General features: G+C 39.7%; 1 protein-coding gene across 2 annotated transcripts; it reads left to right on the plus strand.

Moving 5' to 3' along the window:
- Positions 1-25,460: 25,460 nt before the first annotated feature.
- Positions 25,461-60,529, plus strand: eif2b3 (eukaryotic translation initiation factor 2B, subunit 3 gamma). Of its 2 annotated transcripts, XM_038718068.1 has the most exons (12): positions 25,461-25,761; positions 26,719-26,884; positions 31,469-31,626; positions 38,994-39,153; positions 39,427-39,538; positions 46,065-46,154; positions 48,480-48,616; positions 48,762-48,952; positions 49,416-49,478; positions 49,709-49,857; positions 53,540-53,643; positions 60,294-60,346. In XM_038718068.1, exons 2-12 carry the CDS (start codon positions 26,737-26,739, stop codon positions 60,344-60,346), a joined length of 1,365 nt encoding a protein of 454 aa, XP_038573996.1. In that variant the 5' UTR covers positions 25,461-25,761; positions 26,719-26,736. The 2 variants fall into 2 exon arrangements, with proteins under 2 accessions (XP_038573996.1, XP_038573997.1); XM_038718069.1 differs by lacking the exon at positions 25,461-25,761 and having other exon boundaries at positions 26,737-26,884; positions 60,294-60,529.
- The last annotated feature ends 3,886 nt before the right edge of the window (positions 60,530-64,415 follow it).

Below are 64,415 nucleotides of genomic sequence, written 5' to 3' on the forward strand. Positions count from 1 at the left end.
TGACCCAAATATCCACCCCACTAGTCTGCCTTATATTATACTTACTACTACTACTATTTATAATACTACTTCCTCCTTTGCTACTGTCGTATGGCCACTAGAGGTTGCTGCCACAGTATACGTAGATATGGGTCGTAATAACGTGCTGAACAAACAACATATTTGGTAATTTTTTTTTGGTATTAATTGACTATGAACAACTTCTTTCATATTGCACGTAGTCATTTGATGATTTGTTAATATAAAATACTGATTAACAGAGTTTTTCAGTTTTGCCTTGCTCCAGACCTCTGAATTTCTGCCCAATTTTAGCTTTTTCATTGTAATTATCACGCAACTTAAAGTTTATCCTATTGCTGTTTTCAGGTTCTGAGAATATTTATATCAACTTAACTCTTCTAAAATAATTTAAACAGTTTTCTAAACTGAAAAAAAAGAGTCCCGCTGTAAGAGAATCTGAAAGAAAGTGAGAAAAACCATAAAAGCAGACGTGGGGAGAGATTGCGAAAGTGACAGAGCCACTGTATGACCTTCTAACATCCTGCCTCTTCAACCACAGCCATGCATTTCACCTTTAACAAACCAGGGAGGAAACAAACATAACCTTTCTCTGTGGAAAATATCTGACGTTAAAAATGTGTTTCATTGCTCATCACTCCTTTTTGTAGTGTTAATTTGTGTAGTGGTGACATATTGTTAGTGTTATTCAACTATTTGTTACCCTCCACGGTCTCTCACTTTCAGATTAATGCCGTGTTTGAGAAAACAGTTCTGTCTGCGGCTTTAACACAGAGCATGTTTGGTTTAAATCCAGGCAAAATAAATCTCCAGTGTGACATGTCATCATACCCTCCCCATGATTGTTCATCACTTTCTGAATGGTGCTTACCAGAGATGGGGACTCGAGTCCGACCTAAGCCGCACACACAGTAACTTCAGACTTGACTTGAGACTCGTCCTCAAAAGACTTCAGACTTAACGCGGACTCGTGAACAATTATTATTAGGAAACGTCTGATGAGCTTGCTGTGGGAGGGGGATGTGTTGACTTACTGTAGTTTATAAGCTGTCATCAGTTGTAGACGTATTGTACATTAGGCTACATGGTTGTGCTCTGTTGATCATTTAACGTCACAGTTTTATTTAGTTAACATTACACTGGCTTGAGAGTCTGGGCAATATGTTGACTTACAGTAGTTTATAAGCTGTCATTGATTGCATTGTACATTACATTGTTGTGCTCTGTGAAAAAAATGTTACAGGTTTATTGTTGATCATGTAATGTTACTTACAGTTTTATTTAGTTAACGTTATACTGGGTTTCAGAGTCTGCGGGTGTGTTGACTTACAGTAGGCTAGTTAATAAGCTGTCATTAATTGCATTGCACATTAAATGGTCATGCTCTGTAAGTGAAAAACAGGTTACAGTTACAGAATCCCTAATAGCTATGCAGTTGAAAAAACATTTATTTATTTATTTTTACACGAGTGACTTGAGACTTGACTTGAACTCTAGTTCAAAAACTTGAGACTTGACTGGATTTGAACAAAACTTGTTTCTTTCCTTTGTTCTTGACTGAGGAAACAGACAGAGGCACAGACAGAGAAATAAAACCTGAGGTTGCTTGCAGTCTGTTTAGTTTAGTGCTGCTGGGGCGCTGCCAGGCAAATGAGAGAGCAGCAGATGGCTGGAATGTCAAAAATGCCAAAGATCAGAGGCCAGCAGAGACACAATGAGATTAGAAGGGAAACAGAGAGCAACCACCCAAAACTGAGCTGTAAACATCCTTCTGAGATTTTAGGTGTGTTTGTTTGTGTGTGTTTGTTATAAAAGGAGATTTTAAGCGATGTTGCATGCAGAGAGATTATGTGTTGTTGATGTGTTGCTGCGATTGTCCCCGCATGTTCATTTTGTTGAGGAGGCATAAAACTTTAAGTTGAGGTGGTTTTCATAATAAGTCAAAGTAAAGTTTCATCTGTCTCCATCTTCATTCAACTTTACTGTAAAATGTAAGTGTGATTGAGGAAGTCACGATTTATTAGATGAGCGTCAAATTTTAATTGTTACATCTCTTCATGAGGCTAGCAGCTCGAGCTTACATCAGCCGTTACAAGCATAACACACCTGAATCTCTTTCCACCCATTTTACAAGAACTTACAAGATAGTTTATTTATCATTATTATTTTATTTATTTTGTCTCATCTACCATCCTACTGTGCTTTGATTAGTTAGTACTTGTTACTTCAACATGCACTTGTGATTGAATGCTAGATAGATATTAGCACAGCTGTGCCCCCAGGATGATCCTAGGTGCTTCCTCACCCCTCATTGCCTTAATTTTCTAATTGGTTGTTATTAGGAAATAGGAAAGATATGAGTAGTTAAATAATATAAGTTATTTTTAAAATGCTTTTCTAAGTATGGTTCAAGACGGAGTGTAATATGTTCACTGAATACAGTTATGAGTATGGATACAAATAGAAATCTTCTGAATTTAAGTTTCTATCTTTTACTGAACTGAAGACTAGCTTAATTGCCTTGTTAACTTATTGTAAAACATACTTCATTCAAACTTGACAGAAACAAAAGGAAACTGACGAAAAACATCTTGGTTAGTCTTTCCACTGTTCCAACAATGACCACATCCCTCGGCTCCCCTTGTTGAAAACCTCCTCCTTCCAGTAGTCCAAAACTTATGTGCTAGTGGTGTAAACACCACCATGGTGCTCCCCGCTCCCAGCTCCCAGTCCGGGCAGACTCAGCTAATAGGACAGCTAATAGCTGCTCAGCTTACTAAGCTAACGTTGAATATTGTACCTTTAACATTGAAAATGATCTCTTTTCAACAGATTATTTTCCAGGACATTTTCAGTGATGATCTAGCTGGTATGACAGGCAGAGATCACATCGTCACTAATATGTTCCTCTTGCGGCCTGAACACCAATAACTGAAAAAATACAGTTTTGCTTACTGAAAAATGCCAGCATTCTGAACCTTAGCTCTCTAAAATCTCTGTGGTCCTTAGCCCAAATGCAGTGTAATGGTACAAAACTGTCACAATAACACACTTTATTTAAACTTCACAATGACCCTGGTGAATTGATATGCAAGTATAATACGGTCAAAAAACTTCTTCATAGGTGTGCAAATATCAAAAGTGAATTGATGATTTAAAGAAACTTCACCCTCAAAGACTTAATTCAAAACAAGAGTTCTGTGCAGCCTATAAATCCACTTCAAGTTTATTTTAGTGAATTGCTATAATTACATTCACAGATGCTCTGAAAATTATCATAACACAAGAGCTGAATTTGTAATGAAGAAATACTGTAGCAGAATATACTTTCCAGCTAGATTGTAATAGAGTTGTTTCTATGTAAGAAACCCTGCACTTTCAAAAAAACCTATGTTCAAGGTACATTTTACCCCAGATGAATGTGTCAATACAAACAAGCAAAACATAATTGGTGAAAAATTATATTCTGCAGTTTAGTGTGTGTGTGTGTGTGTGTGTGTGTGTGTGTTTGGGGGTGGGCTGTCAGTATACTGTGCATCATTCAGTGTTGTGCAAATGCCTTTATGCCAACATGACTGGTGAAGAATTCATATTTGAAGTGTGTAATACTGTCACTCTTTCTCTTTGCTCACAGTATGGTCCCTTTATTGTTGAAACAATGGCAGCACTACAGAGGAGGACATTCATTGTGTTGGTCTCACGGCAGAGGCTCAAACACATCTCACATCGAGTATGTTTACAGACTTGCTGAAAGTAGATTTTAGAACAGGCTTCTGAGTATGTTTGCACCTCAGGTGTATATCTGCATATGGGTGGCCAAATGTACTGTGTCAGCATTGTGTTTGTGTGCGTGTGTGTGTTTTTGTGATAGAGAGAGAGTAAGAGCTGTTGTGTGAGTGTGCAATGAAGTGACAACTCTATTTTCATTACAGAACTGGTGGAAAGGCTTTTACACTTTCTATTATTTGACCTTGTGAAGCTTTAACTGAATTACCTGTCAACAGAGCACAACAGACACATTCATGTCTTACATAACATTCACAGAATTCCCAGTCATCATTAACCATGTGTGCGTCATAGTGCTGTATTTTCTAATCATAATGCTTCATTGTGGAGGTCTTCAAAACCATGTTCCTACGAATGTTGTGATCACACTTCTCAGCCATCTTTTTACACTAGAGGTTTTATTCCCACCACTGGCCACCACCAACCACCACAGGGAAAACTCTCACTGCTCCATATGGCCAGTCCCCTGATGGAGTTCAGGAAGAGATGAAAGATTGAAAGCGGTAAAAAAAAAAAACAATTTGCTAGTGCTGTGAGGATTAGTCTTCCTACATGGTAACTTAATGTTTAGTGCATAGAATTAACATGACCAAGATATGTTCAGTGCCAACGGTAAAGATTTAAAATCCAACAAATCTGTGATGTTTTTGGTTTTTATTGTGGCCATGAGTCTTATCACACCTTGTGAACTTGGGGTGGTATCTGTCACATCTCAGAGCTGGCAACAGCCGCCCCTGTTCGCCCCTTTGATGTGGATACACTTTTTTTTTTTTTTATTAGATCAAAAATGGTACTACATGTGCTGCAGTGAATGCAATTGTCAAATGATATGTAAATGTGATGTTAAAATATGAACAGAATGGATGTAACCAAAAACAAAAAATGTCAGCAGATGGTGCATTGTGGAAGCAGGACTTTTTGACTACCATAATTCTGGTGCCCTGGCAGACTGAACTATCCCCGGGGAATTGACAAAAAGGCCTTTAATACAATTGTATAATGGCATCTGATGAAGCTACTGCATGCTGTATTATATAATCACAGTTTAGAGAAAATAAATGAGTCAACATGAAGTGGATGTAAGCTAATATTAGCGTGAGAGCACTGTAGCCTCTTTTTACTTCCTCTACCAGAAAAATATATATTTTCACAGTTTCCCAGAAATATACAAATGTTATCCAACAAAGTATTGAGCACTAGATCTGAGATGTCATAACCTTACAATAAGTAAATAACAAGCAAGAGGTCAATGAATCACGCAGCTTTTGCAAGGGAAGTATGGTGGTATTTTACAATGAAAGTGAAGGTGGACATAACAATATTATATTGTTCTAGATGGATGCACACATGCACACACATAACGGACACCGATGTACACAGTCTCTAGCCCTATCACGCTGCAGCAGTCATGGGATAATAGAAAAGAGAGCATGCTGGAGCACAGCCAGATGAGTGATCAATCTAACACAACTGCAGCTCGACTGCGGTGTGTGTGTGTGTGTGTGTGTGTGTGTGTGTGTGTGTGTGTTATTTTTCCAGAGAAAGGGTGAGTAAGATATACAGTGTATGTGTGTAAAGACATTTAATTTGGCAGGGCCTACCTTGCAAAGAATAGCAACACTATGTTTACTGTGGAACACAGGATAATGCAGTGTTTTGCTGTATAGAATAGATAAATCAATTAATCTTATTAAATAATAATCTAGTCCAAAACATCCAAAAAGCCAATAACAAAATATGAAGAACGAGGTGAAACGAATGACTAACCAGTGAGATTTTACACCTCAGAGGGAAAAGATAAAAGACATGAGGAAGATAACCTGCATTTATGTAAATGAGGACTGACAGAAGACGAATAAAAGCAGAATAAGTCGCGGTGAAAACCATAAAGCAGTGAAATTCTCTGAAATTTCCAGGCAGCACAGCACAGCACAGCACTGACTTCCTGTTTGCTTTTGTACTCTCCACTGCAGCAGAATCTCCTGCATCCTGTTGATACAAACACAGATTGATTTTGGTTTCATTTTATTGCTTAAATAAGTATTTAACAATATGGGTTTACTGTATATTGGTTATTTATTTATGCTTCTTTCTTGGGCTACATGTAAGATGTACGCATGTTATACAAGAGACCATAGGGTAAAAAAAACAAAACATAAAGGGAAATAATCTCTTAAAGAAGTAAAATACCATTGAACAGAAGCAATCTAACCAACAACATGCAACCGTTTAGACAGACTGAATGAGTAGTGATCCACACACACACTGTTTAACTGTTAAAGACTAATCCATGAGTTTGATCTGATTTCATAATGGATTCTGGTTTCAGAACAAGGCAGCTTACTCTGCCTGTTTACCTACTTAACCCACATCTGTCCTTTACTGTATGCCACCTTCTTCCTTCCTTTCTTCCTCTCTAACATGAACACGGCCCTCCATCCTTCTGTCACTTCTATTTTACTGTCCTCACTTCACTGCTTTATCTCTCTCAGGTGATGTGCACATGACACAGTAAACAAGGAAAAAACACAACAGCCTAGATTTCTAATTAGATGCAAGCCTACTTTTAATTCTGTCTTGGTCACCTGAAAACATACTGTACATAGTTCTGTGAGCACCTGTGAATAAAATCCTCTCAATAAACACAGTGTTACTCTCTCTCTTTCTCTCTCTCCTACTATTTTTGCCTGAAACATCTGCAGCACTTAGTCTCTGAAAGTATTGAAACAGTCTCTGTGAGTGTGTATTATAGCTTGCCTGTGTGTGAATCCCTTGCCTGTTGTGTGTTACCAGAATAGAACAATGCATAACTAAAAGTAGGACGGTGACGCAGGATATGAATAGATTAAAAGCTAAGAGGAAAAGGCAAATTTGAGAAACAAAAGTCCACATTAAAGGGTCGCAAACAGAGTAGTGCATCACTGCTTACATCACAACACGGCACAGTAAGTCTGCAGATTAATCTGCAGGCGTAAACGCATCTGGACTTACCAAACTGTCAATTTACCATAAATAGAAGTGCTGACATTCCTAACTTCACTTGATATACAAAAAATAATATAGCAATAAGTTGTTAACATTTGTATGAGTGAGACACATGATTCACACATTTTGCATACACTTTATCAGCAGCGAGAGAGAGTATGTGGTGTGTCCATGTGCACTCTGCTTCTGCCTTGTCCTGCAGGGCAACAGCCAAGATAATCTCCAGAGTGGGTGACTGACTGAATGCTGCTATTTTAGCTTTGCGCTGTCTGCGTCTATGAATCACTCTGCAGGGTCAGAGCAAAGGAAGGATCTCATATCATGACGAAAGCACAAGAGACTGTGATAAACCTCTTCTCTTACGACCATGAACATTAGGTAGACATGCCGAAAATCTGCACTTAGTGTTTGTACTGTATGTCCCTCTCCAGCTACCTTACATCATTCAGTGTATTATGATTGTTGTGTTAGACACTAATCCCTATACAATACTGGAAGAGTATTTCAGAGTGAGGATCTCAGATGTCATGTAAAATCCTATATTGATATTTATTTTTCACAGTCTGTATAAGGAAGAAGCTTTATCTGTATCCACATGTATTACTGTTTGTTGGGTCACTCAGTGAAAACAGTGAACTGTTGAATATTCATTTTCTGAGCGTGATTAAGCATGCGAGGCAGACTGTGTATGTAGGCCAGCAACATTAATCAAATTCTCATTAAAACACATAGAGTACGGTCTAGACCTGCTCTTTTATGAAAAGCGCTGTGAGATAACTGTTGTTGTGATTTGGCGCTATATAAATAAAATTGAATTGAATTGAATTGAACTGAATTGATGGAGGAAAAGCAGAAGACATAATAGTAACTGTGATGACATACAGTATGTTTCAGCACTGGTTGTTCCCCTGCTGAAACAGGCTTTTACAGTAGATGGTCACAGCTGGTCACGGCTGTCAGTGTTAGGCCCTTTTAGGTTCTGGACCGCTGGAGCGAGTACGGCACCTTTTTGGAACAAGAGCTGCAGAGGATGGAAACCATCCAAAAGAGTCAGGTTGCACACAAGAGTATTGTTGGTTGCAAATGGAACATTGTATTGTCCTGACATCAGGCCACCTCGCTGTCACTTCACTATTCTCATTTGGAAGAAAATAAACAGATCCATTTACAGTTCAATAGAGGAGGAGTGAGGCAGAGAGGAGCTGGGTGGCGAGGGTTCAGCACCACAGCTGCACTCATAAAAGACACTCAGGCAGACAGGGAAATAACTTGCACAATGCTTCCCCCTGATGGACGAAAACAACATGTTATTCCAAAGGCCATAGGCAGTCAACATTACATGATGAATAGAAAAAAAGAAGCCTCAAACATTTGAAAAGCCTTTGAAAACAAATCAAATCATGATAAGTTTCCACTGTGTCTTCCGGTTGTGCAGCATGTTACAGCTTGGGATTCACATCAGAGTCCATAATAACCACTATAAACCCATGTCCGGGCAGTTACTGTATTATTATTACTGTTCCCAATAACTAGCAGTGTAACGCATTGCTTTTCTAAAACAGTAATCTTATTATCCAAGTAATGCTGTGTTACTGAACGCACCATCCATGATGTGAATGCGCGAATATACGGCAGCTCAGCGGCACCGGACTGTGTTGTTGACGCCCACTGTCCAAACTAAAGGAAGAACAAGAGAGAGAGGTGTTCTTTCCACAGCTATAAGTAGCTACTGCCATTATTGTGTCGCAGTCTAAGATGCAAAGAACATTGTCGTCCATTGTAAATTTAATTTATTGAAGCATCTGCTGAAGTAGCAGAGCAACGTGAAACTTAAAGAAAGAAACACCGGCTGCTACTATCACTGATGCTTGGACTCCTCGGGGGAGAGTGGCGTTAACGTAACATTTTGTAAAAATACTGAATTCTGCTTTTATAAATAGGCTACATGTGCAGTTGTTCAAAAGTCGGGATTTACTTGCTTTATTTTTTTTATTTCAGCGGTGGCATTAAGAAACATTTTGTAAACACCCTATTTGCTGCTGTTATAAATAGGATATTGGTTAAAAAGTAGGAAAAGACTACTTTGTTTGGGGGTGAAGAGGGTGGTAGTGAAAGCAGTGTTTCCCATAATTATAATTTGCATAATTATCAAGGCTGACTGCCACATATTGATTTTCTTTTTTTTTACTAGGCCTATTTAATATCGCTGTCATTCTGTGGGAAACACTAGAAAGTAATATAGTAACGTAACGAGTAACTAGTTACTTTTCTAATAATATTAAGTATTACTTTTTTTAAGGAGTAATAAGTAACTAATAATTTATTACAATTTCTGAGTAACTTGCCCAACACTGTCCGGAATACAAAATAGCAGCTTGGATTTTAATGATGTCTCCCATTAGTCTTCATTAAATTAATATTTGGAAGAGAACAGCAGTTTGACCTGAACTCTCTGAGGCAACACAGTGGATTCTTAATGTGGTTGGTTAAAGTGAGTTTCCATAAGCTAGAAAGGACATGTGAAAACCGAATTATGTAAATGATTTAGAGTGCTTTTTAATTCACTTCAGAGTGAAACCATTTTCTTTTCGCTATGAAGAATGCACTCTCAGTGCATGAAAATTCCCCCATTTTGTGATTTAACAACCCTGAATGTTGTTAGCAACATGAATGTTTTGACTCTTGGTGACTATTAGGCAATACATTAGAGTAAATCATGTTCAGTGTCTGCTGTGAGTCATATGACTTCCTTTGTGCTGAGACATTTATTTATTGGTGTTTTGCTGACATCTATTGGACATACTGTAATTTAAATTGTATGTGTACAGTGATTAAAAGTGCACAATATCATTCAGAATTCATTGTCTTCATAGTCTTAGATAGTCGTAAATAAGAGGAATTTCATTTTGTATTTGTCAATTAGTGTTCTGAACAAAGTAAAAAAAAAAAAAGGTTGTTCCCTGCACACTGATTTCTTTCTTTGTATGTGAACCTACAGATAACAGAAAAGTGATCACTGAACTGACTTTGGCTTACCATTTCCTGTCATGCTGAGTGTTCATGATTTAACTGCTGCAGAGGCAGCATGAAGTGTATCCTGTAATGGTTTCACATGACATACCTCCCACAGATTAACTCAGTGTAACAGCTAAACTCATTTATGACGCATGACTATTTGCATTAGACTATGTGAAATATTATGACATGACACAACCCTGCCAACAAACAGTCTGACAACAGGATGCAGTCCAGAAATGGACTTGATGTTACAGAGATTTTCTGAGGGTGACCGGGCATTTACAGTCCAAGACCCTGTGCCTGCTTGAGGATTTCAGGTTAACCAATTCAGTGTCGTCTCACCTCTTAAAATTCACTTTAAAATTTTTACTTTCTTTATTTTAGATATTTATTTATCTTATTACATCTTTTATCACCTTGCTGTGACACTTGGGTCTTTTGACTCATGTTTTACTCACTGTCCTTGCCCTGTTTCACCCCAGGATCCGGTATTTCACTCCCCACATCACAGTGAGGGAAAGTGAATGTGTGCTAAACATAGATCTGAGTATGACGTGATGAGGATTTCCCTGACAGCTGAGAACCTTCCTGCTGGTCTGCTGATGTGTGTTATGGCAACCAAGATGTAAACTTCACGGTACCCTGCTCAAACGTCACATCTGGGAGTTTATCATTCTTACAATATCATTAAAACCCTTTAACACCATTAACACCTATAACTAAATCTTCTCTAAAACAAAAAAAGAATTACTGCTAATACTGCAGCAGTGGAAGTCTTTTGCCTTAAGGCCAAGATGGTACAGCTGCGGTGTGTAGGATTTGAAGATTTGGCGCCCCCCAGTGATATTTTGAAAACAAGTCACTGTGAGATAGCAATTCTGTATTCTGTAAATCCAACTCAACAACACTGACAAATAATGAGGTAAATGAAACCCAAAGACAACACCACTTTTCACTGGGATTGGCTCATTTACAACTGAAGCAAAAAGCAAAAATTCACATCACATTTTACATATAGCATATTTATCCACCCGGTTTTGTAAAGGCAGTCAATTGTAACTGTATTGTTTTGAAGCTGAGACAATTAAATTGTTTGACCTGCCCTAATAATGACAAATGGTTTGTATGTATATACAAGCAGACCAGTGCAAATTCTATGTTATGTGTTAGTTAATTATTCATAATAAGCAATGATAACATTCAGGGAAGTGTGTCAAAATGTCATGTTTTATACAATCATTTATTGATTCTAAATAAGTAATTAACTTATAAAAGTAGCATGTTTAAATATTGAAATGAGAAAAAGATTACATTGCAGTATTTTCACACAATTACAAAAAAATATATAATGGGAAAGTAAATCATGATGATTAAACACAGATTTTGTTTCTCTTTCATACAGCGACCTTTGTTAGATATATTACATTTCAGATTTCAGTTATATTATACCAGTCAATTTACACCTTAAACCAATCCAACTTACCTTCTACTCTAAATCCCAGCAAGCTCTGGGGTGCAAAGCAGGCAACACCCTGGAAATGTCATTAATCTGTTGCAGTGCTTTAGACCTTGATATGCACATACTGTGCTGTTTGCTCCCACACCCGCGTGCTCACCCACACGCATAGGCCAATACAACAGCCGTTAGGGTCTTTTGCAGCTGAATGGCATGTCCTTTACAGAAGGTAAGTGCTTTACATGCTGCCTCAAAGAGTTTTGTGCCACCAACAAAACGTTTGTAGGGCCTATTCAAACAAGAGCTCCAACACACACATACACAAACCCACACAGCTTCTTCTTAAGCAGAAACATAGACACACATGTACAGACACACACACACACACACTAAACGCTCATGGCTTCTGTCCTTAGAGGGGCAATAAATACTTTGTAGCTGTGCCAACAGACAGCCCCTCTTTCAGAGTGTCGGCCAGGCTCTAAAAGAAAAGTGACTTAAAGAAAACATCAGTTTATCAGTTTGTCATACAATTTTTTTTTTACAGTACAGAGTACTTTGCCTTGCAGCACCTATAATATCAATAAGGCAACAATTGAATAATCAAAAGATATAGATGTTCATGTTACAGTAACACTCTCAAATCCAAGATTGTACTATTACCAAATGATTTCCAGCGTAGATTGTCATTTCCCTCAAAATGTATGTGATTACCTTCAGTAGGGGGCATCAGTTGGAAAAGGTGATCAGTTATGGCCATGAACAAACAAATGTCAGCTATACAGAAAAAACAGAACAACAAAAAAAACATTCTGTAAAGGGAAAAGTTAGTTTTTGGTCATTTAACAACACATTCGCAATAACTGGAAGAAAATGAAAGAAGAGTGTTTTCACTTCTAGGCTTATTTGTAACTAAACATTACAATCCAGACCCCCACCCACACACACACACACACACACACACACACACACACAAGGCACACACAAAGAGGGAAGTGAACGCTTGCTGAAAGCTAAATTGAAACATCTTGCAGTCATGATGCCATGACTCGCTATTGTTTCCGGGCCCAAAGAGTTGTAGCAGGAGAATAGGAGAAGCGAGAGGAGATGAAGGAACAAGGAGAAAGGAGAAAGGAGGACCTTGCCACCCATTGGCAGGGGAAAGCGAGAGGAGACTGATATTAGGCGGTCTGTTTTGAAAAGTGGTTGACACCCCTTTGCATACACACTCTCTCTCTCTCTCTCTCTCTCTCTCTCTCTCTCTCTCTCTCTCTCTCTCTCTCTCTCTCTCTCTCTCTCTCTGCCTCATTCACTCTTGCTCACTCACCCTCCTTCGAACCCCGGCACTCCACCCCCCACTCCCTTCCTCTTGCATCCCCCCTCCCTGGGAAAACAGGGACAACAAATTAGCCTTCTTTTCTCGGCAAGGCCTGGGGAGGAGGACACTTGGACAGCCCTCAGACTGTCCGCCTGGAGTTCCCATGGACCCCTCTTGCCCCTTCCCCTTTCAGCCGGCGAGGAAGCAGTCATTGTGCCAGCACCTGTCTCTGAGGAAATTGGTAAAAGTGATGGCTTTGTTAGCCATCTCCATGCCAACCAGGAGAAAAGAGCGGGGCCAGCTAGCAGGAATTGGGGTAGAGGAGAAAGAGTGAGAGAGGGAGGGAGTTGAGGGGTTTGACAATGGTGTAGCAGTTGCATCGCTTTGCCTTTGCCTGGGATCTACGTGAGGATGTTGTGACTTGCTGTGCCTGTATGAGTGTGTGTGTGTTTTCTTTTTTTTTGGGGGGGGGGGGGGGTATTGTGTGTGTATAAATGCAAAACTTGTAAGTAGCAACCAGTGTAGGAATGTCTACCGACCATCTCTCTCTTTCTCCCCCTCCCTCATCCCTGGGGGTGACACTGTGACATCCACCAGTTAAGCAAGGCAGGAGTGTGAATGGGTTGAAAGCAACAAGGTCAGTCACATCATGTCCAGAGAATATCCCCCTCAGAGCAGACAGCACTCACACTTTTAATAATTAAGCAGCAGGTTTTCTCGCTGTAGCCCAGCTCACACCTCCATGCCAGAAGCACATAGGACATACAGAGAGATTTTGAGAATATCACTCTGATTCATAACATTTTGAGCCAGTTGGCTGGTGTGATGCATACTGATTTCTGCAAGGACAAGTGAAAAGCACCTGTCTCTGTATTTAATCAACTCTTTATACAGTGCACAATGACAGCTGAAAATGCAAAGGACAGATTGATGCAGCATCATCATTTTCAAATATTCTTCTTGCAGAGCTGCATCATTGAAACTCTTACACCTGTTGGAACCATGTCCTCTCACAGTTACATAATGTAATTCACTAAGAGTTATTTTGCGCATTTCAGCACTTAGGTTATAAGGATGGAGATTTAACATTACCTCGCCCACACTCACTCATATTGAAAACAGAGGGCAGGTCATGTCAGTCTTTAGTCATGCACTACTAAGTTAGTGGCAATACTCCCACCAGACCAGCAGATGGTGGTCATTCACTGGCACTTGTAGAAGCAGAATGTCTTCAGTTTTATGTCTACATTTTGAACAGCATGACCTAAGGGCTTAACTATTACTTGTTTCAGTCAATGGTCCATGAAAAGGGCTTCCTAAACAAATGGTGCGTGGAATGAGAAAGAAAGAGTGCTTGGCCTTCAATCCATTCAAGCCCAATGCAGTCAAAATGTAAATAAAATATTTTAATTGGTATGTTGAGTTTATCAGTAGCAAGGACTAAAGATGACTCTTCAATCATTTTTTTACGCTTTAATCAGACTTACTACACTGAATGCTTCAGACTGTAACAGCATTCACTTATCTTCTAAAACACAGAAATGGACATATAAGTGAATCATTTCATTTTAGTTTTTCGACTAGACCACATAGGAGGATTGTGTGTCCGTTAATGTGTGTGAGAGAGAGTAACATTTTAATATATGATTGATGACAACTCCTCTGTTCAAAATAGCTGCATATCAAGATGAGAGGAGAAACAACCATATTAGTGGTGAAGGCCAGGTCATTCACATACCCACAATGCCAATTTTGAATCCCCCGCATGAATAAAGGTCTGAGACTACGAATTGTTTCATATCTGCTAAAATTCTGTGGAGGGAGTCATATTTTAACTCTCTGTGATGTTGGGTAGAAGAGACGAATAAGAACACAGTCAGAAGAGTGACAATGTTGTTTGATCATGTCACAGTGATGAAATTCAACTTTGTGGCCATGGATGACAGGACCCTGGGTGATTTTCCAGGGAAAGGATGCATTTTTCTCATTGTACATCTGGCTTTTTGAGTCAATATGGTGTAATATCCTTAATAGGAGTTTATGACCTCTACTTTCATCATACAAGTACGAGGCCAGTAATTATTTCTTTAGACTTGTTGATTGTAACATTTAGATTATCACTAGTAACTAATGGACAAGTTACTAGTAGCAAAGAAATAAGTATCAGAAGCTAAATAATAGTGACTAGTAAAATGGAAATGGTTACAGTAACTATTCCATTAGTTACTTGTAACTAATGAAAAGGTGATATCTGAACTGCAGAGCCTAACCAGATAGATTTCAATGGCAGAAATGTATGCCATGACTTTAAGCATTGTCAGGGACCTCATCTCAAAATGACCTTATGATCAAATTTCATCTTAACAAATAAATTACCTTGGCAGACACCCATGAACAGCAACTGCAGCTTTGGAAACCTGCATGCATGTGTGGGAAATGAACAAGGTTGAGTGCCAGGTGTTTTATAAAAAGAACAACGTCAATATCACATATCGTACTATCATGTACAGTTACAATAGGATGTGATATTTTAAGCCCAGTTCCCAAAATAGGAGATTAATCCGAGAATTAAAAGGACAAGAAAAAACTCTTTACACAAAATTATGTTTATTTTGTTCTTGTGAAGTATTATATACATGCAGCTCAGAGGGCCTCTAAAATCCATAAATTTAAAAAATCCAAAAAAGAAAAATCCCTTTTACGTTTCACTACTCACAACTAATGTCCGTACTCACGGCCAAAACCTGTGATTAGTGGTCACAGGTAGACGGACAGGACAATGGTTGTAGGCTTAATAGTAACTGAGTTGTGGTTGCTCTTGAATTGGTAAAAAATGTTTTCAACTTTGCATCGAGGGGGAACGAGTTTGCCCGCCTTCTTACTTTTGAATCCACTGTGAGACACCAATGTGTCCCTGAGCAAGACACTTAACCCCAGAGGCGTGCGACCTCTGACATATATAGCACTTGCAAGTAACTTTGGATAAAAGTGTCAGCTAAATAAATAAATGTAATGTTTCCATACATAGTCTTGATAACAATAAATGTTATTGTTGCTACTATATCACTTTAACATCATTCTCACTCCTCATCCATGTCACTTCACTGCGTACAGTGTGTCTGATAATGCCATGACTTTTAGAGACAGCCAGAGCATTTTGTCATGTGTCGCAACATTTCTATTTCATCTCCTCCAGAGCAGAAAACAAGATTTGAAAAGAAAACTATAAAATATCTACTACTATTCTCAGTATATGAATGTCATTCCAAACAGCATCTGTGAATATTGCCATATGGGAGCAAAATGAACGCAGTGGGTTTACAAACACCTCTAAAAGTGTCTTCACTGCTGTCCAGGGGCTGGGATTTATCTCCTCTCCGATGTGAGGCTGCACTACCTTCACAGAAACAAAATACTCTTAACATCTGGAGCTGATGTGTATATTTGTGTGTGTGCAAACATATGCCCCCATCTATGTTTTGATACAGAAACTCTTGAACTGATAGTCCCTACACAAAATGATGTATATTTCTCAAGAAACAAGAAGACATTTAGATGTGGTTGTCACTCTCCTTAAAACACACACATTTACACATATTGTGCATCCTTGTGTGTTAGTCTCCACCCCTTAACACACACACACCTTGGTCAAACTTTTTTAGTGGGAATTTATTTGTTCACAGGATACTAGTCATTGCAAAGTGAGCATAGTACATTTTATGTGAGTTATATTCAAAATACCTGGATGTGATGGGACTCTCCCACCTGCTTTAAATACAATTTTGGGCACACTATTTAGGCTTAGGCTGACTGATTCACAAATAGCCTGCACATGGAATCAGACCTGTCTACAACCAAACTGTCTTGTTATATATATTAAATGCTCAGTCTCTGTGCTAGCATCAGTTAACCTGAACAAAATGTGATACTGTACCTATTTTAAAAGTCACTGTTTACAGCCATGCTAGCAGTTCTGTGATACTGTGCTTAGGCACAGTGGTGGTTTGAGCTAATGTCAGCATGCTAACATGCTCACGGTGATAAAGCTTGCATGTTGATGTAGAGTCATATTTACCATGTTCACCATCTTCGGTCAGTGTGTTGGCATGCTAACACTAAACACAAAGTATGGCCAATGCAGTGAGCATGATCAAAAAAAACTCCGGTTTTAGCCACAAATAAATATGAGGTGAAAGAACAGACATCCACATCCCCCGCCAAAATACTCTTCTGTTAGCCAAAGTAAAACAAGTTAGAATCCAAATAAAAATTTTATCCATAGCATGAAACAGCATATTGTAAGTCAGAAGTGGACTTAATTCAACCAGCTGCAAAAAAGCACAGGTAAGCAGAGGTTGAGTGGTAACATTTGTGTCATCATTTGTGTGTCCTTGCATTGACCGTTGTGTGTGTGGTCAAGTGTATGTGTGAATAAGCCCACATGTATGCATGTGTATTGTTCTATTTACTTTTATTATGGCCTCTAAATGCAAACAACTGTTTCCACATATTTTAAAGTGCCTGGCGTTACAGTCCTTTGGGGAAATAACACAGAGATCTGTAAAATGCTGGGAAAGCATGCAGTGTTATTTGTTACTGAATGACTTTACTGTTATTGGGGCTGGGATATTCTTGTTTTATGGCATGAATTTGTTTTAAATGCACACACAAAAAACATTCTTATTCTTTTGGTTCATACGTGGTGTAGCCATCACATGCAACACATATAATCAGAACACACATACAGCCCATGTTGAATCACTAGTTCACCTCATGTGCATGGCTTTAGACTGTGGGGGAAACCGGAGAACCTGGAGAAAACCCACATTGAGAAATATCCAAATGCTTTCGGAAGAACAGCAAGACTCAAATCAAGAACTTTTGGCTGTGAGGGGATTGCTCAGACAACTGAGCCGTTGTGTTGTCCCGCAAATCACCAGTGTTACTGTAAGTTATGACACTTTTTGATATTAAGCTCTGAACATCTACAGTTCCATGAAAACTAAGCGAGGTTAAGAATGAACTGTCAAGATCTAATTTCCCTTATTCCATTAATTCCAAATAAGTGTTACTGCAAAATTGACAGTGGCAACTGGCTCCACTAGGGCTTTCATCATTGCTGCAACGGTGTTTTTTGTTTTTATGTTTTCACAGTGCTTCAATGCATATTTGTCCAGATCTCATCATACTTCTAGACTAATTTCATGGCAAACAGTTACAGACCCTTGATCCAGTCCTCTGCAAATATGTCATGTCATCTTTGAACTCCCGTGATGAAAATATACCAGAATATAGCTGCTGTAAGCCAACCAGCATTAGGACATGGCTAATGGCTCATTGGCTGCAGTAATAAAATACTAAAGGCAAAGGATAATGTTTATAAAACCTACTTTAACCATTTAGCCTGTGGTAAGTAATTATGGTATGCTTTGTCTTAAATAAAAATTACACCAAAACTAGTTGAGATAAATGCATGGAAAACTGTGGCCAGCATCAGCCAAATCTTTTGTGTGTAACTAATGTTAATACTTTTGATACTTGGCACCTGCATTATGTGCCAGCACTACCAGCCTTTAGATTTTTGTAATGTTTGATTCTTAGGCAGTATTAAAGTGATCCATTTCACATATGGTGTACGGTAGCTCTTCAACCACCACTCACCAGCCACTTACACCTGTTCAATAGCTTGTTTACACAAATAGCTAATCAGCCAATCACATGGCAGCAGCTCAATGCATTTAGGCATATAGATGTGGTCAAGACAACTTGCTGTTCAACCCAAGCATCAGAATGGGGAAGAAAGGGGATTTAAGTGACTTTGAACGTGGCATGGTTTTTGGTGCCAGACGGGCTGGTCTGAGTATTTCAGAAACTGCTGATCTACTGTGATTTTCACGCACAACCATTTCTAGGGTTTACAGAGAATGGTCTGAAAAAGAGAAAATATCCAGTGAGCGGCAGTTGTGTGGACAAAAATGCCTTGTTGATGACAGAGGTCAGAGGAGAATGGGCAGACTGGTTCGAGATGACAGAAATGCAACAGTAACTCAAATAACCACTCATTACAACCCAGGCATGCAGAATACCATCTGTGAACGCACAACACGTTGAACCTTGAAGTAGATCGGTTACAGCAGCAGAAGACCACACCAGGTGCCACTCCTGTTAGCTCAGAACAGGAAACTGAGGCTACTATTCACACAGTCTCACCAAAATTGGACAATAGAAGATTGGGAAAACATTGCCTGGTCTGATGAGTCTCGATTTCAGCTGCAACATTCAGATGGTAGGGCCAGAATTTGATGCATGGATCCAACCTGCCTTGTATCAACGGTTCAGGTTGCTGGTGGTGATGTAATGTGGGGGTGTGGGGGATATTTTCTTGGCACACTTTGGGCCCCTTAGTACCAACTGAGCATCATTTAAGTGAGACCTGAGTATTGTTGTTGACCATGTCCATCCCTTTATGACCACAGTGTACCCATCTTCTAATGGTACTTCCAGCAGGATAATGCACCATGTCACAAAGCTCAAATCATCTCAAACTGGTTTCTTGAACATGACAATGAGTTCACTGTAATCCAGTGGCCTCCACAGTCACCAGATCGCAATCCAAAAGGGCGCCTTTGGGATGAGGTGGAACAGGAGATTCGCGTCATGGATCTGCAGCCGACAAATGTGCAGCAACTGCGTGATGCTTTCATGTTACTATAGACCAAAGTCTCTGAGTAATGTTTCCAACACCTTGTTGAAAGTATGCCACGAAGAATTAATGCAGTTCTGAAGGCAAAAGGGGGTCCAACCTGGTACTAACAAGGTGTACCTAATAAAGTGGCCGGTGAGTGTATGTCTTTTTATAATTTATGGAATCATTGCAGCAAGTATTAGGTCTTTTTGATTTATATGTTTCTCTCACCATGTCGTGACAATCTCTAAAGGTTCAGCTGACATTTTCTTATTTACTGAATTTCAATCAAAAATACTAGTCATCACAACTTATTTGGAACACTGCTCCACCAAACTTCACCAATCTACGGCATTACCTGCCCTCAGGGTTTGCATCTGTACTAAACACTATATGTTACAATGTTCCCAAACAGCTTGGCTCCAGAAAATTATCCCAGACATGTTTTATCTCATTTCTCTATCTCTTTCTCCCTTTTTCAAAACACAAACATTTTAGAAGCAAGCATGGGTGTTCCTCAGTCACCAGTTCATCGCTCCCTCTCTCTCTCTCTCTCTCTCTCACACACACACACACACACACACACACAGACATCAGCAGACAAACACCTTAACCTCAAACCTCATGCTAGGTGCAGACAGGACCACACATACTGTCTCACACAAAATGTTTGGAATGCTATAAACATTTATTTTGGTTGAAAAGAAGATTTTTGTGTGTGTGTGACTACATGTGCGTGTGTGTGCACTCTCTCTGTTTTTGCTGAAAGAGAAGGAAAGTTTAACTACATGCAGGCCACCAGATAGAAAGAGATCAAACACGACCAAATATTTTGGGTGTGTTGTCCATAAAACGGGACAGGTTTATACAGAAAAAGAGCTAAACCCATTGCTGAGTCATTGCTTACCCATGAAACATTTCAAGAGGAGTGATTTACAAAAGAATCTCGAATTTGTGCTTTAAGTCCCTTTAGGAGTTTGGAGTTAGGATTTGGACAATATGTCTTACTACAGTATATTGGGCTTTTCTTTCTGAATAATGTTGCTGATGTTAATCCTAACAGCCCTTAAGTTTCACATTTTCAAAAGGGGAATATGTAGTTTTCAGCGGCCACTAGCGGTGCTTTTTTTTTTTTTTAATGCAACCTGGCGTGTGCTTGTACGCGTGCTCGAACTCATGAGCAAACATAATCAGACACACCAAAACACCAGGAGAGCTTCACAGAACATGCTGGAAACTCATGTAAACTCCTCCTGCATTGTTACAGTAATATTTTTATCAGCTTGAGGTTGAAGTAATGCTCGTTACATGATAACGGTACATTTACTGCATTTAGATGACATGATACATCGGCCTTAGCACCGCTGCCCTTTTTCAATAATTATTTCTTTATCTTTTACTGGAGGCTCAGCAATGTGAGCACAGCTAAATGGACTGGATGATAAGGAAAACGGTTAGTGAGCTGGACTCAATATTATAACGAGATTGTTGCCATATTTTACAACAGTTAGACCACACTAAGTGACATTACTGTAGAGAATGTGTCTTCTACTGTGTTGTTGTCCTGCGCCGTTATGTTGCATTATTGTATATTATGTCGGTCACGTAAATTACAGTGACTGAGGTGGTGGAGAAGCTGTGCACCCGAGTATCGGTAACACGACCCGGAAAAACACGGTAAGTGGATCGTTTTTATGTGAGTTTACAACCCCTTCATCCACAGGCAATAAAAAAGCTGCATATAGCCCCTTTAAAGGTTTTACTGATAACATTTTTATGTAGACGAATATTTTAAAAAGAATAATACATCCACTGAGCTTTTAGAAAGATGAGGAATGAATTCATTGTTTTAAAAATTCTGACAGGTCCAAAATGTATGTTTTATTTATGTCTGTCAGAGACAGTTTAGAAGGGAGACAGTCAGAGTCCTGTATCTGTGTCACGTGGGTTACATCCATCCAGCCTTGCCCCTTTGGGAGAACAGCAGTGGGTCCTGAGTCTATTCCCTCCAGTGGGAGAAATGAATGTGAGAAAAGCGACCGAATAATTATGACCGATACTTTTATTTCCGAAATAAATATTGGACGCAACTCTTCTGAACATTCTGACACTAAAATGGCATTTTTCAGACAGACCCCTCTATACCTTACTGTATTATTTTTTTTTTCTTTCAGCTAATACTTGTGCACACTTTCAGCTACAGAAGCCATTCAAATGTCACAATGTTCGGCTCTTTAAGGACGTGTGCTTCTATTCCACCTTTTAAGCCTAAAAACATTAAGCGTTATTTGGTAGTGCAGATCAGCCTCCAGGTTGTTAAGGATTGCAGTGCTGCTGCAGGCCCGGGAAGGACCTTTTCCCCCAAATTATCCAAAAATTGTAAAGTCTGGTGATGTCTTTCTTTCTGTGACCACATTGTGTCGTAGAGACTGTCCACTGACTGGGAGGTCCTTCAACCACACAGGGCAAATATGCAGACACATACACACACACACACACATAGACACACACACTGACGACAGGGGAGCTGCTGTTGAGACTGTGTGGTCAAATTTGCAGGGGGATTCCTTTCTCTTACATACATATAGATTTTTTCTTCTTCCTTTTCTTCATCTTATAATGGTCTTTATTCCTTATATTTGCCTTACTTTACTACAAACCTTTCACTGTGCTAAATATATCAATAAAACAATACCACTAACCACCGCATTATACCCATGCATACAAAGGAGGCCTATTCCCAATTGACATACACCATACAGCCCAAATATAAGCCAAGCCTGATTAAAATGATGACAACTCCTTTTGCAACACCTATACTTGAAGAAAAAAGCACTTCAAACAAAACGAGCTAAGCAAATATACTATTTTTAACACCACACGCTTGACTCTGCCACACAAGAACCATTTCTCACTCAATTCACAACAGCTTTTGAGTCCCTGAATATAAGATGACCCCAACTTTTTCTTGAAAAAAACATTGTGTTATATTTGGACCAGTGCGAAATAGACAGGTAACTTGGAATTAAAAGGCAGTGAGACAGACAAGACTGGTCATAATTGCAAGTAAACATAGAGGAAGTTAAGTTAAAAGACAGGTAAATGGACAACGCGCAGTTAGAAAGTCAGTAAGACACATTTAGACAGACAAGCAGCGTACTGAGAGAAGTGCCAGTGCCTTGCAGCAGGGAGTTGCCCCGCTTTTCCCACTCTGGCTCTTCAAATCCCAGCCCAGATATTTCCTGGTTCTGACACCAGCTTGGCTCTCAGATCCCTCCTGCATGTGGAGAGAAACAAGAGAAGAATCACTCCAACTGTGCACAAGTGAAAAATAATGAATTTCAAGGTCTGGTGACGCAGACTGTTGAACTTTTGAAAGAAGAAAAAAATAATTTATTTGTGAAAGTCCTTGGAAAACATGCTTCATATCACAGTTGTTTGGGTCGATGACACTTAACGTTTTGCAGCTGGTTTCAAGTAGATGAAGAACAAATCCATTTGTTTTTAGTCTTGGTAAACAATGAAGGAAAATACATTCACTTTAGTACACAAGCCAATCAGCTGATTATTTATGGTAATCAGTTATGGGAAAAATGAATGAAAGGGTTAGAAGATGAAGACTGTCTTTTTACAGTAAACAAATATCTGCAGCATTGTTAAGCAGTGGTTCAGTGAGACATCTTTATCTGTGGCTTATGTGTGTATGTATGTGTTAATCTCTGACACTGGGTGAACGGGCCTGCTTTGGTTTCCACGGCAGCGGTGAGGGCCCCACAGTGCACTGGCCCTGGAAGTGGCGCAAACACAAACCACAGAATAAGTGTGTGTGTGTGTGTGTTTGCGAGAGAGAGAGAGAGAGACCGCATTTAAGTATGTATGTGCTTGCATTGCCCACCTCTAAACCCGAAGGGGAGACTTCACACACCCATGCATGCACACACGCACACACACTCGCCTTGGCTCCGCTCTCTCCCTGGGTGGTCTGTGCTGCAAATGTTTATGATCTAAACCAAGCTAATCCAACTGGCTTGTTTCAGTGAATTGAGAATGATTTACAAGATGCAGCAACGGGGCCAAGGAGGAGGAGGAAATCAGAGGAAATCTTAGGGCTCCATTTCAAGTCACTCTGTGACTAGACCTGCACACTTGTCTCTACTTCTGTTCTCATGCCTATCTCCATCTGTTTCTGTCTGAGAGCTGTGGTATCCGTGTTTGTGTCTTTTTCTTTTGCCCCCCACTCATCACTTAGACAGATGTCTTTATTTGACAAATTAGCTGGGCTTTGACGATGTGCAAAATACAAGGGATCAATGGAATTTCAATTGCCTGTGAAGGCTCTCACCCTCATTCTCAGCCTTTCCCCCTCCTTTTCTAATTTCCCAGAAATCTTGATAACAGTCTGTCTGTCTTTCACACACACGCGCGCGCACACACACACACACACACACACACACACACACACACACACACACACACACACACACACACACACACACACACACACACACACACACACACACCTCTTCTTATAATAAACATGCCGTATGAAGAACTAGATGATGTTGTAACAGGAAAAAAGCATACGCCTGTACCATGGCCTCTGCTTTCTTGTGGAGAGAAAGGAAGGGCACTCATCCGCCTTTTGTATCTTAACGTCTTGTCATGTGAGCTTTTAGCAACTCCAGTAAACTGCAGTCCAGTTCTCCTGTTTAGTTATGTGGAATGTCTCGCACACATCAGTGCTCGGTGGTAAACCAGCCAAGCAGTGATCTCTCTGTGAGTGTCAGTGGTTAGGGCTGAGTTTTATTGCATCGTTGCTTTTTTTTTTTTTGCCAGATCCCCCTTTTTATGAAGAGAGAAGGATGCCACCTGCACACTGACAACACCTTGTAAACTGGGTGGGCAAAGAAGGGAAACAGAAAGACTTTAAGGACCCCTTTTAGCTTGAGCATACTTGAAAGTATAATCTGTACATTATAATTTTATGTGAGTTTATTCATAAATAACAATATTTGTCAGAAAATCAATTCAATCTGGATTTTGTTTTACTTGGTTATAAAGTTATTTTTGTTGAGTTTTTTTGTTAAAGTTTTTGTCCAAAATTCCATCAGCCGTCCTAAAGAAATTCTAAAAGAACTCAAGCAGAGCATGTATTTACTCAACTCTTACAGGGTAATAGCATCAGCTTTTCACACAACAGTGACCAAAATGTGAAGGAAATGTGAGCATAAGTATGTTATATAAGAAATACCCCTACTCTATCTTTGTCTGTCTGTACTGTAAGTATGTCTTTCTCCATGTCAGTTTCTTTCCCCTTCTTTCTTTATCTCTACTCTTCAATCACTGCTCTCCCAGCTGTTTGCCTCCTCTTCCTTCTCACCTCTGCTCCTTTCTCCTCATTACTGAAGGACCACTTTTCCAGGAACCCGTCGCTCTAACTTTCTCTCACTTCCTCGCTCTTCCTCCTCCTTCCCTTATTATTTTATTTCATTATTCTGGTATTGAGGCAACAACAGACTGAGAAACCTGTTTACTGCAGAACCCCCCCCCCCCCCCCCCCCCCCCCCCTCTCTCTCTCTCTCGCGCGCGCGCTCTCTTCTGGATTCAAGAAAGCAGCAACGAGCAGTCAAGCTCATCTCCTGGCCAGTGCAAACAAAACCAAAGCCACATTCCCCAAGCTCAATTTGCTGTTACATCTCGGCTCCGTGAATTGGGAGTTTTCAAGCCTGAATACTGAAGGAGTAGCTGGGTGGCTTCTGGCTGCTAATCAGCCCTTTGTGTGTGCGTGAACCCTCGGAATTACTTCTTCAATAGTCAAAGGGGGGGGGGGGATTTGGAAATTTAAGCATGAGACTGTAGTTTAATGTTTGTTTTTTTTAATTTTAGTTTGTTTTTTCATTATCTATTTTTGTTATTGTTGCTCTGATAGAACAAACTGATACTAGAGAGATCTACATATTAACAAAGTCGTTATAGGCTCTTATACTCTTATAATGTCTCTGATATTAAAAACACTTGTAAGTTATTTTGTTGTAATGTTCTGTTTCTGTGTTCTGAGTGTGCTGTAGTCAAAGACACATTTCCCACTACTGTGAAGCCTTTTGTATTGTAATATGCAAATAACCAACATATTCTCTCCTCCTCTCCTTTTCTGTCGGAACCACTTTAGAGAGGAAATAGGTTCCTACACGGATGTTTTTCACCGAAAGCACCAAAGTGTCGTCATACGATGCTAGCTGTTAGCTTATTTTACGTAAACTCTGTCAGAGAATTTAACGAGTAATTGAACTTCTGCAACCGTCGCGTATCTGAGGGGGTATTTGCTTTCAACGGACTCTTCCAGCTGCTTGTGGGCTGCCTTTGAAACAGTGATTTCGTGTGTTGCTCTGTGCTTATCGTTAGCCAAGTGCTAACAACAGTGACAGCAACCAACTTACATGCGTCTGCATTTGCTGTCATTGCATGTGGCAGCGGATCATACGGGATCACTAACAGGTACATTTAGTCTCGTTTTTCAATCATTGAGCGAATCATCATGACAACTTTATCTTGTTAATGCCAGCTTGTGGATTCAGTTTGCAGTGTGGCTAGACCATATGCCAGTGAATCCTTAACTTAAGTTGCATCAGATAAGAAGTGGTTGCTGTGTTGGTGACCTGTCTAATTTTGACAAAAGGAACGAAATTCGGATTGTCTTTGTATTTATGTACCATATATGCAACAATGACCGTACTTGCACAGTCTAATGCCTGTTCACTGCTGTACACTCTCAGACAGCAACGGTAACGTTAACGTGCAACATGCAGTACATTAGTGTCACTTTAGTGACAGTAAAGTTAACGTTATATGTGTGTGTGTGTGTGTGTGTGTGAGAGTGTGAATGTGTGTGTGAGAGTATGTATATGTGTGTGTGTGAGAGTATGTATATGTGTGTGTGTGAGAGTATGTATGTATATGTGTGTGTGTGTGTGTGTGTGTATGTATATGTGTGTGTGTGTATGTATATGTGTGTGTGTGTGGTACTATTCTTCTTGTCAATGTAGAGCGAACAATGTACTCACTGTCTGACCGATAGTCTAACTATAGTCAAAGCAAGTAAACAATTAGTTTAGGGCCAGTAAAATGCACAGATGTTTTAGCAATGCCCGCTTTGGTGTGCAGTAGTCATTTAGCTTCAGTGTTGAGCCACAAACAGTGTTCATTCATTCATTTCATTACCAACAGGTTTTTCAAGTGGCTACCTTTTGTAAGACATTCAACCTTAGAAGGCTGTTATTTAAAGTCTTAGGGAGCCACTTAGAGCATCAAGTAAACAAAAGTGTGCACATATTCACAAACTATATACAACACCTATCCACATACAAGCCTCTATATGTGTACATATATATTATTCTGAGTAAGTTTTCACTTTGTTAATATAACTCTAGCTATCTGTTTGTCCCTCCCTCTTAGCCTTCCCCAGCAGACATCATGGAGCTCCAGGCAGTGTTGATGGCGGCTGGTGGAGGTTCTCGTATGACTGATCTGACATACAACACCCCCAAACCAATGCTGCCTGTTGGCAACAAGCCCCTCATGTGGTACCCGCTGAACCTGTTGGAGAGGGTGGGCTTTGAAGGTGAGAGCTCGATTTGACATTAAAGTACATCTTCTACTACTACAATGACTACATCTAATACCTCTTACTGCTACACCTGCACCAATTCCTGCTATACTAGTGTATATTATGAAAAGTATTTTTTGTGTTTTCAGCATAAGTATGGTCTCTTAAAAAATTCACTACACTAAAAAATACTCCACATTAAAATGATGCTGATAATTAGTCCTCTTGTGTGGGTATGGATAGACTGTGCTTGATTGACATCTCTGCCACTGTCCTTTTAGTTTTGTTGCAACCTTTTGGGCGGGACATCTTTAGTGACCTGCCCACCTTCATCTTGAGCAGAGGTCTGCAATACGTGTGGGTGTGCAGAGCATTTAAATCAGTTAAAGCAAAAGAAAAAACACACTCTCTGACTCTTACTATTTGTCATCATTATGAAATGTATGCGGATTGTTTATTTCATCCTTCACATGATTAACAAGATAAAAGATAGCTGAAAACACTGTAACATTTCCTCGTTAGAGCTTCACATTAATCGGGTCTGATGGTAGAGGCCACATGTGAGCTGTTAGCCCTCCATCAATACTGTGTGTCTGTGGATGGGGTGGAAAGTGTTACAAAAGTGCCAGTGCACTGGCATTCTTGGTTGGTTTCCACATAAAATGTAAAGAAGCAAAAATACAGCCAGTACTTCCAGTGTAAGTTTATGTGGCCCACTTGGAAAACCTGGAACAAAAAGCATAAAAAGTTGTGTGGAAAGAGGACTTTTTAAGAGAAAAGATCACCTCTTGCTCAAACCCGAGGACTGTAGGCCTTACTGTTTTCATTTTAAACATAAGTACAGTATAGGCAAAATTACTGGTTTAAAAACCCAAGTAGTATATAAATAGAATAAATATACACTGCTCAAAAAAATAAAGGGAACACTTAAACAACACAATGTAACTCCAAGTCATTCACACTCCTGTGAAATCAAACTGTCCACTTAGGAAGCAACACTGATTGACAATCAATTTCACATGCTGTTGTGCAAATGGAATAGACAACAGGTGGAAATTATAGGTAATTAGCAAGACCCCCCCAATAAAGGAGTGATTCTGCAGGTGGTGACCACAGACCACTTCTCAGTTCCTATGCTTCCTGGCTGATGTTTTGGTCACTTTTGAATGCTGGCGGTGCTTTCACTCTAGTGGTAGCATGAGACGGAGTCTACAACCCACACAAGTGGCTCAGGTAGTGCAGCTCATCCAGGATGGCACATCAATGCGAGCTGTGGCAAGAAGGATTTGCTGTGTCTGTCAGCGTAGTGTCCAGAGCATGGAGGCGCTACCAGGAGACAGGCCAGTACATCAGGATACGTGGAGGAGGCCATAGGAGGGCAACAACCCAGCAGCAGGACCGCTACCTCCGCCTTTGTGCAAGGAGGAGCAGGAGGAGCACTGCCAGAGCCCTGCAAAATGACCTCCAGCAGGCCACAGATGTGCATGTGTCCGCACAAACGGTCAGAAACAGACTCCATGAGGGTGGTATGAGGGCCCGACGTCCACAGGTGGGGGTTGTGCTTACAGCCCAACACCGTGCAGGACGTTTGGCATTTGCCAGAGAACACCAAGATTGGCAAATTCGCCACTGGCGCCCTGTGCTCTTCACAGATGAAAGCAGGTTCACACTGAGCACATGTGACAGACGTGACAGAGTCTGGAGACGCCGTGGAGAACGTTCTGCTGCCTGCAACATCCTCCAGCATGACCGGTTTGGCGGTGGGTCAGTAATGGTGTGGGGTGGCATTTCTTTGGGGGGCCGCACAGCCCTCCATGTGCTCGCCAGAGGTAGCCTGACTGCCATTAGGTACCGAGATGAGATCCTCAGACCCCTTGTGAGACCATATGCTGGTGCGGTTGGCCCTGGGTTCCTCCTAATGCAAGACAATGCTAGACCTCATGTGGCTGGAGTGTGTCAGCAGTTCCTGCAAGAGGAAGGCATTGATGCTATGGACTGGCCCGCCCGTTCCCCAGACCTGAATCCAGTTGAGCGCATCTGGGACATCATGTCTCGCTCCATCCATGCTTTAGTCCAGGTCTGGGAGGAGATCCCTCAGGAGACCATCCGCCACCTCATCAGGAGCATGCCCAGGCGTTATAGGGAGGTCATACAGGCACGTGGAGGCCACACACCTCATTTTGACTTGTTTTAAGGACATTACATCAAAGTTGGATCGGCCTGTAGTGTGGTTTTCCATTTTGAGTGTGACTCCAAATCCAGACCTCCATGGGTTGATAAATTTGATTTCCATTGATAATTTTTGTGTGATTTTGTTGTCAGCACATTCAACTATGTAAAGAAAGGAGTATTTAATGAGGTTATTTCATTCATTCAGATCTAGGATGTGTTATTTTAGTGTTCCCTTCATTTGTTTGAGCAGTGTATAAATCATTGTGGCTATTGAAGTCAGAGACTAAGAAACTACAAATGGTAGTTCTACAGACAATAACTAATCGATTGTAATGGCTAAATTGCAGAATTTAATGTTGCAATTGGGTCACTTCCCATTGAGATTCGGAATCTATTGAACAAGGGAATCCTGGCAAAGACATCAACATAAAAAGTTTCACATAAAAGAAGCAGGTAACAGACTTAAAACAGAAAATTACATCAAACAATGAATTAGCAGTGTTTTGTGCATTCAGTGGTCAAGTAGTCCTGTATCCTGTTTTTCTAATCTTCTATGCTAATAAAATCATCTTGTTTAAGGTCTGTAGCTCACACCAAGATGAAGGTGCAATACTTTGAAAAGCACTTTTACCAAAGACAGTGTGGGTTCGAGGAATGACGTACATAATTTGTCCGTGTGACTGAAGGTTACAACTACTGATAGTTTTAGGAGTAAGAAGAGAACATACAGTAAATAAATAGGCAGTTTGTATAATATTGCCTTCACCACCACACTGTAGAGCAGCCTTTTCCCCAAGGCTGTGAGACTCTTAATTTCAAATTCATCCTCATTACTGCTAAATGCAATATAATTTATTTATGTTTACCATTTTATAGTTTTTGTATATATTGTCTGCTTTGTAGCAGAAAGGAACTACAAACTGCATTTCACTTTACAATCCTGTTGTAATATAATGATTAAATTTACCTTGTAGCTTATACCTCGTATAAAGTAAAATGTACCAGTTGTGTCTTCCAGTACTTACTATTACTATTTAATTCACTACTAGAGTTTATCATTAAACTTCTGTTAATACTGTAAAATGCTGTAATTATCTACACTCCTTATATATATATTTTAGATTTGTATCCATTCCATGTTAACTCCACCAGTACTCATTATTACTATAACTATCAATTTCTCTACTACTATTTATCACTACATTCTGTTAATACTGTATAATACTGTACATATCCACGCTCCTTTTATTTATATTTTTAGTTTTGTATATTAGTTAAATTATTTTTATTAAGTCCGTTCCCTATACCTTAATATGCAAAATGAGCACTTGTAAGAATCTCCCCTTGGAGATCAATAAAGGATTTCCGATCTCTGATTTTGCTGTTTGGTAGCTAGAAAACAGGCGAGTAAACTTGCCTCCAGCAACATGGGGTTGCTCCATTCACTGCACAAAATATATTCAGTCGTATTCCAGTCGTGCTCTCACAAGCTTGTCATCACATCATCAGCCATTGTCAGGTGTGCATTTCCTGTCTCTTGTGCTGCAGCAGCATGCAGTAGGTCCAGAAACTCAAGGCTTATAAAGGGATCTGTTGCAGCATGCTGTTCTTGCCAGTAAACAGGGCTGTTTGTTATAAAAGCCTGTAGGTCCTCACTAGCCTAAATAAAACTAACTTTCTATACATAATCATCCTGTGTGGCCAGAAGTTTATTGTGTTCAGCCAGCTAGCCAAAGCCCTGCAATTTGGTTTTACTAGGCTGACAGAGCTAGAGTGAACAAATGCCCGGTAGAAAACATTTTATGCAGACAAGGCTAATTAAGCAGACGGACTCTGCAATGTTCTAGATCCATAAACTGGTCTAGTAATGTTATTACAAACTTTATAAAAAGGGGAGCAGTGGTCTTAGCCTCATTTAAAGTTTATGTAGTATGATAGTCAAATAGACTTCTTGTGTGGACTTTTTCTTGTGAATCTTTGGCATTGTTCTTTGCAGAAAATGTTATTAGCTCCGTGTGAGCAAGAATACAAATTTAGGTTCACCTAATAGGTCCTGATGACCTCTCTCATTCATGAAAGGATCAGAGAGTAAGACTGTTATTTTTACGTTTTGTTTATCCAGTGAAAGTACAGGTCAAGAGGACTTTTTGAGAACTGTCGATACTATCATAAAAATGTGTCTTTGTATTAGGAACAACATGTAGTGTATATAAGGCTTTAGTGGGCTACATGGTTTGTTGTATTGCAACAATGTGCACATTTTTTGTGGATTTCATTGGGGAAATTATTTTTGAAGAAATGATGCATAGCTTATTTGCAGAAGAGGGATCATATTAACTTTAAAGAAACTACAAAGAAAAAAAACACCATTTTAGCAGCTATCTACTGTATATGATGTCTAATACTGATTGTGAACTGTGTTTGTAGAAGTGATCGTGATCACCACCAAAGAGGTCCAGAAGATGATGAGCACAGACCCTAAAATGAAGTTGGACATCAAGATGAAACTGGACGTGGTTTGTATCCAGGAAGATGGAGACATGGGCACCGCAGACGCTCTCAGACACATCCAGCAGAAGATCAAGGTGTGTGCATTTTTGTGTATGTGTTGTGAGAGTTTCCCCCCCCAGATGTTCTTGAAATTTTAATACTACATTGTACTTGTATTTTGTACCTACAGAAATGATTTAAGGGAAATTAAAATAGCAAGAAAGTGTCTAAAACTAGTTTAGGTTTTGTTGTGAATTTGCTTTCCATCGTAATGTAAGCTTTGTTACTTTCAACCAGTGTCACACAGATTAAAATGACCTAGTTCTCATTCACAATTTTGAATAGAATTTTGAAACAAAAAAATTGACATGTTCAGATTAATTTCTTCCTTTTTCTTTGTTTGACTTGGGTGGAGGAACTCTGTTGGCCCGTAGTCTTACCCTTTGTTAATGGTCTTGCCCTTTGTTCCTAATGTCACTCGCAGAGACTGGTCAGTTGCTTCAACTTTTTGGACGTTTGGACTTGTTTTTTCAGACCTGGTACTAGTTGCACTAGCCATACTGTCGTAGCGGTGCTACACCAACATCTGTGACCCAAAACATTTGCATGGGTGCGTCGTTAACTCGACGCTCAGGTATTAGTTAAGATTTATTAGATTAGATAAGTTGAGTTCACCGCTCGCCAAAAACATGAGCATGTTCAATGAAAGCGCTCTTTTAGCTTTGACTCATTACAACCTTAGACCCCATTTACGCTACTCCGTTTTTGTGTTTAAAAACTGAGTTTTAAAATGAATATGATCTTAGTCCACACCTGCGTTTTAGCTGCATATCAGAGTTGATCTCTGTCTATATTACAAAAGTGGGATGGTGATGGTGCAGGGGTAAGACGCATGCCTTTGGTGTGAGAGAACCGGGTTCAACTCCTCACTGTGACCCATGCACCAGTGTGTCCCTGAGCAAGACACTTAATCCCTAGTTGCTCCAGAGTGTGTGCCGGTGTAAACATGAAGAATATGGTCTATTTCGTACAGAAAGTTTGGCGAAAGAATAAAGTACTACAGATGAAGAACCACACCAGATTTTATTTTGCGGCGTCAGAAAACAGACTGGGAGTCGTAGCAAAGTAGGCTAAATACGTAGTGTATTCTATAAGTGTTATTTGCACAAAATATTACAAAATATTTTAATAAAAATACAAAAAAGTCTGTCAGTAGCATCGTGTTTCAGCTTTGCATGACTTATGAGACCCATCTTTTCTTAAGTCCTCCGTTTTCGCCTGTCACACTAAAACGCTACCCGGTGTTTTTAAACAGGGGCCAGCAGCGTTTTCAAACTTCTCCATTTTACGTCTTCGTTTTCGCCGTTTTAGTCTGGACAGATGCAAATGTAGCAAAGGGCCCGTTTTAAAACGAAAATGCAATAGTGTGGATGGGGCCTTAGTGTGAGCAAGATAACATGGTTCAGTTGTTTATAATGACAGCTTCAACAACTGAGTTTTGCTTTATTATGCGGTGGAAGGGGAGAGCCCAATAATGCACTATGCACTCACCGATACCAGTTCTGTAAGTCAGAGTTTCATGATGAGAGGGATTGTTTTCTTGTGTAATGCCAGTTCTTTAAAAAGAAATGGTAGACAGGTTGAGAGTAGAAAAATCATTGAGGAGGAGGTGTAGGTGGGCGTTGTGTGTATGGCCGGGTGACCACTGATCCGTGTCTTTCCCTCCCCCCAATGGTCAAGGTTGCAGAGGTGCCTCATTTCACCTTTTTAAAATACACACAAACATGCGCAGGCACACATGTCCATGACCCCCAACCGCAATTTCCAGACCCCCTCTGTATCCTGCCTGCTGATCCCTCCAACCACCCCCACCCCACCATCTGATTCTCTCTAAACAGATGAGGTCATGGTTAAGACTCAAACTCCCTGTGCTGCCAGTTTACCGGGTGCACCATTTATTCTCATCATGTAGTCATGCACATCTGTGCAACATTTGTGTTTGGATATGTGGGGTATATGTTGTCTCTGTATATGCCATGGTTCTGACTGACCTCCTGTGACCATGAAGGCATGTTTTTTGAGGTCTTGTATAGTTTAGAACTGTTGATGGATTTCTAAAGCAATTGCTCTTGTTTATTGTTTGATTGTCAATGATTGGGTGGGCTTAGAATTGTTGAGTTTATAGAGATTTGTACTTTATTTATAATTAATGCGTCCTGTTTTACACCTCTACAATTTCTAGGGGTGGGGGAAATATGTATTTACTTAAAAATCACAACTGTTATCTTCTATGATTCTGAATTAATTCACCAATACTATAAAAAATTTTGTATGTGAAATACACCAAGTTGAGGTAAGACAGAAATCACAAGTTAACACAACTGTGATGCTGTGGAGAAGGAAAAATTAATCCAACCTGCCAATGAAGTCAAGCTTTTGGATCCTTTTTCTATTTAATAATCTCCTGAGGAATTAGCTTGACTTGACTCAATATGCAAGCTTTTAGGGGTATTTTCAGATTCTTAACTTTGTGCAGCACAATATGCGCTGAAGCTTTACTTTACTGCAATATGAACCCTAACTGGCAGGTAAGCTAAATAATGTTGATCAAGGTCAAATCTCAATAGAACATTGACAAAGAAAGCAAAGAATAGCATGTGGGTGAACATGTTGTGCATTTTTCTGCAGTGACATTACCATTAGTCCTCGGATGAATATTTTGTCATATAAAACTTAAGCAGCTAAAACGAGTACCAAATGTTTTGAACCAGGAATCAAATTTGGCTCTAAGATTTCATTTCATTTTCATTTATTTTGGTTTGGTCATTTACAGATCATTCAATCAAGATCAATTTTAAATTCTATCGTGATTCCAAAAAAAATCCTAAATCCTAAAAATCCCAGGGATTCCCACTCACACAGTCTCACTTAAAAAACCTCTGATATGTGCTTCCAGATACAGTCTCTATTTAGAGCGTACCACATCAAACGTACATTTGAAGACATAAGTGTCCTCCGCTGCAGCTCATTACATTCTTCACAGCAAAATCAGTCGGCTTTGCTTTTGAAAACAGATTTATCAGATTTAAAATGCTGACTTTGTTGTGACAAGTGAGTTTAATGTTTTTTCCTCTGGCTTTTGAATTGGTCTGTACAGATTCTAAGTTTTTAATAGATGCATAGTATAACCACACACACATTCTAACAAGACCCGCTCCAACATGCTCCCATTGAGAATAGTTGAGTCCCTAATCCTTTGAGCAGCCAGCTAGATTAGAGGCATTGAGTTACACACACTCACACACTGGAGGGTGATGAGTGAAGAACCGTAACCATGGTCTGCCAAATCCCAGCACAGAAATCACTCAAACTGTCAAACTGATGTATGAGTACAGTATGGACACACACACTCACTCATCTCTTTACACAAACATCCTCCCATGAAGGGATTTGGTGTAACCTATCAAACAAAATACTTACAGGAATCATTGTACACTCCGGGTAAGGAGAGTAGGTCATTCCTCTTGATTATTGAATAGAGAGATTACAAGCCGCATATTTTATTTTGTTCACTCTTTAAACATTGAAGTTTCACAAAAGTGGAGGGATATGCCTGATTATTACTTAGGTCTTTCACAATAAGTCAAACTAGTGAAAGAAGAACTTTACATGCACTTTTTGCTTTGTATGCTTAAAGCCTCTTTGACATTTGTACTATTATTCAAGCTTAATCACCTGTCAGAATGATTGTATGCAAGCTAAAAAGGGAAAGGATTATGAAACAAGAGGTAGTCATAATTACAAAGAATCAGAATGTGGTGGATTGGTGGTAAAAGGACATGAAAAATGAAGAAACTTGAGAAGATTGTATGGACTTGTTGGAATGAATGGGTGCCATCTTGGAACATAGCATTCAGTTATCATAATTCATCCATGAGTACACCCTAGAGAGACACTTCTCTCATACACAGTACCAACAGAGAATTTAGAGTTTTCTGAATTGTTCTGACTCTTCAATTATAGGCTAAGCAGTTCATTTTGTTTAGAGTTTTGCACTGGACAGGGATTTTACAAGTGGCTAATATGAGCTCATAAATAGGGAGCAGTTTGCCACTGTTTTATATAAAGGGACAGGTCAGAGTTGATGTTGCTCATCTGTATAGACATGGAGGGCTGGAAAATAAAACACTAATGATAATTATCGTGACAATATAACAAATGTTTAATAAATGTTTGTTTTAATTAGTTTGAATGATGAATGAATTGGCAATGGTTTTTTCTAATTACATATTTATTGAGAAAAAGAGACTGAAAAAAGGTTTTACTTGATTGTTATCATAACTGTTTTGAATGTTTTACCTCAGGTTTGTTAAGTGATCCACTGTTTGGCAAGTGTTTATGTTCTGACCATAACGAATAGTTTAAAACCACAGTTCTTCTACTTTAACTTCATAAAAAAGCAACCTTGAAAGAAACTTGAAAGAAATAATGATTTGATATTTATCGTGATAATTATTGAAATTAATAAATAAAATGTGAAGAAAACAAATAAAAGTTGCATTAAGCTGCAGACGTGTACTAATAGTACTAGTCATTTGATTTCTTATAACATATTTCTTTATAGAGCTTTAATTTAAAAAGTTTTCAATTTTAGTTTAAGTGATGAAAAATATGTAGGTGACAGACAGTTCTTGCACACTTAAAAAATCCTTAGTGACAAATGAGAGACAACAACCACGCAGATATTATTATTTGAATAAAAATGCATCGGCCAAGCACAAAAACAAAAAGGCTACAATCACCATACATACAAAGTCTCCAAGTGTTGTTAAGGTGGGTTAGGATTGTGTAAGCAGTAGTTTTGGATTGATGTCAGCCACGACTGGGACAAGTGTGCATTAGTGTGCTTGTGTGCATCAGTGTGTGTGGTCCTGACCTGTCCAGAGATCCTGGCTCTTGAAAGGCCAAAGTGTCTCTGTCTCTCCAGCTGACTCCACTCTGTTGTCGCCTGGGAGTGTGTGTGTCTGTGTGTGGGGGATTGTGCAAGCCCATTTGTGTGAATTAGTGCGTGCGTGCGTGCGTGCGTGCGTGCGTGCGTGCGTGCGTGCGTGCGTGCGTGCGTGCGTGCGTGCGTGCATACATATGCGCTCTGTTTCTGAACATGTGTGCAAGCTTGCCTGTGTGACATGATGGAGGGAGAAGAGAGTTAAAAAGGTCTCTGGAGTCTCAGTGTCAGTAGATCTCCCGCAGACACCTCCAGTGTGGCAGCTTCCTGTCGCCAAGTCCAGACCAGGTTATGCTGTGACTTACCCCTAGGTCAACTACACGACCCTTGACCCCACTGATGCCACCCCTCTCCACACAGAACTCAATTCAACTCTTCAACATTCAACCACAGTGCTCAGTGCTTACAAAATCAAGTAAATTCTTTAATCCATTGTAGTTTCCCCAACACACAATCCTAATTTTTAAGCATTTCAAATCAACTGTATATTGCAAAAAACTGACGACAGTTAAAAATGGAAAAGGCAGACAAAAATGTAGTGTAGTGCTGCAGTTAAGGATTTCTTCATTTTCTGAAGTTTTGGCAGTATTTTGTTGATCATAGGCAGTTGTCGACTCCAGCATCCTTCTATCCACCTTTGCTTTTTTAAAATACCCTACCTCTTTATGCCTTTCTTTTTCTTTCTTCAGTTATGAAAGTTATGGCTGTTAAGTCTTTGTCTTTTTATTCCTTAGTATCCCCCTCCCCCCCCAAAAAACACTCTTTCTTTTACAGGCAGAGTAAAGACGTCTCTGTCATTAAGGGCAGCTGGTGCCAGTGGTGGGATTAGTTCTTATGCTGAAAGACTTCATCACTGGACAGACAGATGGATACTGCACACAGACTCACAAATACGAGGGCACCCACATGTAAACACTCATACACACTTGCAGACATGTAACATCCGTGGAGGCAAGTTAAAATGACTGATGTAGGGTTTGTTTTTCCCGTAGTGGTGGCAGAGTAAGTAACATGTCTAAGGAATTCAGAAGCTGTGTTTTGATATTCAGTTTAAAACCTACATTTGTTTACACATTATTATATAGCTGGAATGCTGAAAATAGTTGAAGTTTTAGTTTTTGATGGAAATAATCTCTAGGGGGTGAAATATTCTTTCTCTGTCTGTTTGTTTGAAACAAGAGGGTATTTTGTCATTTGAGTTTTGGAAATCAAGCACCATGATCCTTTTTTTGTTTGTGTCATCGTGTTAGAGCAGTGCTGCTTTTGGATCGGGTTATAGGAAGGTGCTCAAAGCCAGCAAGCCTAGCTTGTTGTTCTGGGTAAAAGAAGAAGATAGGAAGTTATTTATGTGATATTGTGTCAGACTCTGCCAGGAGAATGATAGAAAAATTATCCTGGCCTGGACACAAAAATATTTTGGATACTTGCAAGGTTTAGAGGTGGCCTTGATTTATTTTCCCACATATTTTTTCAGAGAGATGATCACTCGCACATGCTGAAAGGTAAACACAGATCAGATATGGCATCTGTCAAGCACTTAAATTGTCTTTAAAACAATAAATGGTAAATGGTAAATGAAAACTAGTGCAAAAGGGTTGAACTGGACTTTGAATACAGTATATAAACAATGTAAATAATTGCATTTTATAGGTCATACCACCCAGGTCTACCACGAATGTACTTAATAACAGCATACAGATGGATTCCTACATAGGATAGCTGCTAATGCTACTTTTACATTGTAACAGTGGCCTGAGTATTTGTTGCAGCAGAAATGCCATTTAGTGTTTAGTCTTATAATAACTCCTCTTCAAACCTTTTGTAATAAATTGACAAACATCATATGTGTAATTCAGGGCACAGTTCAAACATATACGGCTTATGTACAGGCAGTACTAAACTTAGAAAAGCTCGATGTTGACCATGAACAGTTATTCATTTATTCCCTCTCTCTGTCGCTCTCTCTCCATATGTCTGTCCCAAAATCTTGCTCAGTGAGCCAATTTCTGTTGTGAATTCTGTCAATAACACAATCCAAGCTCTCATGTCCCGAGGTGTTTATGTGGAGCATTGTCGCCATATATATTTGTGTATAGTCTACATGCATGCTGGTATGACTGTTATGAGTGAGCAAACCTCACTTTATAAACATAACTCGTCCTTTAAACTATATTTCATGCTTTTCTGTGTTTTTGTGGGCTTTTGCGGGTCACGTTGGAAATGTCTTTAAAATCACAACAGGTGGGAAGATTTTCTTCCAAAATAGAGTACAATCCAGAAACATATTTTAAAAGCCAGAAATGTCTTTACTTGGTGAAGCAAGTAGTCCAACACAGCAGACCCAGTATGCTCTGGTAGTTTAATAATATCTTACTATTAAACAGTGAAATGAATAGGCTGGTGTGGATATGAGTCTTACTTTACGCTCTCTTTTCTTTTACCAACCTCCCTCTTCAGACAGACATCCTGGTGGTGAGTTGTGACCTGATAACTGACGTGGCACTTCACGAGGTGGTTGATCTTTTCAGAGCCCACAACGCAACAATGGCCATGCTAATGAGCAAAGCCCATGAGTTCACGGAGACGGTCCCTGGCCAGAAGGGCAAGAAAAAGACGGGTAACAAAAAAAAAAAATCATCACAGGAGATGAGATTGATTTGTATAGACTACTGTGTATATATGACATGCATGACATAATTGTGACATGTGATTGGTCTTCATATATCATTTTTATTCATGCTTGTTATTGTGTTATGCCATTGCCTACTCCCCAACAAAAGGAAACCTCATGAATTTAAGAGAAAGTGTTATAGAAAATTGTTAAATGTGTGACTTGTTGCTGACCTCTATTAGTTTGTGTTAACATTAAATATTGTGCATTTTTTCCCAGCTGAGCAGAGAGACTTTGTGGGAGTGGATCACTCGGGAAAGAGGCTGCTGTTCATGGCCAATGAGGCAGACCTGGAGGACGGACTATCAGTTAGAAGGTCTATCATGAAGAAGTAAGTCATTTAAGAAGTCTGCGATTGGGATGGACGATGTCATGGGGGGCGCGGGCACATGCGCAGGGGTGCAGCAGTCATCATATGTGCATGTGTTCTCGCACAGACTTCACTCAGTAAAAAAAAAAGGTAGATTATTAACTTACGTTACAAGTCACAGTGGATATTTTACGGATGGACCAGGTAAAGCAACAGTGAACACACAGGGTGCAGATGTTGGTTTCCGTTGTTTGATAGGCTACATCATTAATAAGCCGAATTTTCGGCTCACCTGCTGCCATGATAACGGATCACGGGTGGAAATATACGGAAAAAAGAGTTCTCAGTCTTTTAGGCAACTTTATAAAACATACTGCTGATGGAGAAAATGGAGCAGACTGGGGGAGAGAGGCGGGGCAAGACAGGGTGTTTACCTGGGGTGTGTGTGTGTGTGTGTGTGTGTCAGAATGTGGGGAGGCAGGTGCAAAGCATACTTAAAAACAATAAGAATGTTCGTGGTCATTAAAACCTGCTTTCAAAGGGTGGTATAATGTGAAAATTTGAGATTTTCTTTTGCTGGGGGGGCGGGGGGTTTACAATCACGATGTCTGCTCAGCGTTGTGATGTCTGTCAGCCATGACCGATGGACGATGGCATCGGCAACACCAGCATCTGTTTTCAGAGACAGTGCTTCTTTTACTCTTGATAATCAGCAGACCTTGCTGTGAAGAGTTAACATAGAGACTGTGGTTTTTTTCAGTTGAAAGTAGTTCCAGTGAAAACACAACTAGGTCTGTTTACCTGTAGTGCAACTTCATGATGTACTCATGGCTAAATGTTGCTGGGAAGAAAGTATTTGAGGACAACATGCAGAAAAATTCTAATGCATGTTGACTGACTTAAAAATAAAAAAAATCTAATCAGACAGTATCTTCTAACATGATTCTCCTTTGTGACATGCCGAAACTGGCAAGTTATTAAACCTGGGCACTATGTTTCCAGAAGAATATTTATGTCTCAAGGTCAGTGGAGATCAGTGTTTGGGATTCCACTGATGGTAAATATGTTCTGTACATCTGTAGTTTCTGGTTAGGCTGCAGATGTGTTGGTTTGTAATCAGTCGGTGTGTTTTAGGTTAAAAGTTCTGTGGCGGGTGTGGGGGATTTTTCTTACAGGAAGAGTACTCTAGGTAGGTTTTTGTTTCTCAGTTCTAAAATGCACATATGTGTAAGAGCGGGTGTTTTGGGAGCTCGTAAATACTTCATGGAGCCAAAGCCACTGTAAATTCTGGCCAATAAGAGGGGGCCAGAGCAGCTGCATGCATGCTTCCCTGCGCAGGGAAATCTTTAGCCACACACACAGATATATATATACACACACATTTTATATTTTACACACACACACAGAAACATATAACACAACCACAAGGTGGACATTGATGGAGAGAAAACACTCACACATTGTCACAGTGTTATGGAAACACGAGCCCACAGCTAAACATTTATAGCTTACATTGAAAGACTTGTAATGTTTAAATCACATCTGATCATGTATACACACACATCACACAACCACACAAATCACAGATTTAAATCTCTCAACATCATCCACTATTTATCGCCTAAGGTAATAAGTTATATTAAATTCCAGGGACATCAGCACCATCCAGTCAAAGGTCACTTCGTCATGGCACGTCACAGGTGCCTTCCTTTGTTATTTGTATTTTACATGTGCACACTGCCTCATTCATGAAACATTTGTACTCACCAGTTTGATCCTAACGTGATCGCCTCAAGTTTTAAAGAAACAAAGTTGTTTTGTTTTTTAACCACATCACTTTTTTGATTTTGTGCTGACACAGCATTCACAGGGCTTCAGTCCTCGCGGGGCCCATCAACCCACAGCTCAAATGTAAAAATATTATGTTGTTTTTATTTTATGTCAGTTAAAATTCTTTCTGTTAGCCCTGGAGAGTAAATTCCCCTCTTTACTTCATTCTTTCAGGATCTTTATTACCCTTATTCTGTTCATCCCTCCATACAACCATTCATCCATTCTTTCTTCCTTCCTTCCATTATTGTTCAACCGCCGCCCTGTGCAATTCTACTTCTCCACGGTTTCCACGCGGTTGAGGTGTGTTAGCTCAAAACATTTCGCACATGTAAGATTGTTTGACCTGGAAATCGCTTAAACGGTGTGAAAAGACTCCAGCAGAGCTTCCCCTCATACATTACAGCTCCACCTGTCAGAGTCTCTTGGACGTAGGCCTGGAGGAGTGGTTGACTGTATATTTATAGGCCAGTTCAAAATTGTTCAGATTATGAGAAATATTCTAGCAAAACCATTGAGATACTCTGGGTAGTGCCATTAGTTACAGTCAGTATAAAATCACAAATTTACACCCAATCAACACAAATACCACATGTGCTGTACCTTCCAAATATTAAATATCTTCCATTGCAATGCAACAAAAAGGGCATGATTACATTAAGGCAATAACATATTTTACAAACTAATTATGTATATTTCAAACAGGTTCACAGCATAACTTATAATTATGCAGTACTCTATGTACTGTCCCTAAATGTAACAAGTACCATCAATGTCAAAAGGTACCATCAATGTAAGTCTATAGCGACTTGAGGCCATAAACGGATAAGTTGGTAATTGTTTGTAATTTGGTAGTAATTTGATTTATATGCTGATAATGTCAGAATCTCTGAATCATTTGGTAGGCTTGAAAGCTAAAATCTAAGCGCTGGCATACATAGCAGTCTGGTTATCATTTCCCGTTTTCTTTAGATTTTTTTGATTCTGCAAAACATAAACATAAGCCCTGAAATTAGTTGATTTAATGTAAGTATTTTGATGACCGATTAATCGTCATTTATCAAGCAACAATGGCAAACACATTCTGGTTACAGATTTTATTTCTCCGAGAAAAATTTGATTTGAAGACTTGACCGCCCGTGACCCTGTACACAGGATAAGCGGTTGACCATGGATAGATGAATGGAAGACTTGACCTTGGTCTCTGGGAAACTGTGATGGCCTTTTTATTTTAACAATTTTCTGACATTTTTAAGACTACACAATGAATACTTGATAGGATATTATGTCATACAGAATGTGCAAGTCAAGAGTAACCATACTACACCAGCAGGACCATGTACACTAGGCTTATAACACAGGTTCATATATGTTACTCAGCTCAATAAATAAGCATCTATTAGACAAGCATGGTATTAAGGGAATCACAGACATTTTATTTTGGAGGCAATAGTTGAATGCCCTGAATAAGTCGTAAGCTCTTCAGCCTGGATGGCTCTATAGTGGAAACCTTACTAATGAGGGTATTAACAGTCAATCTGCAGTGTCTGAGTCATCATTCGCTGTGGGGTTTTAGTTGTAACTAAATAAGACATTATGCTGTGTGTGAGTGAGTGAGTGAGAGAGAGAGAGAGCACGCGCGAGAGAGAGATGGGACTCCTCTCTCCCACTGAGGACTTTAGTGATACTTTAGTAGTCAGTCATTAATCCAAGGTTGACTCATCCTTGCCTGCAGAGGCACTAAATTCCTGCTCCCCTCGACACCCAGCTCTACAGCACTCACAGCAACCAGAAATCACGTGATGCTGCTGTTAGGAAAAGCAAGATGTTTACTGTTGTTTGGGAAATGCAAGATGTTTGTTGGATTTGGGTTTGGGTAGTCTGCAAAAGGTGTAAACTAAAAAGTAGCATGTGGCCAGTGTTTTGAATCAGGACTAGCAACCCTTAAAAAGAAATGGGGAAAAAAATGTTTCCAGAAGCTTCCACATAGTCAGTATGAATACTTTCATGGTTTAAAAAAAACCTTATGATCAGGCATTGTGGTGTATAACCTGGGTAATGCCAAATAGAAATATATTAGAAACATTGATACAATTGTGGTTTTCATGCCCTCCATATAACACACAGCTCCAATATGGAGGTCGTAGTATTTAGGAGAAAATGGGGTCTTTTTTTTTGGCCCATCTCTTATGTTCTAGTATTGAATGGGTAATTTGACTGTCTGAGATCATGTCCAAGCACCACACCCTCTGAGGCACATTCCACTTTGCCCAAAATATTTCCTGCACTGGGTGAAGTTGCAGCACCTGTACTTTAAAACTCCCTCATTGTCCTAACGCATGTTACCGAGCAATTTTCACTGGTACTTTGACATCATCAGTACTTGCTGTGACACATAGTGTCACATTAAACAATTTTTGCTATTGCTTTGCATTTTTCCACCTTTCTGCATCACAACCTAACAGTAATAGTTGCTGTTGCTAATGCTGGGTTTCCAGCAGTGTTTTATATGGGAGGCACCCAGCTTCGCCTGAGATAAAGAGTGCCTCTGCCAACTTCAGAATCAATGCTTCAAACAGGGCAGTCAGTCACAATCAGGTGCGTAGAAATAAACTTTGCTTTGCTGCACTGCAGGTAAGACACCAGGCTAGTTTGATATCACCAGTTGGGCACGTTTCTACTCAACAGAAGCTGCATTAAGCTGAATTCAAGCCTTAAGTCCTGCACATCCCTTAGACCTGTTATTCACCATGCTGCCCTAGACTGTTAAGGGCACCTGTTCCTACACTTGTACTCTTGCTCTATTTCTCCCCGGCTCTCTCTCCTGCCCACCCGCAGGTGGCAAACAGTGATGTCACATGCTGGGTGTTTCCATAAATTCCACTTTATGCCCATGATACACACACACAGGGACACACAGGGACACACCTGGAAATGTTGTACGAATAAATACATTTGACCAACACCCACAGAGCGAGTCTGTGTGTGCACGCACATGTGTTTTTATGCTTTTGAATAAAATACCTTAACACAGACGGACACACACACAGTTTGATTTATGGCTTTCAGCATCTGGTTGTAAAATATGTGTGACCAAGCAATCCTCTGGAGTCACTCTAGTTATAGTGAAAAGTCTGGTGAAGAGAAGGAGAGAGAGTGGGGAATGGAGAAAGCTGAAAAATGGTAGAAAATAAATTTTGGTGAAAGCGAAAGGAAGGAAATAAACGCAGGAGAGGAAGAGTAAGACAAATTTAAAAATCTAGTGTGCGTTATCATTCACTTTTCCTTCAATCCCATGCCCTTTTTAATATATATATATTATTATTGCTAATTTCTATGTGTAACGTTAAGAGGAGCTACCACTAAAGTAAAGATATTTATTTTATTCTCAAACGTTACCATAAGGGATGTGAATTCGATTTCAATTCTTGGGGTCACAATTCAATACAAAATCAATTCTCGATTCAAACGATTTTCAATTCAAAATCTATTCTTGATTCAATACACAGGGGGGCTAATTACTGTAATTCTGGAATCCACAACAGGCCCAAACCCTTGCCTTCAGTGAAGACTCAATCACGCTCATTTTTAGAAAGGCTATCAATTTTTTTTCCCCTATTAGCCAATTGTAGTGTTACTGCCTCATTGGCATAAATATTTTGGTGACACCCACACTACTGGCAGTGGGGACAATTGTTTTGTAATTTTTAGTTTTGGCTACCTCCCAGAGTGTCTTGATTGCACATAACATAGAATCTCATGTTTCCCCCAGGCAGCCATTCATTTCTACTGATTTCAGTTTGAAATTATAAAGCAGCTTGCTCAGATCTGAACATCACTGTGAACAGTGAACATCATGTCTGCTTTTGATTTTGTCAAAGGTATGTTATTGTTGTGTGGTAATTAGACACAGGATTTTCAAATCAAGTCTGCGTTTACAACTTTAAAAATCTAAATCACTGCAGCATGCTTTGAAAAATGATTAGCAGTAATGGAAAGTATATGTGATTTGTAGTAAATGGGCTACAACATGTAAAAGCACTGGCATGGCATGGTTTTTAGGAACAATGCACCCCGCAGCTTTTATGATGTAGTGATTGAAAGGGCAGAGGAAGAAGAGGATAGGTAGTCAGAAAGGGTGGGTGAGGGTGGATTTGTTTATTGAAACCTGGAGGATAAAATGGTTTTCTTTGGCTCTCGCTTCGTAAATGTCACATGTTCAAACTCAGGCCACTGTGAGTAAATGTGTGAATGAGTGAATGCATGGGTGGGTGAGTGTGTGCATGTGTCAACATAAACCTGTCTCATGGCAGCAGCTCTGTGGAGCAACATCTACGGTAGCTGACGGAGGACAATAGACAGATGTCACTATTCTTTGACTTTTATGTAAGCCTATGGCTGTCTGGTTTCCATCAAATGTTCCTGTACTAAGTGCAAAGCGGAGGTAAATTAGAAGGGGTTTCAGTAAATGTGAAGCAACATAAAAACAGCAGGTGATGAAAAGAATCAAAGCAAATTGTCCTCCAAGTAGCAGCCAGGGTAAAGCTATAGTGCAATAGGACTCCACAGATGCATACTCTGATGAAAATGTGCATGTATTTTTTGAGTGTTTGTGTGTAAAATGTAAGACATTTTTTATTCCTAGTGGCCCTGATCAATATGTAAAAAGTCAAATTTGTCCTTCTTTTCTTGCCTGTTAATCCCTTTTTACCTGCAGACATCCCAGGATGCACATCAAAACAGGCCTCGTGGACGCTCACCTCTACTGTCTGAAAAAAGCAGTGGTGGACTTTCTCGCTGAAAATAAGTGAGTTCTTCATTGTTATCTGACTTTGAATATGTATGTAGACAACTTTGAATTTAAAATTAGCAGTTTATGTCTGCAGTGTGAGCAACATGGGATTTCAGTACATGCATTCACTCGGACATGAACCCACAAAGTCAAACAGACATTCACATTCGCTGCTTAATCTGTAGCAAGTGTTAAAATGGTTACATGGTGTGTAGGGCTTTGAAAGGTCCTGTTAGCAGGATATTCTCGCGAGGTGTTAATTTGTTTTACTATGTGCCACTGAGGCAGGCTGTTATGCCTTTAGCCTCTGAAGTGGAGCAGTGTCACAGGGAGCCGTCTGTAGCTGCTTGGGCAGTAGATGCATAGTTAGATGTTATAGTTAGACTTAAATGTCAAAGGATCTACGTGATCTGTATGATATCAGTTCGTATTAAATTATTTTGCAGTTAAAATTAGTGTCAGTAATAGCCTAATTGTATTATGTAGGAGTGTAACTATACACTCACCTAATGATTCAGTTCAGTTCACAACAGGCCTCGTGGTTTGATACACAAACATTTTAACAAAGTATGAATGAAAATAAAGTTTTATAACAAAGTTCATTAGTGCTGCTTGTTAATTTCCAAGTATAGATGGCAGTGTGATCTTGAGAGGAGACATGTTTCCCAGAGAGGGAGAATAAGAGGAAGAGAAGCTGCTTGTCATCACAGAAAAAGTCAGTTGAGAATCTCGTCCATTGACTGTTTGAGGCTAGAAAACACACATTGAATAACTCCCAACAAAACCGGAAATGTACTTTCGATCTAAATGCAGCATGCTCATTATCTTGTATGAAGAGAGAACACCAATGCAGCGACATTGAAAAAAGGATTCTTCATTGCACTTCACTCCCTGCTGCCCAAATAGCCAACTGATGAGATATAGCTGATATTTCAGTACATATTTAAGCACCACAAGGTGTTTTAATAAATTTTTCTGTCACAACATATTGTGCCACACACAACCAGTCGATTATCAAAATCAGATCTGAGCAAAGTCTTCCCTGATATTTTGTCAGAAAATGTCTTACCTCATCATTTCCGACAAAGTTTTTTTTCAAACAGTGCACACTGGAAGAGGAGATCTGTGGTGGCATATTAAGAGACTGCTGTGATGAGACTTTGCCAACATATGTATTGTGAACATATTTTTGGAAATGGTCCGTTTGGAAAGTGGGCGCTTGGCTAAAGGTTAAGTTGTGGATAAGTGTTATTGCCAAGTTTTACATTTTAACCATTTTAAATGGAGTGTGTCCTCACCGTGCTAGTTTTAGTTGACACATAAATAAATCCAAAGCCAAGCCAACAAACACAAATCCCCCATCTATACTCCACCTCTTCTCCACTGCTGAATATTTTTGGTTAAGGCAAGGGGTACACTTCAACATACTAATTTGCCATTGAGACGTAGATATAAATCTTACGTCATTACATCACTAATGCACCCTCTGCCACCACCATATATCATCTCTCTCATTAGATGACTCATTTTTCTTCAGCTAGTTTCTTGGACTTTCTTTTAACAGCTTCTCTTTCTCTTGTCCATGCTCTTTCTCTCTCTTTCTCAAAGAGAGAAATGGACAGAGTAACTGTTGTTTTTTTTCTGTCATTCAGATGGAAATTCTAATCTCCCTTTAAAAGAAAGTAATAGAGGGCAAGTGAAGGGGTGGGGGGGTGCAGTGCAGCACAGTGCAAAGAGGAGGAAGAAGAAATTAAGATGGGGAAGTTACCTCCCGGTTTACACAGAGGGAGACTTGAAAACGGGGTACATTCACTGCTGTAAAGATGATAATAATAGATATCCACCAATTTCTCTTGTGCCCTGGATAAATGCTCAGCCCTAACTGACTAAATGGGTGTTATGGGTTTATACAGTTACATGACTATGCTGTCATATTACCCTCTAAATTAATAGATTATCAAGACATTACTGCGGACATGACATGAAGTAGTGTGTGAACTTGAACTTGGAGTGGTTAAATTAATGAATCTATTTATTCTTTTTAGGATTTGTGGTGCCACTTTGTGCTGTTATCTTGACTTTTTCCTCTCTGTTGCTAAAGAATCAGATTTGAGCACAAATGGCACCAAATGATACAGAGTACATTGAGTATTTCACTCACAGCTAAACTTTTTTCACCAAAGTGTCAATTAGAACAACAACAATTACTGTGTACAATAAAGATACAGACAGCACATTAAACCAGGATCATTGATTTATCTGTGATCATGACGACTTAGAAAGCATAACATCTGCAGCGTTTTGAAATCTTGTTTTGTGTGTCCTCTTCTTTTATCATAGGTCCATCTCATCAATCCGTGGTGAGTTGGTACCGTATTTGGTGCGAAAGCAGTTTTCCAAAACAACCAACAGTCAAAAAATCAAAGACGACGTAGAGGATCAGAATCAGAGAAAGACTGATGGCTCTACAAACCACGGTGAGTGTTTGCACACATCACAACCTCACACATCAAAAGCAGAGTGAAAACAAAATTTAACAGCCACAGCATTGTAACCTATTTAGAATGTTTCAAACTCTTCTTTCTTCTCTTTCATTCTTTCTTTCTCGTTTTTATTGTCCAGAGCTCCTCATCTCATCACGAGACGAGCCTCTCCTGCAGCTGGCCCAGGAGCGCTCCTGTTGGAACGACCACCGTGGTGACATGAGCGAGGCTTACCATGGAGGAAGGCTCCGCTGCTATGTTCACATTATGGACCAGGGCCTTTGCTACCGCGTCAACACTTTAGCTGCTTACATAGAAGCAAACCGACTGGTGAGTTGGACATGTACCCGCTCCTTTGGGATTTTTTTGTTAAATACACAGTTTCAAATGTATATGTTCTGTACATACTACATGCATGTGTAATGTTTGAAGGGAATCCAGTTTTATGTACATGTATATGTGGCTTTCATTTCATTAGATAAAGCATAGTACTACAATGTTACACGCAAAAATACCAAACATTCTCTTGTTCCAGCCTCTTAAATGTGTTTGCTGTTTTGCTTTGTCTTCCTTTAACCCCCTAATGGATGTCACAGGTTATATATTGCACATGATGCGACTTCCATTCTGACACTAATGCAGAATTACATGCTTATTTGAGTGTTGTACTTGGCCCAATCAATGGCCCAGTTCCTCGAGCAGTATCATTAAAATTATTTAATCATCTTTCTATTATTCCATGGGCTTTTTTTCTCATATCTCCTTCTCTTCTGTCTTTTCTCAACTACTATAGGCTCCAAAGCTGTTTGAGGAGCCAGCAGTCCACCCATCTGCTGTCATTTCTGAGAGATGTCAAGTAAGTATAATGTAATAGAAGTATTATTAGTCCGTCCACAAGTCAAATTAATATTTGTTCGGATCTCTGTAATCTTACATTTCTCTGTTAATTAGCGGTTTAACTAATTCTCCTGCTTTACAGCTCACTTATTTCTCTCAGAGTCTAGTTTGCACTTCATTATCGGAGAGGCCTGTATATAAGTATTTGCACCTGAGTGATGTTACTGTGTGTGTTTGCTTGGCCCTTAGATGGGATCAGACAGTATCATCGGAGCGCTGTGCCAGGTAGCAGATAAGACTTCAATAAAGAGGTCCACCATCGGAAACTCCACAGCTGTAAAAGAGAAGGTCAAAGTCACCAACTCCATCATTATGCACGGGGTTACCATCGAGGAGGGGTGAGAACACATGCACACACTTGTTGATGACATGGGCTTTGAAGTGGGAACACGTTCACTTAGCCTGAAAAAAAGGATTTCGCCTTTGAGGCAGGTTCATGAATTAAAGTTTTAATCCTCACATCTCACATCACACCTCGCCTTTGTTAGGTGTTCAGTTAGTACACGCACGCAGTGTGAGACAAAGCAATGGAATTTACTAAACAAAGATTTCAAAACTAAATGGATCTTATGTTGCCAGGAAAAACTTCCTTTATCTCTTTCCTTTTTTCCTGTCCATGTGTGTTATGATTTTATGTTGTATACATAAAATCAGAGGTCTGTCTAATTCTTCATTCATTGCATATCTTTCCGATGAAATAGGTCCTCCTATATGCAGAAGTGTGTATATGAGTTATTGGCAGATGTTTGGGCATGCGTGTGTCCGTTGATGGGAGGTGTAACAGGTTTTGTTTTCTGTGCTCTATGGGGTCAAACAGGGAGCGCTGAGTTAACAATGCATCTATTGGTGGGTAACCAGCCAGAGATCAGTTCCAAACAAACACAAAGCTGCTGAACTGAAACACACAACATCCATACATTTCATGCAGCCACCAATTTACTTACCTAAGCCAAGGTTTCCACTGCAAATGGAATTTGTGGAGCACCATGGGGGCTTGAAAGGTGCGCTCTAGACCAGCAAACGGCTGGGTTCTTTTGATATAGTAAAGTAGCACTGACATGAGTTTCATCAATACTGTCTTATCAAATTTTCCCACATCATCATCATCAAGTCATTTATTAGGTTAGTCCTTGATATTTACAGCAAAATATTCAAAACCAACACTTTTTTATGGCTGCACTATTCCATCCAACGGAAATGTTCTAGAGGTCTTGTATATCATTTTTAAAAATCATTATCATGTCATTTTTTACACATTTCCCCCAAATTCTGTCCAACTGATTTGGTATTCTATGAAACTTTGGGATCTCTACATAGGAATTAAAGTTCTGTGCATTTGAAGACATTTGGCTGTACGGCATGAGTTTGTAAGGACTGATTACATCTTCCCAAATGTAATGACTTGCTTGGCCTTTTCTTAGTAATATTGTTATATTTTCAATGCGCAAATTTTTTCTTTATGGTTTGGTGCTCTTTGTGATGGCCGCTAGACATAATTTCCAACAGAAAACAGAAACTACCAAAGATGTGCAAAAATTCTACAGATGTGCCGCTTTCCATCTTAGAAATCAGCAGTAGAAACCAACCGATTTGACGTCATTGCAACTCCTTTTCAGCTGAAATATCACCTCAATGAACCAGGAAAGAAAAACAACTACAACTTGTTGAGGAAACTCAGAAGGGCTATACAGGAGATGACAATGGTGATACATCATGATCAGCCACGTCATTGCACATCAGGATTGTCAAATGTAGCCAGTAGTTAAAGTGGTTAAAATTGAATGCTTAATTGCAACAAAAGAGGACTTGTACAGACAGTGCCAGTAGATACTGTAGAATTAGCATGTAGATTGATCTGCTCAGTCTCTTAGCCAGAAATCCTGGTGAAAAGAGACTCATCTTGGCCTGGATTTTAATGCACTCATTCATAGGCTCCTTTTCTTTTATCTCAATTTCTTACTCCTCCCTCTCTTTTCTCTCCATCAAGGCCTCCGCGCCATCTCTCCCTCTCGGTCTCTTTCTCTCTTTCTATTTCTGTCTCTCTCCATCTCTTCTTAAGCCTTTCAGGGACCCCAGCCAGCCAGCATGGGGACCCTCATCATGCCCATGTAGGTGCACGCACAAAAGCATGAAAGAACGAGAGAGACGGGAGAAGGGAAGAAAGAAGCGAGGGGAAAAGCAAGCTAGTACGCAAGAAAGAAATTGCAATTCTTTCTTCTCTTTTTTTTTTTTTTATTGAGGACATAAGAAGGAAGGAGAAAGAAGGAAAGAAAGAGCCAGTGTGAGGGGATTAGCAGACCCAGGCCATGTCGCAGAAACCCCCTTGCATTTCTGGTGTCTTTGTTTGGAGCTGACCAGAACTTGTTGACAAAGCGCTGCGTGTTTGGGAAGGGGGATAGTAGGGGTCAACTTTACAGGGGGGGTTGGCACAGAAGGTGGGGGTGGACGTGTGTGTGTGTGTGTGTGTGTATGTGAGAGAGAGAGAGAGAGAGAGAAAGAGAGAGAGGATGGGGGGGTCATGGCAAGGAGGAGTCCTGGTGTTAGCAATTAGTGGTGTTTCAGCTCTGAAGGCTTCTTTGGTGGTCTCTTTCTCTCCCTCTCTCTCTAATGTTACAAAACTCTGAATCTTGTAATCTCCCATCACCAACTACCACCACCACCTCCTAGGTAGCCACTTCCACACACACACACTCTTTTCTCCCTCTCCCTGCAGGCCTAACCACCTGAATAGAATGGGCCAATACAAACCTGTTGTGTGTGTGTGTGTGAGGTGCAGAGGGCCAAGTGTGTGTGCGTCACTGCCTGGGCAAGACCAACATGTGTTCTCCACCGGGCTCCCCAAGCTGCTGAAACACACACACTTAAACATACACACCCTCCACGGTTAGCCGACACAGGACACACTGTCTGTGTCAAGACTGTCTGTGTCTCAACTCCAAGAATTTTATGGTGATGGTTTGGCTGAATGTGAGTTTGCACGGTTGGTTGGCACTGCCTGCTCAGGTGGGACTGTAACACAGGGCCAACAATGTCTTAACACACACACACATTCACAGCGTGGGCTGCTGTTGTTCTTTAATATATATGGTAATGTCATGTCATTCGGTTCAGTTGATTGGATATGTCTGAGTATTCAGAGCAGGTGGGGGGCGTCCCTGATGGGGCAAACAGGCTGAATGTTCCTACTGTCAGTTTGACCCCAAGTATGGCACTCACTCCACAACTGTGCCATTGGAGAAGCTTATAAGCCAACAGTGGAAGGCTTTGGTTGCACTGGGCAGCTCCCAGTATAAATGTTCTTAACTGTGTGTATGCGCCCATGTACATAAGGTACGGTGAAGAAAACCATAAACATGTTTGAATCCTCAGCAGTCCCCAAGAGCAAGCTGCAGAGAGGAAAATCCTGTTTTAACGCCGAACCCATCCCAGCAAAATATTCATCTTTAATTACTCAAGAGTTTGTAAACCAGTTTGTACCAGAAATGAGCCACTGGCTCACAACTTTCAGGTGTTGATGTAGTAACTCAAGGTTTAGGGATATTATTGAGTGGATGTAAATATTTCATAATTGATCCTGTTGATTTTTATTTTATTTGTACCATAAATAAGAATTAACACCATCGAAAACTGAACAAAGGATGTACTGCAGGGCTGTTGTATTAGAATGCATTCTTTTTTAGCTAGGTGTACCTAATAAACTGGTATCTGCATGTACATTAGTAAAGTGTAAAATGAAGCAACCTCACATCACGAGTTATGGCCATAACGTTGACATGAGTTACGAGCAGTTCAGTGTCTTTAAATAAGTGAAAGTATCAACGATTCTACAGGGAGGAAAAAGTAAACCTAATAAGCATGTAACAGAAATATTGGTATTCTTTGTATTTCCGTGTATTATCATGTGACCCCTCAGATTTATCTTGGGACCACATGGGGAGTTCGGACACCCAGGTTGGGAACCGCTGCTGTAGAAAATACAAGCAGAATGTGATTTATCTGTCTTGTATGTGTTATTTCCAGGTGTAACATCCAGGGCAGTGTGATCTGCAGTAATGTCGTCATCGGCAGAGGATCAGATCTCAAATACTGTCTGGTGGGAAACGGACAACGCATTGAACCAGAGGGTGAGGACCACTAGCAAAAACACAAGCAAAAAATATTTGATTCCTACTATTACTTGATTTTAGTGTGTGTCGTTTTAAATCTCTTCTCACCGTTAGTGTCAGCACAAGATGTCTTACTCAACAGCCTCTCTTATTTCGTTACCCAGTGAAGCTGGAAGTCCGACTGAAAGTACATGTTAGCATTTTAGGCATTTGAATGTAGCAAAACAAACAGTAGTTGAACATTTTGCATCCCCAAGTTAAAACAACTGGACAAAAATAAACAAAGATCGGATAAAATGGCAGAAACACCTTACATTATAACACTATTCAGTACAACAACTTTGCAAATAAACACTATCTTTTAAAGCTTGTCATGTACATGTTTAGTTGTTACTGTTATTTTGTCCACCCCCAATACTTCTCTTCGGCTGACTCAGATAAGGTATCAACGTTTGTGTGTGGTATCTGTTAATAAGTCCAAAGTGTACAAGCCAACTACAAAATTTTACTAATTCTGAAGTCTGTGTGATAGAGAGATTTGTTAAAGATTATTTTATTTCCTTAATCCTCTTGTCCCCAAAGCTAGCTGTGTGTGTGTGTGTGTGTGTGTGTGTGTGTGTGTGTGTGTGTCACATTGATGGAGAGGTTAGAGAGCAGGGCCAGAACAGGACCACCCGGAATTCAACAGCAGCAGCCTCCGGCCACATCCAACACACTCTCTCTCTCTCTGTCTCACTCACTCACTCACTCACTCACTCACTCACTCACTCACTCACTCACACACACACACACACACACACACACACACACACACACACACACACACACATAGAGAAAGAGAGAGCAACCTCAGCTACCAGACTGAGCAGCCTAATTGAGTGAGCAACGGGGTGCTCTAAGTAACAACAGTGTGAATTTGAGCTAAACTCGCCTAAAAAACAGTTGAGCCTTTTTGGAGCATCCAATGAGCGACCACTGCAACAAAACTGTTCTTGGCTTCAGCTTTATTTATTTATTTTTTTGGGGGGGGCAAAGGTTTCCTTGCTGGCCAGCAACGATGTGCTAACGTTAATGTTATAAAAGTCTGCAAACTTGGATCACTGGTTACATAATTGTTTTGCATAAACTGTCTCACAACTGTTACTTACTGTTTGTCACTCACACACATGCAGAGTCTCTGCTGTTTTTAGTGCATTTTTTATTTTATTTTATAAAACACCTTGTCTCTTTAATAGACATTTTAAAAATGATCTACTGTAGATAGTCAAAACAGCATGTTATTCCTCAGAGGGCTTTACAGTGTATACAGAATTAAATGGTCTCTTATTCTTACTCTCAGTTTAGATACAGAAAAACACAACAAAAAAGGGAGAAACTTCAGGAAGACCCTTGTTTAAAAAAAACCCTTCTTCCAAAACTGGAGATGGGATAGCTAGATAAAAATCCATTTCCACTTGAGCAGAGTCAGGAAAAAACAAAAACAACCTTAAAACATAAGATTATTTTCCTCATCTTTTCTCATAATTTTGGATTATAGACAAGCCAATGTCATGTGCTATACAATACACTAATCTTCAACAAGTCATCCTTCTCAACCCATGGGGGCAAAGGGGGGAGTAAGGCATTTTTTAGTTTTGAATAATTTGTTGACATTGCTGTTTTAAAAATCTCCTTCAAAACATCCACAGTTTTTGGTAAAACATTTTTTTCCATCAATCAGTTAATCTAGATAGGGTGAGATTAGATGAATCTATATTACGCATTACACTAATCATAAACCTGCACTCATGTTGACTGATGTTGTATTGTAAGAAAGCACAATCTAGCTGGATAACCGTAGGCTGCTAAAGACATTACACACCCACTCTACTGCTGAAGCTGCTAGCAGCTAAGGACCACCCTGCCAGTTAGCCACACACAGATAGACACACAGAAACAGGTCTGTCAGATGTTGATATTTAAAAGATTCATACCTCCCTCTGGGTGCTTTAAAAAATACATACATACATACTATGTATGCTTTAAAACAGTGGGCATACATCTAGAATGATGACACCATGTTCTTATCTAATGGTGCATCCTGACATTACATTTAATTGTTAATTGTACATATTTGGTTAGAATAAGCACTTACCAAACAATTCAGTCTTGTTCATGAACAAATGCTGTTTTATTCTTCTTCATTTGTTAATTCGGATCGGAGTCGGAACTGTATATTCTCGCTGGCCCAGCAGGAGAAATAAGTAAATATATAGTCTTAATACATTTAAACACTATATTAGCTACTGATGAATCAACAGACCCAAATTAAGTAACCTTTCCTCCCTTTCTTTCCGGTCACTCCCTCTCCTTCCCTCTCCTGTTGTCCCTCTCCTCCATTTGTCCTCCCCTCCACGCAACAGAGGGTAGCAACAGATTCCTTCACACTAAAACCTGCCTGTGCAGATGGAACATTACTCTCAGCCACCGTTTGCTTTGGATCAGTACCGATGCTCGGAGATGGGGAAATTGAGGGAGGAGCAGCGGCTTCTCTCCTCATGCTGAACTAGCTTTGGGTTGAGAGAGATTGCGAGAAAATGCTGACAGACTCAGTTTCAAGCATAATCTATTTCTCTTTGTGAGGTTCAGGTAGAGGCCAGGGTGACCTAAGTCTTATCACTCTGAAGATTTTGGCACGGATTTCAAATAAATTAAAGCACCTTACTTACCGTGGTTATACATTATCCATTCATTTCACTATGGTATTACAGTTTTTTACAACCGCTAACATCCTTTTGTCCAATCTGTAGTCACATTTTCAAAACTCTTAACACAGTTAGCCCCACCATCGGTTTGTTTTTACCATACCATTAACACAATTCATGTTATTTACACAGAATATGCAGTCAATTAAACCATTTCTGAAAGTTTTTCTTTACCTACAAGCTTACCCAATGCCAAATCTATGGATGGTTTTTTGTGTTATTTACAAATGCTAGCACACAACATGTCAGAAATGAAGATATCATTTTCAAAACCTTAAATAATGTATAATGCATCTACTTCTGCTACAATAGCAGCTCAAAATCTTTATTGAAACAGCTGATAAGCATTTCTGAATGAACATATTGAAACATTGAGAAATAGCTGATTTTTTGTAATTTGGTTAAAATAGATCAACCACAGAAATCTCAACCAGAGACATATACAGGTGTTGAAGTTCTTTCAATTACATACACAATGCAGTAAAAAGGGGACTTTGCAGAGTTGAGTTTATCCAATGTGGATACAGAACAACACAGAAGAGGAGAGAAAGAAAGAAAGAATAATCCCATAAAGGGAGAAGAATAGTTGGGTCAAGGAGAGGAAGAGGGCCAGAGAAAGGAGTCGCTGAACCAGGGTAGGTGTTTCTGTCCAGTTGCATCGCAAGGGATGACATTAGATGAGAACATGTGGCCAAATGCTGAAGATCATTTTGGATTCTTTCCCTTCTGTGCATTTTTTTTGTTTTTAATGGAATCGTGTATTTACATTTACTGTACATTTACTCGTTTATCAGACGCTTGTATCCAAAGCGACTTACCTTTGAGGAACAACAGCATCAGCAAATCATCAATACAGTAAGAGATCTACAAGTGACAATAAATACTAGTAAGAGCTATTACCACGTTCATCAATGGAGTAAATATATAAAGAAAGAAGTAAGAGTTAACAAATAGTGCAATCAATACAAGATAATTGTGAAGAAGAAGAAGGAAGGAAAGAAGAAGAAGAAGAGCCAAGGGTAAGGGTTAGTGATGTTATAAAAGAGGAGGTGTTCTCGGAAGAGATGAGTTTTGAAGAGCTTCTTGAAGTTAGAGAGGGACACCCCTGCTCTGATGGCATGTGGTAGCTTGTTTCACAATTGCAGTGTCACAGATGAGAACAGCTGAGACCATGATTGCTTTTTGTGTAGGGATGGCAGAGCAAGATGGTGTTCGTTGGAGGAGTGAAGTGGCCCAGAAGGAACACAAAAGATTTTGACAGTATTTTTACCCATTTTGAACCAAAAGCCACATAGGTTGGATTATTTGTTGATTACTGGCTGCAATTTCATTTTGCGAATAAAGAGTCCATCATCCATACATCCATCGTCAACCGCTTATCCTGCGTACAGGGTCGCGGGAGGCTGGCGCCAATCCCAGCTTACATCTACCAAAAGGCGGGGTACACCCTGGACAGGTCGCCAGTCCATCGCAGGGCCACAAATAAAGAGTAATGCAGTTTTTGTAATGCCATCAGCTGTTTGTATTTAGAAAGTTGTTATGCTATGATTGATTGATCTGGTCCTCTTGGAAAGAAAACATGCTAGTATTTTGACAATGATTTGATTTTGAGTCTGCTGTGTTTTGATAGTTTGTGTATGTAGAGAATGTTTTTTAGCATTTTGAAATGTAGAGTTTGTGTTTAAAGAACAAAATGTGATTTTGAGCAGGAAATGTACTATTTGGCTAATGGTATGTGGTAGGTGTGTTGCTATGTTAAGAGTTTCAATAAAGTAAGTTCAGGTAAAAGCTTGTTGGCAATTGAAAAAAACTGTAAAATTGATATGCAGAAATTACTTAAGGGGTGTTCCATCAGAGTAAGCACCTTAGTGCCAAAAGTTAGGTTATCTGCATCTTGTAATAAAGTTGTGAGCAAAGGACTATTTAGAAAACTCCCCTAGTTGATGTTCTTGAGGAAACTCCCAGGAGCTGACCTGCCACTAAACTTTTTTATGCAGAAAACTACCACATTTTGCAAGAGAATTTTTGATTATTGTCTTCTTATAGGTTTTATTTTGTTAGCTCAGTCTGATAACACAGTGTTTGGCTGCCAGCTCTCAAAGTTTGCATACTTTATACTGGTGCCCAGCAGATGTTGATGTTTTCATTCAGTGTTTCACAACAAAAGCTATTTTGTGTATCCTTAAGGTCAAAAAAACATCTATTCTTATTATTTCAATATTTTGAATACTTAAAATAGTGAGTAGTTTGCATCCATGTTTGCTATTTATTTAGTTTAGTTGGGGGGGGGAAGTGCAATGTACAAGATTAAACATAATAAACAAGGATGTTGACCAGAGTTAGCTTAAAGCTAATTTTCATTTGCAGTCCCTTGGCAGGTCACAATTGACCCTTCGCTAAGCCACACCCCAAAAACTCAGCTGGCCTATCACAGTGCAGTATAGGACTTGCTCTAACTGTGGTCCAACACTTTCATGGCTGCGCTCCATTGACTCAAATGCAAAATGAGTCTTCTAGCTTTTTTTGCTGTTTCTAATGTAAGATTATTTAGCTAACGCTAGCAAACTTACTACTGAATGTAACATAACAAAGCCCTACTGTTCTGGTTTTTAATGATTGTAATACTGAATATAAACGTACCCAGCTGTACAGAAGCAGTGTCGATCCTTAATATCGTTGTCCTCTTTCTCAATAGTCAATAATAATAATACGGTGGTTCACTTTTACTCTGATCAGTAGGCTTTAGCTTCTGTCTTTATTTTTTTCATGTCTGTTTGAATAGCCTGAATACAACCTTCAAATGCACAATGCAACTGCAAAACTGTCTGCTTCTTTCTGAGATCGCTTTTTCCAGAAATTAGACAATATTTCTCCAAGGACTGCAGTAAAAGACAGTGGCAGCGCCTTGCTAAAACTCCAACAGGTCCCACAGTTTGTCAGGCTTAGCAACAGTAACTAAGGAGGGCGTGGCTTAGCGAAATGTCAAGTCATCCACACAGTGATAGTACAACACTAAAGAAACTTGGCAAACAAGATACATACGCAGAGTAGGAAAGGATGTTCTTGAGTTCTCCAAACAGAATTAAACGTAAGTCATGGGGTAGAAGAGGGGCTGAGCCATTTCAAATTTTATATACAAGACACAAATTTCAAAATTCTCTAAAATTGTCAAAGCTCAAAAGATGAGTTTGCTTGCAGTCTTATTCACTGCCGGCTCAGTGCTACCCTTCTTTGCATGTTACTGCCACCAGCGATGCAGAATAGCATTGCACCAGAGGCAATAGTGAATATCACATAGCCCATTTGCTCGCAAAATGGGAACCCAGTCGTAAAAACATTGCTCCAAAGCACCAGTAGTTGTCAAAAACATCGCTTGGTACCTTAAATCAGATAAAACATGCAAAACCAGCGGGATGGTTGTTGACGTCTGTAGTCCATATTTATCTTAGTAGTAGAATAGTTTCTGAACACAAATTTGACACACCACAACTGGAAATGTCCACAGACACTAGTCACATTCAAACTATAATGCTGGGGTGAGTTCAGATTGCTTGATTGCTTTTTCAGATATAACCTCAGTTAGCTAATCATGTATAACTGCTTGTTATGATTTGACTGATAGCACATAAAAATGCCAGGCCATATCCAGTAAAGGTTGGTATGCCTTCAAGATGTGTTTAGTGAAAAATGCAGTTTATTGGTTGTGTTTACCATCTAAGAAATACAAATTTTTGTCCTGTCCCATCTTTTTTAACAATCAACAGTATCGCTTCACCACTATGCCTGAAGGGTCTTTTAGATTTCTTAACCCTTTAAAACTTCAGATTTCACAAAAATCTCCTGAGGGCTTTGCACAACAGCAACCTGCCTTTGATATATTATTTTCCTTCTGTGTGAATTTATATATTTCTATCTCTTCTTCAGCTGAGAGGACTAACGAGGTCATTGTTGGAACAGACCAGCTGATGGAGATCTAGCTCCCACAGGGGAAGGAGTGGAATTGCCTCATTAACCAATGAGATAGCAAAATACGGAGGACCTCTAATTCATCGGCTGACCGACCTATCAAAAGCCTGCCATGCTGCTTGACAGTTCTACAGCTTCTAATAGGCTTTTTTGTACATTGTGTCCAAATAAAGACAAGTGATTACACCCATGAATCAGCATCTTGGTGTTTTTATTTGTTTTGTCTAGTTGCTTTTTCCCCCCATTTTTTTGTTTTAGTTATTTGCTTTGAGAAAATAAACAAAAATTGTTACACGTTGAAAGAAAGACGGACATTTTGACTGTCAGTTCCAGGTATATCTGTGTAATTGTTCACCACACTAGTTATTATCAGATCATTACTGTCTCCTAATAGCAGGTCTTTGAGAGGGCGGAGCACAGACTGGTACACACTGTGCAGCTGTGAAGAACAGAGATGGAGAAAAAAGCAGTGGGAGGGGAGACCACAATGGCGTGGGGGTTAAGTTTATTTGTACACAAAAATGGTGTATGTGTAGGCCCTGGACCACCCAGCTTGATCCTGTATCAGTTAACACCGACACCCCACCCTCACACGCACACACGCGAACACAGCAGAGGAGGAAAGTGACTTGCGCCTGACACTTTTCATTCTTTTTCCTCCTCCTCTTTCCCTTCCTGCTCCTTTTGCTGTCACAAGATTTATTGCATTCCTTCGGCAGAGCATTTCTTAAATTACAGGTTTGAAGTTCCTTAGTCACGAAGGAAGAAGATGAGGACAGGGATGTCTGTGGGGGTGTTTTTTTTGTGAGTGTGTGCGTGTGTGAGAGAGATTTAATGTCCTCTGTTTCCTATTGTGTCTGTGGCCTTGCTGGAGTCATTTAGGCTGTCTCTTGTGGCCTGAGTGTGTGTGTGTGTGTGTGTGTGTGTGTGAGAGAGAGAGAGAGGGGGGGGGTTATGATGTCATGTTGTCCTCTAGCCTTACGTTACCTTTAGATGTGCTTGTTAGTTACATGGACATGTTTTGATGATTAAAATTTTTAACACTGGCATGTCTAAGGTAAAGTACACGTCATGAACCCCAGTCCCCAGCACAGCTGAAAGTACAGCTTTGTTGATGAAGAGATTCTTGAAGCAGAAATCTGTAACGTTCCACACATTTTCACCCTTAAAGGGGAATAATATTGTACTTTTAGTTGTTGTTTATAATTCAAAGCACTCCAGGTTTTTCCATCTTTTGTGTGGCATTTTATTGATTTTACATGTCAAGATGAGTTTACTCATGGAGTACTACTCTGTGAAACAGTTGTATAATGTCTTCTTTGGCTAAGGCGGAGCTTTCTAAAATCAGAGAACATAACCCTGATGATATAGTCTTGGGTTGGTGACCTGTGGTGATTCATATGCAACTAATTTGCAACAGCAAAAATGTTTTAAAGGAAATTTAATGCCTCTTGGATACATTTTCTCTTGTGATAATAGTATCACAGTATCATTTTTGAGGTAATGTTTAGGCGTGGCAGAACTTAATGTTAAGCAAAGATCATCGTCTGGTTTAATACAGAACAAAGTTTGCACTGACGTAAAACCCGAAACACAACATGTTTAGTCACATTTAACCAAAAGTAAAATCTTTTCCTAACCTTAACCAATGTGCTTTTGTTTGTATAAAGCTAGCCACAGACAGGAATCCCAACACCACTGGCAACACGATTTAGTCATATATAAACATAATTTTCTAGTAGACAAGGTTGCATTTCCTAAAGGTTGACCCATACTAGGGACTAAAAATCAGGATATCTCAGGGTCCTGATTTCCCAATTCCACACCGCATGCAAGTCTAAGCAGGTTTTGAGTAAAATTAAGTAAACTCAAACCAGACAGAATGCTTTCTTAAGAGTGTTGTTTATTTACACTATTTTCCCACTATGCAATGCACATTAAAGTAAAAGTTGCACACAGCTGGAAAAATTTAGATTATGTGTGGTTTTGAGACGGCTCCACCCACAATCCAAAGATCTACGAAAACAAGTAAAAAACCTGTAGAAACATATTATGTTTCTCTGTTACATTGAATTGGCAGTGACATACACATATTATCATTTCTCCATTTCTTATAAAATGTGAAAGTATGTTGATTTATTTTATTTTACTTTTTTGAATGCTAACGGCTTAAACACATGATTAGTATGCAACATGGATATGTGATTTGAGATTGCAAATATTGAATTTGACTTTTGAGGCATTGTGGACCAGAACAGGTGCAACCCAATAAAACATAACAACTTAGGAAACGTCACAGATTTCAGCTTTAAACTACACAATGGAATGCAAAACACGGAGTCGCACTTTAATTTCACTGGTTTCCTTTCAAGAATACATTCCACAAATGGGGGTCCCAGGCTTAAAAGATGAACTGCTAAAGAAAAAGTCTATTTGGGACCCACCACCACTGTCTTCCCATTGTGTTGACTGTAGATGTGGCTTCAGCTCACGGACAGAAATATTCTATAGTTCAGTACTTGTCCATGCCCCTGGTCTTACCTGAGTTCATTTTCCTGTTGCATTGTTCAATATTTTATTCCTCAATGTACTTAAACAAAACTGTGGAAAGTGAAAAGATTGTTTAAGACTTTTTTAGTTTTTTTTTCATTAACATTGTGTCCGTCCAAATCAAAAGATCAGTTATTCCCTTCTTTATTGCAAATTAGAATTTTTGTAATTTTGCGTCCTTGTGTAGTTATTTTCCTCAGACGACGAGATTTGACTAGATGGGAAGGTGAAAGACTTCCTTTGTCAGCAGAGCTTTGAGCTAAAAATCATGAAAACCACATTTAAAGTTCACTTTGTCTATGCTCTTTGTCTTGGCTGTGTTAACCTTTTTAGCGGTCTCACACTCTGACCTCTCTCTTCAGCCGAATGATGAGATCTGGCAGCTGGGTATGTTTGGGTAGAGGTTTGTATATTTGCACAAAGACCCCAGAGTCCCCTCAATACAACGCCACCATGGCTGAGCCGGCCTTCCAGCACATACATGTGTTTGCTGGTGTATGTGCACACATGTGTGCAGGCTTACCTGTGTATGAGTGTTGTTAACCCTCTGTCACACAAACGAATCAGCGCTGTCTCACACCCCTTTGAGTGAATTCACGCATGCATGCGTGTGCACACATGCGTACACAAACGTGCGTGTTTGCTTTGCAGATCTGGCGATCAGATGTCAAGCCACAGATCATATATCAGGCTGTCTGTTGCTCTTTGGTTTTGTAGCCTTGTGGAAATTTCTGACATTTCTACAGAAGATTTTCATCTAATTATGCATCCCATACAAATCTATCTAACACCAGAGAGAAGAGAAGTGATCTGTAAAATAAAACAATTTTATGCTCAGATTATCCTCACTTACCCATTTTTGCTGGCAGCACATTTGCCCACAAGATTTATTTTAATAAAGGAAAAGGCTCTTACACATCTGCTGTGACATTTTAAAATTGGCATCTTTTATTTTATGTCACAATATGAACTTATCAAGATTAGTTTCTGATGCACTTACTCAGTGTCTGAGCACGTTTGTGCCTGTGATATGTGCCTGATTCTTGTGTGTAATGTGTTGAGGCTTTTTTCTGTTTGTGTGTGCGGAGTGAATCATGAAGACATCACTTTTTTAATGTCATAAAAGTTGACAGAAGTCTGGAGATTGAAAGGCTTGTTCACATCATGTTTTTTTTTTAGAGTCTGGGAAGGGACCCAAAGCGGGTTGGGAACAATTCAAATGGATGTCAACATTTGATGCTTTTAGTTGAGTTTAGTTTGTGATGTGACACTTCTGGACATTTTATCTTGACATTGTATTGTGTCTCACATATACCTATAAAATAACAGTTTTCTAAATAAAGTAAAGCTGGGTTGTTAGTCATTTAAAGGGTCAGTTTTCCCAAATCACAAAAAAATATATTTTCTCACTTATCACAAACTTATCACAAGTGATACATGGCCATGAAGAAGTTTGTGTTCTCAGCTGAATACAAGAGAGGTGAATGGAATTTTGTATGTGGTGCACAAAGTATTGACAAATTACATTTA

This window comes from Micropterus salmoides, unplaced genomic scaffold, assembly GCF_014851395.1.
Source record: "Micropterus salmoides isolate LMB-PRFRI ecotype aquatic unplaced genomic scaffold, ASM1485139v1 Ms_hic_scaffold_14, whole genome shotgun sequence".
In the NCBI taxonomy this organism is placed as follows: Eukaryota; Metazoa; Chordata; class Actinopteri; order Centrarchiformes; family Centrarchidae; genus Micropterus; species Micropterus salmoides.

Bases quoted from the DNA above. Each gene is read 5' to 3' on its own strand.
- eif2b3 (XM_038718068.1), top strand. From the start codon at position 26,737: ATGGAGCTCCAGGCAGTGTTGATGGCGGCTGGTGGAGGTTCTCGTATG. The intron at 39,539-46,064 runs GTAAGTCATTTA...TTTTACCTGCAG, and splicing joins AGAAGGTCTATCATGAAGAA to ACATCCCAGGATGCACATCA. The intron at 49,479-49,708 runs GTAAGTATAATG...CTTGGCCCTTAG, and splicing joins TCATTTCTGAGAGATGTCAA to ATGGGATCAGACAGTATCAT.